The sequence below is a fragment of the Tachyglossus aculeatus genome, chromosome 4, assembly GCF_015852505.1.
Source record: "Tachyglossus aculeatus isolate mTacAcu1 chromosome 4, mTacAcu1.pri, whole genome shotgun sequence".
NCBI classification, from domain to species: domain Eukaryota; kingdom Metazoa; phylum Chordata; class Mammalia; order Monotremata; family Tachyglossidae; genus Tachyglossus; species Tachyglossus aculeatus.
Window position 1 is genome coordinate 68,596,954 of NC_052069.1, and position 72,089 is coordinate 68,669,042.

General features: G+C 46.5%; 1 protein-coding gene and 1 non-coding gene across 2 annotated transcripts; one reads left to right on the forward strand and one right to left on the reverse strand.

Moving 5' to 3' along the window:
- Positions 1 to 6,427: 6,427 nt before the first annotated feature.
- On the reverse strand, positions 6,428 to 39,853 carry MED30 (mediator complex subunit 30). Its single transcript, XM_038745627.1, has 5 exons — positions 39,838 to 39,853; positions 38,467 to 38,594; positions 28,143 to 28,301; positions 23,164 to 23,274; positions 6,428 to 6,865 (listed from the first exon to the last, which is right to left on the reverse strand). The coding sequence occupies exons 1-5, from the start codon at positions 39,851 to 39,853 to the stop codon at positions 6,770 to 6,772; spliced, it is 510 nt and encodes a 169-aa protein (XP_038601555.1). The 3' UTR covers positions 6,428 to 6,769.
- Positions 39,854 to 66,572: 26,719 nt separating this feature from the next.
- LOC119927417 lies at positions 66,573 to 66,710 on the forward strand. The gene has a single exon (XR_005450423.1). It is a non-coding gene; the product is annotated as a small nucleolar RNA SNORA7 (small nucleolar RNA).
- Positions 66,711 to 72,089: the final 5,379 nt, after the last annotated feature.

Sequence of the window (72,089 nt, forward strand, 5' to 3'; positions counted from 1 at the left end):
GAGGTGCTGCTAAACTGGAGGAAGAAGGAATCAAACTGACTTAGCTTTGAGGTCTGCTCAACTGGAGGAGGAATGCATTAAAATGACATAGCTTTGAGGTCCTCCTAAACTGGAGGAGGAGGGAATAAAAATGAGTTTTGAGGTCTGGCTAAACTGGAGAAGGAAGGAATCAAACTGACATAGCTCTGAGGCCCTGCTAAACTGGAGGAGGAAGGAATCAAACTGACCTGCTAAGCTAGAGGAGGAAGGCATTAAATTTACTTGGCTTGGAGGTCCTGGTAAACTGGAGAAGGGAGGAATCAAGCTGACTTAGCTTTGAGGTGCTGCTAAACTGGAGGAGGAAGGAATCAAACTGATTTAGCCTTGAGGTGCTGCTAAACTGGAGGAGGAAGGCATTAAACTGACTAAGATTTGAGGGTCTGCTCAATTGGAGGAGGAAGGAATAAAACTGACTTAGCTTTGAGGGCCTGCAGAACTGGAGCAGTAAGGAATCAAACTGACTTAACTTTGAGGCCCTGATAAACTGGAGGAGGAAGACATACAACTGACTTAGCTTTGAGGTCCTGCTAAACTGGAGGAGGAAGAAATCAAACTGACCTGCTAAACTGGAGGAGGAAGGCAATAAATTTACTTGGCTTGGAGGTCCTGCTAAACTGGAGGAGGAAGGAATCAAGCTGACTTAGCTTTGAGGTCCTGCTAAACTGGAGAAATAGGAACGAAACTGATTCGGCATTGAGGTCCTGCTAAATTGGAGGAGGAAGGAATAAAACTGACATAGCTTTGAGGTCTGGCTAAACTGGAGGAGGAAGGAATAAAACTGACTTGGCATTGAGGTCCTCCTAACTGGAGGAAGGAATAAAACTGACTTAGCTTTGAGGTCCTGCTAAATTGGAGGAAGGAATAAAACTGACTTAGCTTTGAGGTCCTGCTAAACTGGAAGAGTAAGGAATCAAACTGACTTACCTTTCTGGTCTTGCTAAACTGGATGAGGAAGTAATCAAACTGACCTGTTAAAGTGGAGGAGGAAGGAATAAACTGATTTAGTTTTGAGGTCCAGCTAAACTGGAGGAGGAAGGAATGAAACTGACGTAACTTTCTGGTCCTGCCAAACTGGAGAAGAAAGGAATCAAACTGACTTAGCTTTGAGGTGCTGCTAAACTGGAAGAGAATGGAATCAAACTGATTTACCTTTCTGGTCCTGCTAAACTGGAGGGGGAAGAAATCAAACTGACCTGCTAAATGGGAGGAGGAAGGAATAAAACTGATTTCGTTTTGAGGTACTGCTGAACTGGATGAGGAAGGAATCAAAATGACTTAGAGTTGAAGTCTGGCTAAACTTGAGGGGGAAGGAATAAAACTGACTTAGCTTTGAGGTGCTGCTAAACTGGAGGAAGAAGGAATAAAACTGACAGCTTTCTCGTCCTGCTAAACTGGAGGAGGAAGGAATAAAAGTGACATGGCGTTGAGGTCCTGCTAAACTGAAGGAGGAAGGAATTAAACTGACTTGGCTTTGAGGTCCTGCTAAACAGGCGGGGGAAGGTATATAATTATCTTAGCTTTGTGGACCTGCTAAACTGGAGAGGGAAGGAATAAAACTGACTTGTCTTTGAGGTCCTGCTAAACTGGAGGAGGAAGGTGTATAATTATCTTAGCTTTGTGGTCCTGCTTAACTGGAGGGGGAAGGAATAACAACTGACTTGTCTTTGAGGTCCTGCTAAAGTGGAGGAGGAAAGCATAAAACTGACTTGCTTTGAGGTCCTGCTAAACTGGAGAAGGAATAAAACTGACTTACCTTTGAGGTCCTACTGAACTGGAGGAGGAAGGAATGAAACTGGCCTGCTAAACGGGAGGAGGAAGGAATAAAACTGACTTAGCTTTGAGGTCAGGCTAAACTGGAGGAGGAAGGAAGGAAACTGACTTAGCTTTGAGATCTGGCTAAACTTGAGGGGGAAGGAATAAAACTGACTTAGCTTCGAGGTCCTGCTAAACTGGAAGAGGGAGGAATTAACTGGCTTTGATTTGAGGTCCTGCTAAACTGGAGGAGAAGGAATCAAACTGCCTTAGCTTTGAGGCCTGGCTAAACGGGAGGAGGAAAGAATCAAACTGACAGCTTTCTGGTCCTGCTAAACTGGAGGAGGAAGGAATAAAACTGACTTAGCTTTGAGGTCCGGCTAAGCTGTAGGAGGAAGGAATGAAACTTACAGCCTTGAGGTGCTGTTAAACTGGAGGAGGAAGGAATAAAACTGACTTAGCTTTGAGGTCCTGCTAAACTGGAGGTGGAAGGAATAAAACTGACTTGGCTTTCTGGTCCTGCTAAACTGGAGGCGGAAGGAATCACACCGACCTGCTAAACTGGAGGAGGAAGGCATCAAGCTGACTTAGATTTGAGGTCCTGCTAAACTGGAGGAGCAAGGAATCAAACTGACTTAGCTTTTAGGTTCTGCTAAACTGGAGGAGGAAGGAATCAAACTGACTTAGATTTGAGGTCCTGCTAAACTGGAGGAGGAAGGAATCAAGCTGACTTAGATTTGAGGTCCTGCTAAACTGGAGGAGGAAGGAATCAAGCTGACTTAGTTTTTAGGTCCTCTTAAACTGGAGGAGGAAGGAATCAAACTGATTTAGCTTTGCGGTCCTACTGAACTGGAGGAAGAAGGGCTGAAACTGACTTACCCTTGGGGTCCTGCAAAACTGGAAAAGGATGGCATTTAACTGATTTGGCTTTGTGGTCCTGCTAAAATGGAGGAAAAGGAATCAAAGTGACTTAGCTTTGAGGACTTATTAAACTGGAGGAGGAAGAAACAAAACCAACTTGGCTTTGAGATCCAGTTAAACTGGAGAAGGACAGGAAAATCTGATTTTGCTCTGAGGTCCTACTAAACTGGAAGACGAAGGGATAAAAATGATGTAATGCTGAGCTCCTACTAACCTGGAGGAGGAAGGAAAAAACCTGACAGCTTTGGGGGCCTATTAAGCTGGAGCAGGAAGGGATAAAACTGTAACTATTACTATTATTATTATTAACTAAAATGCAGGGGGAAAGAATAAAACTGACTGCTTTGAAATCTTATTAAACTGGAGGAGGAAGAGATACAGTGGATTTAGCTTTGAGGTCCTGCTAAACTGGAGGAGGAAGGGATAAAGCTAGCTTTGAGGTGATGCTAAACTGGAGGAGGAAGGAATCAAATTGACTTGGCTTTGAGGTCCTGCTAAACTGGAGGAGGAAGGAATCAAATTGACTTGGCTTTGAGGTCCTACTGAACTGGAAGAGGAAGGGATAAAACTGACTTAGTTTTGAGGTCCTAGTACACTGGAGGAGGAAGGAATCAAACTGATTTAGCTTTGAGGTCCTGCTAAACTGGAGGAGGAAGGAACAAAACCGATTTAGCTTTGGGATCATGGTAAAGTGGAGAAGGATAGGAAAGACTGACTTGGCTTTGAGGTCCTACTAAACTGGAGGAGGAAGGGATAAAACTATCATTTATGATTATTATTGGTAATAACTAAACTGGAGGAGGAAGGAATTAATCTGACTTGGCTTGGAGGTCCTTCTAAACTTGAGGAGGAAGGGATAAATATGACGCAGCTTTGAGGTCCTACTAAACTGGAGGAGGAAGGAACAAATCCGAATTAGTTTTGACATCCTGTTAAACCGGAGAAGAGAGCAAAGCACTGATTTAGCTTTGAGGTCCTACTAAACTGGAGGAGGAAGGAACCAATCCGAATTAGTTTTGACATCCTGTTAAACTGGAGAAGGAAACAAAAAACTGATTTAGCTTTGAGGTCCTACTAAACTGGAGGAGGAAGGAACCAATCCGAATTAGTTTTGACATCCTGTTAAACTGGAGAAGAGAACAAAAAACTGATTTAGCTTTGAGGTCCTACTAAACTGGAGGAGGAAGGAACCAATCCGAATTAGTTTTGACATCCTGTTGAACTGGAGAAGAGAACAAAAAACTGATTTAGCTTTGAGATCCTACTAAACTGGAGGAGGAAGGAACCAAACTGACTTGGCTTTGAGGTTCTGCTAAACTGGAGGAGGAAACAAAAAACTGATTTAGCTTTGAGGTCCTACTAATCTGGAGGAGGAAGGAATCAAACTGACTTGGCTTTGAGGTTCTGCTAAACTGGAGGAGGAAACAAAAAACTGATTTAGCTTTGAGGTCCTACTAAACTGGAGGAGGAAGGAATCAAACTGACTTGGCTTTGAGGTTCTGCTAAACTGGAGGAGGAAACAAAAAACTGATCTAGCTTTGAGGTCCTACTAATCTGGAGGAGGAAGGAATCAAACTGACTTGGCTTTGAGGTTCTGCTAAACTGGAGGAGGAAGGAATCAAACTGACTTGGCTTTAAGGTTCTGCTAAACTGGAGGAAAAGAAAAAAACTGATTTAGCTCTGAGATCCTACTGAATTGGAGGAGGAAGATTAAAACGGTCTTAGCCCACGCCCTCTGACTCTTTCCATTGAGCCACGCTGTGCTTAATTGTGGACGTCAAGTACGGAACGAGCTCTCGTACAGCTAACCTTAAGAAACCAATCCCCAAGTGTGAGGGTCGTTCGACACTGGAATGGCTCCCCGTTGCATCTCCGATGAGTGCTCTTTTGAAAGGCCGTTCTCCTGGGAGTGGGGAATGGGAAACGGTAGGCAAGGTGCACAGATCGCCCCGGCGCCCTGCACTCGAGAATTGGGTGACGGGATCGGAGGACAGGTTGGTAGAAGACTGGAACACCCGGAGTGAGAAGGATTAATGGGACCCAGAATTTGGGGTCACTCAGACTGTGAGCCCCACGTGGGGCAGCCGCTGTGTCCGTCTAACCCGGCACTTAGTACAGTGCTTGGCACGCAGTGAGCACTTAAATACCACAGTTATCATTATTACAATTCATTCATTCATTCAATCGTATTTATTGAGCGCTTACTGTGTGCGGAGCACTGTACTAACCGCTTGGGAAGTACAATAATAATAATGATACTTGTACATACCTAGTCTATTTTATTTTGTTAGTATGTTTGGTTTAGTTCTTTGTCTCCCCCTTTTAGACTGTGAGCCCACTGTTGGGTAGGGACTGTCTCTATATGTTTCCAATTTGTACTTCCCAAGCGCTTAGTACAGTGCTCTGCACATAGTAAGCACTCAATAAATACGATCGATGATAACGATGGCATTTATGAAGCGCTTACTATGTGCAAAGCACTGTTCTAAGCGCCGGAGAGGTTCCAAGGTGATCAGCCTGTCCCAAAGGGGGCTCACAGTCTTCATCCCCATTTTACAGATGAGGTAACTGAGGCCCAGAGAAGTGAAATGGCTTGCCCAAAGTCACACAGCTGACAACTGGCGGAGCTGGGATTTGAACCCATGACCTCTGACTCCAAAGCCCGGGCTCTTTCCACTGAGCCACGCTGCTTCTCTAAGTTGCCAACATCTAGAGACGGTCCCTACCCAACAGCGGGCTCACAGTCTAGAAGGGGGAGACAGACAACAAAACAAAACATATTAACAAAATAAAATAGAGTAATAAATACGTACATATACATATACACAGGTGCTGTGGGGAGGGGAAGGAGGTAAGGCGGGGGGATGGGGAGGGGGAATTCATTCATTCATTCAATCGTATTTATTGAGCGCTTACTATGTGCAGAGCACTGGACTAAGTGCTTGGGAAGTACAAGTTGGCAACATATAGAGACGGTCCCTCCCCAACAGCGGGCTCACAGTCTAGAAGGGGGAGACAGAGAACAAAACAAAGCATATTAACAAAATAAAATAAATAGAATATGTACAAATAAAATAGAGTAATAAATGTGTACAAACATATATACATATATACAGGTGCTGTGGGGAGAGGAAGGAGGTAAGGCGGGGGGGATGAGGAAGGGGAGGAGGGGGAATGAGACTGTGAAGCAAGGGGCGGCCATTCCCGGCTCTGCCACTTGTCTGCTGTGTGACTGAGGGCAAGTCACTTCTCTGGGCCTCAGTTACCTCATCTGTAAAATGGGGGTTATGACCGTGAGCCCCACGTGGAACAAGGACTCTGACCAACATGATTATTTTGTGCCCACTCCAGCATTTAGTACAGTGCCTGGCAGATAGTAAGCGCTTAACAAATAGCACATGAAAAAATCACGATGAGAAAGAGGCTGCCAGTCCATCACCGGTTTCGTCGGCCACTCTTGTAGACACCGATAAAATATCAGCGTTCGTCGCATGATCTTCAAAATCTAGATGACGGTCACAGACATTCACAAAAATACACACTTTCATAGGCTACATTTACAATTTCACATTACGCTTACCCCACTCTTTTTAAGATTTCTTCGGGCCCTTTGCAATGTACTGTCACTATAGGAGTAGTTTTTAATATCTTTCCTGTTCAAACAAAAGGGATGCTGTAAAAATAAAATCTAAAAATACAATTAGAAAAACCAAACTTCCGTAAGCAAAATAATTTATTGAACTTTTTCTTTAAAAAAAACAGCCGTCCATTTGCTTTTTACTTTGTTTAGGGAAATCCTGACACACTAATCAAAATACAACTGCTTCCATCAAAAGATAGTATGTCACATGTTTAGCGGTTACACCGTTTTCTAATGTTACATGAATACTTAATAAAGATACAAGATGTTTAGATAGTTAAGTTACATCAATTTTTTATTTCATTGGGATGAAGGCAAAACAAATTACTTCTTAGAAAAAAGAACCAAAACTCGGCACTCCGGAGACAATGATAAACGTTATGCCACTTGGGAAAGCACTGACTTTTAAAAATCCGTTTAGTTCCTCATCGCCAACATGGCATTTATGTCCCAGATGAGAGTCCTTAATTGATCCATAATTTGCTTCAGCTGTTGATTCTTCTGCTTGAGTTTCTGAAGGAATAAAGAAATTATCGGCGGTGTTTGGATCAGACGGGGACCCCGAAGTTAATTCCCCCTTCCCAACCCCGGCCCTGCCATTTGTCTGCTGTGTGACTGTGGGCAACTCCACTTCTCTGTGCCTCAATTACCTCATCTGTAAAATGGGGATTAAGACTGTGAACCCCATCGGGACAACCTGATCACCTTGTATCCTCCCCAGCGCTTAGAACAGTGTTTGGCACATGGTAAGTGCTGAACAAATACCATCATTATTATCATTATACGGTCTGTTCTATGCAACCTGAGCAAACCAATGCATTTTCCTTTCCCCAGGCCCGCCACCCGCATTCTTTGAGCAGGGTTTCAAAGGGCACGCTGGTCAAAGCTCAAAAAGTCTTTCAAACTCCCTCAACTGGTGGTTGTTCCTGTAGATGGGGTGGGGTGACGATAACCATCCCGGGCCACTCCTGCTCGGTACCGTGGCCCTCTGAGAATAGGAAGGGGGGTCCGATTCCCAGGAGAAAATGGGGCAAGCTGAGCCGGCTTCCCAAAACCTTGCTGATTTAAGTCCTCTCTGCTCGCTAATGCCTGAAATAATAATTAAGCACTTACTATGGGCGAAGCACTGTTCTAAGCGCTGGGGGGGGGGAATACAAGGTGATCAGTTTGTCCCACGGGGGGCTCACAGTCTTAGCCCCCATTTTACAGATGAGATAACTGAGGGTCAGAGAAGTGAAGTGACTTGCCCAAAGGCACACAACAGACAGGTGGCAGAGTCGGGATCAGAACCCATAATAACAATAATAATAATAATAATAATGATGGCATTTGTTAAGCAGTTACTATGTGCAAAGCACTGTTCTAAGTGCTGGGGGGGATACAAGGTGATCAGGTTGTCCCATGGGGGGCTCACAGTCTTAGCCCCCATTTTACAGATGAGATAGCTGAGGCTCAGAGAAGTGAAGTGACTTGCCCAAAGTCACACAGCAGACAAGTGGCAGAGTTGGGATCAGAACCCATAATAATAATAATAATTATGGCATTTGTTAAGGACTTACTATGTGCAAAGCACTGTTCTAAGTGCTGGGGGGATACAAGATGATCAGGTTGTCCCACGCGGGGCTCACAGTCTTAGTCCCCATTTTACAGAAGAGGTAACTGAGCTCAGAGAAGTGAAGTGATTTGCCCAAGGTCACACAGGAGGCATGTGGCAGCATCAGGATTCGAACCCACGACCTCTGACTCCCAAGCTCAGGCTCTTTCCACTGAGACAGGCTGCTTCTTTGCAATCCGGAGGGTCTAGTCAAATATGACTGGCTCTAATCACAAGGGGGAAATCATTCAGATGGAAAAACACGGATGCACTTTTATTGTAAATGCATCAAAAAATCCATATAGCTGTCTCAGCAATAGCTACTCAACTTTCCCCAGCTGAGTAACAGTTTATTCCAGATGAATAGAAATGAATGTTGATTTACTGCATTTCACTTCCAATATACTGTACCTTTATAGGGGGATGAGTCCCCCTGCCATTTTACTATAAACTGCTTTAGGTAGTGTCCACAAAGGGAGCAGGAGACAGAGTATTAACTGAAATACCAACTGACTTTCCCCTTCATCCACTCAAAGTCCAAAAGAAAATGGAATTTTAAAAATCTGCCAAGGAGGACTTCACTCTGAAGGTTAAAAGAACAGTGTCCACCCATATTTTCCCGTTGGATTTAGGTAACCGGAGAACAGATTTAAATAACACCTGCGACTTTCTGCCTTTTGAAGCTCCTGGTGCCCCTAAATCACCACAAATACCACGCCTTCAGAGAAGCATTTTAACACGAAACTGACGCATTTCCAATCAAGACGAATTCCGCAGACACAATTCCAGGAATCAATACTCTCGATTCTTTCTGCAGATGTTCGGAAAATGAGTGCAGCTTTAATCACCGATAAATATCATGCGGGCAAATCCCTCGTACCAGATTTGAGTTTGCAAAGGATTTTACCGACACTCAACTGAAATGACAGTACTGAGAACACGCACGCCAAAGGATTAGGTTACTCTGATTTAATACTCAGATGTTATTTCTCCTCTACATTTCAAAACTTATCTACTCCGGTTTGTTTCAAATGTGCAACGAAGCGGCGTGGCTCAGTTGAAAGAGCCCGGGGTTTGGAGTCAGAGGTCATGGGTTCAAATCACAGCTCCGCCAACTGTCAGCTGTGTGACTTTGGGCAAGTCACTTCACTTCTCGGTGCCTCAGTTCCCTCATCTGTCAAATGGGCATTAAGACTGTGAGCCCCACGTGGGACAACCTGATCACCTTGTAACCGCCCCAGAGCTTAGAACAGTGCTTTGCACATAGTAAGCGCTTAATAAATATCATTATTATTATTAATTCTGGGGAAAAAAAGTGTTAGCTTCCTAAATCCGGGCGCTCAAATATATTGGGTGAGTCCGACAGCCCCCTTTCCTATCCTTTTCCGACTCTTTGCATTTCTGTCAATACAATTCTTTGAGCATCCGTATATCTTTGTATGTAGACTACTTGTCATTTTTAGACTTTTAATCTTTTAGACTGTGAGCCCACTGTTGGGTGGGGACTGTCTCTGTATGTTGCCAATTTGTACTTCCCAAGCGCTTAGTACAGTGCTCTGCACACAGTAAGCGCTCAATAAATACGATTGATGATGATGATGATGGTTTTTAACATTCATCTTTTGACACTCCTGCTATTCCGAGTTGGTGCCTTTGGACTTCCCCCCGTTCCTACTATTTGTAACACGACTATTAATGGTAATGTGTAAAGCGCTTGCTACGCGTCAAACACTGTTCTAGGTGCTGGGGTAGATACCAGCTAATCAAGTTTGACGCAGTCCGTGTTCCGCAAGGGGCTCACGGTCTTAATCCCCATTTTACAGACGAGGGAACTGAGGCACAGAAAAGTTGAAGCGACTTATCCGAGGCCACAGAGTAGACAAGCAGCGGAGCCGGGATTAGATACCTCCCAATCAGACTGCAAGCTCCTTGAGGGGAGGGGATGGAATCGGGTGTTTCTACTGTAGGCTTCCCCAGGTGCTCTGCACACAGGAGGCGCTCAGTAAATAACACCAGACTGCGGCTGCAAAGGAGCGACTGGATGGGGCGGGCTCCAGGGGACCTGCCGCAGCTGTCATGCAGTGGGGGAGGGCTGAGCCTGGGTAATAATAATAATAGTTTTGGTATTTATTAAGCGCTTACTATGTGCCAGGCACTGTTCTAAGCGCTGGGGTAGATACCAGGTTGTCCCACGTGGGGCTCACAGTCTTCACCCCCGTTTTCCAGGTGAGGTAACTGAGGCCCACAGAAGTGAAGTGACTTGCCCAAGGTCACCCACCATGGTTTTTGGAGGCTGCCTCTCATTTATCGAACGCCTAGTTGGGGAAGGTGCCCACGTGGAGCCGACGTAGTCGTCCGGGGGTGCGGGGAGGGGATGGCCGCCCCGTCCTAAGCCCTCGGGTGGTCCTAGAGACTCGGGCCTGTGATGTGAGAAGCAGCGTGACTCAGTGGAAAGAGCACAGGCCTTGGAGTCGGAGGCCATGGGTTCAAATCCCGGCTCTGCCAATTGTCAGCTGTGTGACTTGGGTCAAGTCGCTTCAATCAATCAATCGTATTTATTGAGCGCTTACTATGTGCAGAGCACTGTACTAACCGCTTGGGAAGTACAAGTTGGCAACATATAGAGACAGTCCCTACCCAACAGTGGGCTCACAGTCTAAAAGGGGGAGACAGAGAACAAAACCAAACATACTAACAAAATAAACTAGAATAGATATGTACAAGCAAAATAAATAAATAAATACAGTAATAAATATGTACAAACATATATACCTATATACAGGTGCCGTGGGGAAGCTTCACTTCTCTGTGCCTCAGTTCCCTCATCTGTCAAATGGGGATGAAGACTGTGAGCCCCCCGTGGGACAACCTGATCACCTTGTAACCTCCCCAGCGCTTAGAACGGTGCTTTGCAAATAGTAAGCGCTTAATAAATGCCATTGTTATTATTACGTGGCAGAGCCAGGATTAGAACCCATGACCTCTTGATTCCCAAGCCTCGGCTCTTGCCGCTTAGCCACGTCAGGGCCCGGAGCAAACCCACCTAGAGCGGCTCCTTCGTGGCCTCGCTCGCTCCCGGGGTGCGAAGGGGTGCACGCGGAGGAAGGACGGGGAGGCCCAGTGTTGGGTAGGGACCGTCTCTATATGTTGCCGACTTGGACTTCCCGAGCGCTTAGTCCGGTGCTCTGCACACAGTAAGCGCTCAATAAATACGATTGAATGAATGAATGAATGAATGAGGAAGAGGCGGCGGCCCCGGGCAGGTCTCCAAACAAAAGCGGCAGTGGAGGGAAGCAGCTGGGGCTGGGCGGGGGGCACGAATCCGGGCCTAGGCCAGCGAACTGAGCCCACCCTAGGCCCTTGACTTGTCACCGCTTCCATTACTCCATTATTCTTCCCTTCAAGGCCCTGCTGAGAGCTCACCTCCTCCAGGAGGCCTTCCCAGACTGAGCCCCTTCCTTCCTCTCCCCCTCGTCCCCCTCTCCATCCCCCCATCTTACCTCCTTCCCTTCCCCACAGCACCTGTATATATGTATATCTGGTTGTACATATTTATTACTCTATTTATTTATTTATTTATTTATTTTACTTGTACATTTCTATCCTATTTATTTTATTTTGTTGGTATGTTTGGTTCTGTTCTCTGTCTCCCCCTTTTAGACTGTGAGCCCACCGTTGGGTAGGGACTGTCTCTATGTGTTGCCAATTTGTACTTCCCAAGCGCTTAGTACAGTGCTCTGCACATAGTAAGCGCTCAATAAATACGATTGATTGATTGATTGATTGATTGATTACCCCCCCCGAATTCAGCCACGGTCCCACGGATTGCCCACCCATCTCCGCAAGCCACCGTCTGTCGGAAGAGGGAGGGCGTCCCGGGCCAGAGGTGGGTCGTGGGTGAGGGGTCGGTGGTGAGATAGACGAGACGGAGGAGGCGAGAGGGACGAGTCGGCCTTTCCTAAACCCTCGTCTCCCCTACTCCCTCTCCCGTCTGTATTCGTGGCTCACTGGAAAGAGCCCGGGCTCGGGAGTCAGAGGTCAGGGGTTCAAATCCCGGCTCTGCCTCTTGCACCTGGGTGGCTTTGGGGAGGTCACTCCACTTCCCTGGGCCTCAGTTCCCTCATCTGGAAAATGGGGATTAAGACTGTGAGCCCCACATGGAACAACCTGATTACCTCCCCTAGAACAGTGCTTGGCACATAGTAAGCGCTTAACAAATACCACCATTATTATTATTGTTATTATTGTTATTATTATTATTATTATTATTATTATTTACGCACTTGGATCTGTACCCTTTTAAGCTCTTGACAGTCACCTCGGCCTCAGCCCCGCAGCACTTACATAAATATCCCCATTATTTACATCGATGTCTGTCTCCTCCTTCTAGACTACGAGCTTCTGGTGGGCAGGGAATGAAATATGTACCAATATGTTTGTACATATTTATTACTCGATTTATTTATTTTACTTGTACATATCTATTCTATTTATTTTATTTTGTTAGTATGTTTGGTTTTGTTCTCTGTCTCCCCATTTTAGACTGTGAGCCCACTGTTGGGTAGGGACTGTCTCTATATGTTGCCAATTTGTACTTCCCAAGCGCTTAGTACAGTGCTCTGCACATAGTAAGCGCTCAATAAATACGATGATGATGAAAGCGTCTACCAACTCCGTTGTACTCTCCCAAGCGCTCAGTCCAGTGGCCCGCCCAGAGTAGTCGCTCACTAAGAACCCCTGGCCACTTACTCCTCATCGTCGACTTTAAAGCACTCAATCGGCTCGCTCCTTCCTACCTGACATTAACTAATCCGCTACAACTCAGCCCTCACACTCCGCTTCTCTGGCGCCAGCTTTCTCACTGTGCCCCCACCTTGTCTGCGCTTAGAACAGTGCTTTGCACGTAGTAAGCGCTTAATAAATGCCATCATTGTTATTATTATTGTCTATCTCGCTGCTGACCCCTTTTCCTCGTCCTCCACCTCCCCTGCAACTCCCTTCCCCTCCGTGAAAGCCAGACTACCGCTCTCTCCACCTTCAAAGCACAGTTAAGGTCACATCTTCTCCATCGAGCCTTCCCCAATTAAGCCCTCTTTTCCCCAGGTCACCCTCCCTTCTCCATCATCTCTGCACTTGGATCCAGCGCTTAGAACAGTGCTTTGCACAAAGTAAGCGCTGAACAAATGCCATCATTATAATTACCTGTGAACCTTGGGACATTTGTTATTTGCGCCACCCCCATAACATTTATTCCTTTAAACTGCGCACGGGCCTGGGAATCGGAAGGATCCGGATTCTAATCCTGGTTCTGCCACTTGTCCGCTCTGTGTCAAGTCACTTCACTTCTCTGTGCCTCAGTCCTCTCACCTGTAAAATGGGGATTAAGACTGGGAGGCCCATGTGGGGCACGGACTGTGTCCAACCTGATCAGCTTGTATCTACCCCAGCGCTTAGTCTGTCTGTCTCCCCCTCTAAACCAGTATGCTCAATGTGGGTGGGAATGTTTCTGCTAATTCTGTTTTACTGCACTCTCCCAAGCGCTTAGAGCAGTGTCCTGCACATGGTAAGGGCTCAATAATTGTCACTGATTGACTGACTGGGGTGAAGGGGTGCCCTGGGCTGGGCCCAAACTCTCACCAACCACTCCCTGAATAATAATAATAATAATAATAATAATAATAATAATAATAATAATGACATTTGTTAAGCACTTGCTAGGTGCCAAGCACTGTTCTAATCACTGGGGGAGATACCAGGAGACCAGGTGGGGCTCACAGCCTTCATCCCCACTTTACAGATGAGGTATCTGAGGCCCAGAGAAGTGGAGTGACTCGCCCCAAGTCACACAGCTGACAAGGGGCGGAGCCGGGATTAGAACCCACGACCTCTGACTTCCAAGCCCGAGCTCTTTCCACTGAGCCACAGGGTGGAAGTCTGGGGCACCTGCTTTCGAGTGGGGGCTAAACCAGTAATCTCACCCTGGATATAATGTTTCTCAAGTTTTGCTTCTGTATCCCAGAGCTGGAAATGAGAACCAGGCATCTCCCAGCTCAACAGCCCAGACTGCATGCCAGGGAGAGGCTCTTTTTAGCCTCTTTCCCAGGCAAAATGCAAAGCAGTGATGGAGCAAGGGGATGGCTTGGTCTGATTTAGGATTCTCCCCTGTTCCTCTCCTCTATGCCACAGTGTTGGCAAGGATAGAACAAAGGCAAGTTGGATGCACAGATATAACTGGGCAGGTAGTTTTCCTAATAAATTGGTCAAGCAGACATTGTGGAGTTTATATACCTCCTCCCCTTGGCAATTCCCTTCTGCCCCATCAACTCTAAATCACAGGCTAATCACTAATCTAAATCACTGCTCTATCTTTCTTTATAATAATAATAATGATGGCATTTACTTCCCAAGCCCTTTGTACTTCCCAAGCGCTTAGTACAGTGGTCTGCACACAGTAAGTGCTCAATAAATACGATTCAATGAATGAATGAATGAATTTGTTAGGTGCTTACTATGTGCAAAGTATAACATCAACTCAGTTACTGTGGCTCAGTCTTTAGACTCAAACTTTACTGAACGGTTACTGAGATATCCAAACAGTACTGCGTAAGGAACAAATTTCTTATTATGCCCTTTGGGATGAAAGGCACTCCATATGTATATGCGTAGGAGAAAAATAATACCACCACCCCTAAATGAACCTCCATCACCCGACTGTTGGCACTGTTTTCTTCAAACAGTTCCAAATATGACATGAATGGGTACTGAACAGTACTTTTCTTCCTTGATTAGATAATGGGCCATAAACATTCTGGTTGTCGTTATTCCTAATATAGACTAGTTTTCAAACACACTGGCATCTAAAGCTTATCTTAGTGCCACCAGATAAGAACAAAAACAAGTTATTCACTTTCACTGGGCATTTAGTCTAAATCAGAAAAAAAATACTTTCTCGGCTTTTCACGGGTATTCAGTCTACTATGAGCACTGAAGAATTATACTTTACAGGGAAGTATAAGACTGCCTACTACGTTAAAGATGAACAAAAAAAGAACGGTTCTGAACTCAACTCGCCGTCAATTGTTCCGGCCCTTCACTTATTTATGTATTGTATTATGTATTCTAGACTGTGAGCCCACTGTTGGGTAGGGACCGTCTCTATACGCTGCCAACTTGTACTTCCCAAGTGCTTAGTACAGTGCTCTGCACACAGTAAGCGCTCAATAAATATGACTGAAATACGATTGAATGAATGTACTGATCCAAAGGCCCCACAAATCTGTTGTGCTAACAAGCACTACATCCTTAACTGAAAAGGAACAACTGCCTTATTTTGTCTCCCTTTAATAATAATAATAATAATAATAACAGCAATAATAATAATGAGTAATTATGGTATTTGTTAAGCGCTTACTATGCACCAGGCCCTACTTGTACATATTTATTCTATTTATTTTATTTTGTTAGTATGTTTTGTTTTGTTGTCTGTCTCCCCCTTCTAGACTGTGAGCCCGCTGTTGGGCAGGGACTGTCTCCATATGTTGCCAACTTGTACTTCCCAAGCGCTTAGTACAGTGCTCTGCACACAGTAAGCGCTCAATAAATACAATTGAATGAATGAATGAATACAGTAAATTCTGGGGTAGATACAAGCAAATTGGGTTGGACACAGTCTCCGTCCCACGTGGAGCTCACATTTCAATCCCCACCTTCCAGATGAGGTAACTGAAGCACAGAGAAGTAAAGCTGTTTGCCCAAGGTCACAAAGCAGAGAGGTGGCGGGGCCGGGATTAGAACCCATGACCTTCTGTCTCCCAGGTCCGTGTTCTATCCACTAAGCCACGCTGCTTTTCTAGTCTGCTGCTCTTGGTAGGCAGAGAACAAGCCTCACCCCCTCCTACCTCACCTCCCTTCTCTCCTTCTCCGGCCCAGCCCGCACCCTCCGCTCTTCCGCCGCTAATCTCCTCACCGGGCCTCGTTCTCACCCGTCCCGCCGTCGACCCCTGGCCCACGTCCTCCCCCGGGCCTGGAATGCCCTCCCTCCCAACATCCGCCAAACTAGCTCTCCTCCTCCCTTCAAAGCCCTACTGCGAGCTCACCGCCTCCAGGAGGCCTTCCCAGACTAAGCCCCCCATTTCCTCTGCTCCTCCTCCCCTCCCCATCGCCCCTACTCCCTCCCTCGCCCCACAGCACTTGTGTATATATGTACATATTTATTATTCTATTTATGTTATTAATGATGTGTATATAGCTATAATTCTATTGATCTATTTTGATGCTATTGATAATAATGATGGCATTTATTAAGCACTTACTATGTGCAAATCACTGTTCTAAGCGCTGGGGAGATCATAAGGTGATCAGGTTGTCCCACGGGGGGCTCAGGGTCTTAATCCCCATTTTACAGATGAGGCCACTGAGGCCCAGAGAAGTGAAGTGACTTGCCCAAAATCACACAGCTGACAATTGGCAGAGCAGGGATTTGAACCCATGACCTCTGACTCCAAAGTCCGTGCTCTTTCCACTGATCTACTTGTGTTTTGTTGTCTGTCTCCCCCTTATAGACTGTGAGCCCGTTGTTGGGTAGGGATTGTCTCTACCTGTTGCTGAATTGTACTTTCCAAGCGCTTAGTACAGTACTCAGCACACAGTAAGTGTTCAATAAATACGACTGAATGAATGAATGAATGAAAGTCTCTCAATCCTGCAATATGATTAATAATAATAATACAATGGCATTTATTAAGTGCTTACTATGTGCAAAGCACATTAAGAGAGATTAAGATTGAGAGAGAAACAGCATGATGAAGTGGATAGAGCATGGGCTTGGGAGCCAGAAGGTCATGAGTTCGAATTCTGGTTCTGCCACTTGTCTACCCGCAGTACCTTGGGCAACTCAATTCACTTCTCGGTGCCTCAGTTTCCTCATCTGTAAAATGAGGATTGAGTCCCATGTAGGACAGAGCATGTGTCCAACCCAATTTGCTTGTATCCATCCCGGTGCTTAGTACAGTGCCTGGCACATAATAAGTGCTTAACAACTACTACAATTACTATTATTACTATTAAGGCAAACACACAACACTGAAAATATTTACATTCATTCCTCATGAGCTGATAGTTTAAAGCAAACTCCTAAGGGGCTCAGATGCTTTCTAACCCTGTCAGAGAGTAAATACCTGGGAAACTAAACAAAACCAGCCTATTTTCCCAAACCACTAACTGGGGGACGTAGCGGTATTTTTATTTTTATTTATAATGGCATTTATTAAGCGCTTACTATGGGCAAAGCACTGTTTTACGCACTGGGAAGGTTACAGTGTGATCAGGTTGTCCCATGGAGGGGCTCACAGTCTTAATCCCCATTTTACAGATGAGGTAACAGGCCCAGAGAAGTGAAGCGACTTGCCCAAAGTCACACGGCTGGGATTTGAACCCATGACCTCTGACTGCAAAGCCTGGGTTCTTTCCACTGAGCCACGCTGCTTCTCTAAAGCATACTGGGAGAAGTATATTGGGAGACGACGGAAACCCCCACCATAAACCAAGCATCAGATTATTGAGTAAAACTAGAAAGCTTCCTTCCGTCCCTGCGACCCAGGGCGGGCAACGGGGGTCTCGCCCTGGCAACCGAGAACGGGGGGCTTCACCTCCAGCCCTTTTCCCAGACCCAGGGGTCACGGGGGGCCCACTCTCTCTGCCCCTCCTGTGCCCCAAACCGGGTGGGAGATGCCACCCTCGCTCTCTCTGCCCCCCTGGAGCCCTGAGTACATCTCAAAGCCAGAAACCTTCTGAGACAAGCCTCTCCCTGGGAAACTAAAAAGTTTTACAAACCTAAAAGACACCTGATCTCTACTTTTAGCTAGGGCTTAATTTAGAATTTCTATACGGATGGGTTCAAGAGGGCGAAGCAACAGCACTGCAGACTGAATGTTTGTATTTGGTCCCGGCTGGTCAAACAACGAGGACTGTACTGAGCACTTGGGTACAATATATCCGGTTGTTTTCCTTTCTTATGCGGGCCCACGGTATAATGTTCAATTCCTGCCCATATTCACACCTTCTTTCAACAAAGGTCTGTAGCGAACCGTCAATCCCTTTCGCAATACCGTCTTGCCACTGAGCTTTACAAAACAAATCAGCATACAAGTAAAATAACAAGCACCATAATATGCCATAATATGTCATCTATTAAGCTTATTAAAAGAGCACGAAAAAATGCAGAGAAATTCAAAGCAGGGCACTACATAAATAAGGCACTTAATATAGATGATATTGGAGGAGCAGCATGGCTCAGTGGAAAGAGCCCGGGCTTGGAAGTCAGAGGTTGTGGGTTCTAACCTGGCTCCACCATGTGTCAGCTGTGTGACCTTGGGCAACTCACTTCACTTCTCTGTGCCTCAGTGACCTCACCTGTCAAATGGGGATGAAGACTGTGAGCCCCACCTGGGACAACCTGATTACCCTGTATCTCCCCCAGCGCTTAGAACAGTGCTCGGCACATAGTAAGCGCTTAACAAATACCAACATTATTATTATGATTACGATCTTGCCATATCTAGATATTAGTGGATTCAGAGGTGGACAGCTGCCATTGTCAAAAGTCATTAGCCATCACACTATAAGAGCTGTATAAATCAGGCAGATTCCAAAAAAACCCAGCTACATCACACCACCTATTTACACTAAATGCTACACTTTGCTAAAGTGACTTGATTTCTCCAAACCCATCCTCTGGCCTGTCCCAAGACTGACCGTACACAATCGATCAATGCTATTTGTTGAGCACTTGCAGTGTGCAGAGCATTAAGAACTAGTCCAAGCTCCACCATTTGGTTGCTGGGCTTCCCCGGGCAAGTCACCTAACTTCTCCGTGCCTCAGTTTCCTCGTTTCCAAAATGGGGACTATCCACTTCCTGCTTTCTCCAGTCTGGGATACTGGGGCCCAGTGTGGGATAGGAACTGTATCTGCTCTGATTATCTTGTACCTACTATGGTGCTTGGTTATAAATACTACCCTAGGCTTGAAGACAGTTTTTAAGCCTCCTCTTTTCCAGGCTAAACAATCCCACTTCCCTTACCCTTTCTTCACAGGGCTCACTTTTCAACCATTGATCATTTTGCAGTTTCTCTCTGATCATCTCTCTGATTCCCCCCTTCTAGACTGTGAGCCCGCTGTTGGGCAGGGATTCATTCATTCATTCATTCAATCGCATTTATTGAGTGCTTACTGTGTGCAGAGCACTGTACTAAGCGCTTGGGAAGTCCAAGTTGGCAACATATAGAGACGGTCCCTACCCAACAGTGGGCTCATGGTCTAGAAGGGGGAGACAGAGAACAAAACAAAACATATTAACAAAATAAATTCAATAGAATAAATATGTACAAATAAAATAAATAAATAAATAGGGAGGAAGAGCTGATGGAGAACCCTAGAGGCAGTGGTCAGTTATTCCGTCTTGGTGTGAGAAAGTGGGTAGACTTTTGAGGAGACGTGAGTTTATGTACGGCGTGATTTTTCTTTAATGATCTGGGCAGCCGAATGAAGTCTGCTTCGGAGAGAGGATGGAGGCAAGAGCGATAAAAATAACTGTGGTATTTAAGAGCTTACTCTGTGCCAAGCACTGCCCTATGCACGTGGGTAAGAATGATAACGATGGCATTTATTAAGCGCTTACTATGTGCAAAGCACTGTTCTAAGGGCTGGGGAGGTTCCAAGGTGATCAGCTTGTCCCACGTCTGTTGCTGAATTGTACTTTCCAAGCGCTCAGTACACTGTAAGCGCTCGATAAATACGACTGAATGAATGAATGAACGAATCATTCTTCAGAGCTCTTTATCCTTCATAAAGTGTGCTGACCCAAAGCACTCTAAGAGGCTGGCCGGGACATAATATAGCAAAAAGATGATTTCCTAACTCTCACAATCTAAATCCCCCTCAGCAGCGCCCTACTCTACTGGCTTTTGTTTTTATACACTGATAGTACATTGTCTCCTCTCTTTTAGCCTCTGCTCAGCTACGGCCCCTGGGTTTTTCTTCTGTGCCATTTAAGTAGCCATTCTCCATCCTGAATTTGTGTTTTTTGATTTTCACGCCTGAATGTTCTGACCTGTCCTGGAACCTTCTACATTTTACAATATACTGTTAGGGCTATTTTTCCGATGTGACCCATGTCACTTCGCATTTAATCCATTTCTTCCACAGCGCTGGCAACACGGCCCCGTCTGGTATCGAGAACGGAACAATGTGAGCCACTTCAATTTGGATAAAAACCAAAGTTTAGAATGGTGATGACCCACAGAAGCTAAAAATACAATCTGAACGAATTCCTGAAGTGATAGCAGAAGAGATGCCTACAAGCTATTAGTTACATAAAACGAGCTGTAGTGTTATGTAAGTTCTTATTATAGACAGGTGCCTGTTTGGCGGAAATCATGTATTCTGCCTTGAGGAAAGGTCTATCTGAATGGAAGAAGGACAGAAGAATAAAGAGGAAATTTTTGCAGTTTGAGTTTCCTGAGAAACTCCTGCACATTTTCAAAGAATCCAACTGGAAATTATTCAGTCAACCAACAGGACAGAATAAGAAACGTGAAAATTCTGCCAAGAATTGTTCCATGCTCGCATGAAGCAGTGCCACTGAGAGCCAGGAGAGAAGGAAAAAAAGTGCAGTACTGAAAATGACTCATTTTTACAGCCCCACGATAAGTCGGAGAGGATTTTGAGGACACCATCTTAAGCAGCTAGAACTTCACCATGATATTTTACTGTTAACTTATCTACCAATATCTAACCACTGCATTTAATAAAGAGAAAAATCAATGACGGCAGAACTGAGATCACTGAGTAAGATAACAGACAAGCGGGGAACACGAAAATGACATTAGATTTTTCCAGAGAGCCAGCCTGCTAAAATCAGGTCAACGCATTTAAACCTTTTAGTTTCTAACGGCGATGACTTCAATTAGGAATTTGATTCGGGGAAATGTCATCTTATCTGCAGGCAGCCGGTTACAGCAGTAAAGTCTTTCCCACACTGGAATCTGAACCTGATGTACCACCGAACTGGAGCAAAATACTCGTCTAGCCCAAAAGGCACACTTCATTTCGGAAATGATATTTCCTAATTCAAAGAGCTTGCTAGAGCACTTTACTCGTCTGGAAAAATCTTTTATTCCAGAAGCAAAAGAACTTCAGGTGAAAGACGTGCGACTGACGGAGAATCACCAAAGACCACGCAATATTTTACATGGCCTACTCTCTCATCTCTAGAATTTAATCTGAACGAATCAAGTCCTTACATTATTGAAGACTGAAAAGGTTTCAACAGCTCACCCTTATACAAGGCCGTGGAGAAGCAGCGTGGCTCAGTGGAAAGAGCCCGGGCTCGGGAGTCAGAGGTTGTGGGTTCAAATCCCAGCTCTGCCACTTGTCAGCTGTGTGACTTCTCTATGCCTCAGTTCCCTCATCTGTACAACGGGGATTAAGACTGTGAGCCCCATTTGGGACAACCTGATCACCCTGTATCCTTCCCAGCGCTTAGAACAGTGCTTTGCACATAGTAAGCGCTTAACAGATGCCATCATCATCATTATTATTATTATACAAGAAGGATTCTCCAGCCACACGCTGAAAAAAAGGCCAATCGAGCTGAGACTGGTGATTCACATTTAAGGTAGGGGAAGGTATTCCAACCCCTTCTCGGGACGGCACCTGGAGGATTTCCAGTACTCTGTCTCGGCTACCGGAGGGAGAGTCGAGGAAGAGGGCCTTCACATTTCATTCCTACTTTGGGCAGCGGTTAGTGAGTGGAAGGCAAGTCGCTACTAGTCAAAACTCCCCTGTGCTGTGGGCAGCAGCGGCATGCGAGAGAGTCGAGGGCGGAGACTCAGGTTTACTGTACGGAAGGAGGCAATGGTCAACCGCTTCCGTGTTTTTACCGGGAAAACTCTTTGGATCCACTACCAGGACGATTGCGGGAGGAGGTGGGGGTGCTGGGAGAGATGCATCCACGGCGTCGCTACAGGTCGGAGATGGCTCGACAGCATAAGACAAGGAAGAGGAATATCGGAGGGAGGGAAAGTTGAGAACTATATGTCCTGATGGGAAAAGGAGGCAACTCAGCACATTTTCCAGCAACCCAAGGGGTTGTTCTGGGTGGAGCTGAGCGTCCAGAATTCCCTTGGAAAGACTTTGTCCCTCTCTGTTCCCACAACTCTAGGCCTCGCCCCGAAAACCAGCTGGGGGGTGGGAAGGGATCCGTCCCTCCTTAATATTTCATCAGCACGTACGGAAAGACTGGTGGGAACAATCAGAGGCCAAAATCCTGGAGTTTTGGGAGTTTTCAATCTTAGCGTTCCCTTTTCATGTTCCAACTCTACCCAAAGTAAATTCTGTGGAGGTACATATCTGCGGCGTAAATTACTACTGTTTGTTAATATTGTGTCCGGGAATTTGCCTTTCAAAAATGTTCACCAAAAGCTTCTCGGCTGTCCAAAAAGCCTACTAAAATTGTGTCTTTTTAAAAGGCATTTATTGAGCGTTTACTGTGTTTAAAGCACTGAGCTGAGTGTGCGGGAGAGTATGATACTACAGAGTCGGCAGACATGTTCACTGCCCACAAGAAGCTTACCGTCTAGAGGGGAAAAAACAGACATTACAACAGTATGTATGTACGTTTTATGGGCCTGAAGATCAAGTGCTTACAGGGTAGTAAAAACAAGACTGAATTTGGATGCCTTGAATGGAGGAGCGTTCTCATTTTCTTTGGTTTCCCATTCCAGATACCCTCGTTCACAATTTTCCCAACAATGTCCCGCTCCCCGTTTCACAGAGGAGAGAAGTCAGGTCCCGAGAGGTTCGATGGCATGCCCAAAAATCACGCAGTAAACCCAGGGGAATCCTGTGTGCTTTCCGGAAGGCTTCACGTTTAGTAAATACCGTAACGAGCCGTGGCTTTTGCATTAAGAATCGTTAGCAGAAATCTGGAAATGTCACCACACTCACCTCTTGTGTGCTCTGCACACAGTAAGCGCTCAATAAATACGATTAAATGAATACCTGTAATTTATTTAGAGTACCATCAGTCTCCCCCTCGACGGTAAGCTCATGGTGGGCTGGGAATGTGCCTGTTTTTGGTTATTTTGTACCCTCCCAAGTGCTTAGTACAGGGCTCTGCGCATGGTAAGCGCTCAATAAACACAACCAACTGACTCTTACCTTATTTACTTCCGCAATCTCCCTCCGCTCTTCACTAGCAAATCGGAGCTGGCCGGTGCTCCCGCGATCGTCATTCTTGGATCCATCATCTTCTACGTACGGAACAAGTTGCTGGGGCGAGACGAACACAATCAGAGAGTAACAGATCACCCAGGGAAAAAAAAAACGAACCCAAAGCTTACATTACCCAGGATATGCTGAGGGATTCAACAGCTTTTTCAGTCAGGCTAATCTCCATCAATCACATGGAGTTAAGGAGCGAGCACCTTGTGGACACCTGTCTGCTGCAGGTGTCTACACACCTGAGAGGGGACAGACAGATACGGGCCATCTAATCCCTCGAATCTTTTAAATTCAACTGTGGTGTAGCAAATGCAAAGCACACTCCAGACAGAGGCTGAGTATGAAAACCTAGGAATGGAAGCCCGCAATTTGGACGCGACAGATAAGATGATATTTTACTATATTAATGAAAAAGCCCCTTTTTGCTGCCTCAACTAACGGGGCTGAAGACTAAGAAGGAAGAGAAGGAATCCAGGATTTTACACAGAGAAACAAAAGGGCTCTCCTTGGCTGTAAAAATCACTCCACCTTCTTCTGGATTGAAGGTGGGCAAAATGGCTCTCGTAGATGCATCCGTCAATGCAACAAATTGAGTACTTACTGTGTGCACAGCACCGTACTAAGCGCTTGGGAGAGTACGCTACGAGAGTAAGTAGACCCATACCCTGCCCACAAGGAGCTTATGGTCTCGAAGGGTCGTCTAAGGTCAGTACCTGTGAACCCACACCTGAAGTTCTTCCCCCCGCCCCTTCCTCAGATCCTCACTGGCCACGGCGCTCACCGAAGACTGTCAGGGTCCCATCGGACAGAGTCGCTGCCCATCCCTGCTAAGGAACCTATTTATTGCTCTATTTAATTTATTATTCTATTTTATTACTCTATTTATTATTACTCTATTTACTTATTTATTATATATTATAATATATAATACAATGTATAATATATGTTATATGTAGTATATTATATATTTTATTTTTCTAAATAATATTTATTATTTATTTATTCATATCACTCTATTTATTATTACTCTATTTACTTATTTTATTTGTACATATTTATTCTATTTATTTGATTTTGTTAATATGTTTTGTTCTCTGTCTCCCCGTTCTAGACTGTGAACCCACTGTTGGGTAGGGACCGCCTCTAGATTTTGCCGACTTGTACTTCCCAAGCGCTTGGTACAGTGCTCTGCACACAGTAAGCGCTCAATAAATACAATTGAATGAATGAATGAATGAACCACAGCCCTCCGGGTTTCCGCAGTGCACTCCGGCACTAAGAGGAATCCGGTGGTGGTGGGGGGAATGCAAAATTCTCCATTTGCTAAAAGCCAAAATGTCCCCATCTTGGAGGTGCCGAGATGGAAATTTCGAAGCAGGAACCACGGGAGATGAGCGCGACACGTTCCACCTAAGTGGAACGCGGCCGACGCTCGGCTTCGTTACCGACAGAAGCGACACTGCAGAGGGGATAGAGAAATCTATGCTCTAGATAGTTTTCTGGGCCATATTTCAAATCTCAGTTATTTCCGGGGTTCAGAGATTTCCTTCCTCCATTCATTTCTTCTCACATTCCTATTTTAAAAATGGCTAATGAGCACTCTCCGCTACGCTGCTAAAATAAAACATAAGTGGAGTGCGTAAAGAGCTATGTAAATCAGTACAGCCCTAGAGGCACCGGACGTGGATTAAAGGAGATGAGGTAGGAGGAAAAGACAGATTTTGATACAAATTGAACACTTGACCTGCAGGACATCTACCCCAGGACCAAAGATCCCACCTCAGCCACCTATATTTACAAGCGCTCGAAGCCAACTTTGAGACTGTGAGCCCACTGTTGGGTAGGGACTGTCTCTATATGTTGCCAACTTGTACTTCCCAAGCGCTTAGTACAGTGCTCTGCACACAGTAAGCGCTCAAAAAATACGACTGATTGAATTACCTGTGCAGAGTGGCTCAGTGGAAAGAGCCCGGGCTTTGGAGTCAGAGGTCGTGAGTTCAAATCCCGGCTCCTCCACCCGTCTGCTGGGTGACCTTGGGCAACTCACTTCACTTCCCTGGGCCTCAGTTCCCTCATGTGTAAAATAGGGATTGAGACTGTGAGCCCCATGTAGGACGGTGACTGTGTCTACCCCAGCGCTTAGTACAGTGCCTGACATACAGTAAGCAGCGTGACATAGAGAAGCAGCGTGGCTCAGTGGAAAGAGCCGGGCTTTGGAGTCAGAGGTCATGTGTTCAAAGCTCCGCCAACTGTCAGCTGTGTGACTTTGGGCAAGTCACTTAACTTCTCTGGGCCTCAGTTACCTCATCTGTAAAATGGGGATTAAAACTGTGTGAGCCCCCTTCCCCCCCCCCCGGCCCCGTGGGATAACCTGATCACCTTGTAACCTCCCCAGTGCTTAGAACAGTGCTTGGCACATAGTAAGCGCTTAACAAATACCAACATCATTATTATTATTATTATTATTATTATTATTATTATTAAGCGCTTAACAAGTACCACAATTATTATTATTTTTGCAATCCGCTGATCAACACATTACTTTAACAGCGGACGGAGTTGAAACGATTAAACAGTGACTGCTGACAGGTCTCTAAACTGACTGGTTGGGGTGTGATCTCTTTTTATTTTTCCAAGACAGTGTGGGAGAGGCATTGATGATTAAAAGAAGCAGCGTGGCTCAGTGGAAAGAGCCCGGGCTTTGGAGTCAGAGGTCATGGGTTCAAATCCCAGCTTCGCCAATTGTCAGCTTTGTGACTTTGAGCAAGTCACATCACTTCTCTGTGCCTCAGTGACCTCATCTGCAAAATGGGGATTTAAGACTTGTGAGCCCCCCGTGGGACAACCTGATCACCTTGTAACCTCCCCAGAACTTAGAACAGTGCTTTGCACATAGTAAGCGCTTAATAAATGCCATTATTCTTCTTAATATTATTATAGTGAAGGGTTGTAAGGCAGATAGCCATAGGCAGGACAGCTGCTAGGTTATTAATATTATGATGGTATTTGTTAAGCTCTTACTACGTGCTAAGCACTGTTCTAAGAGCTGGGGTAATAATAATAATGATGGTGGTATTTGTTAAGTGCTTACTATGTGCCAAGCACTGTTCTAAATGCTCAGAGGGATACAAGGTGATCAGGTTGTCCCACGTAGGGCTCACAGTCTTAATCCCCATTTTCCAGATGAGGGAACTGAGGCACAGGGAAGTCAAGTGGCTAAGATGTGTGGGAGCCGGCATTCGAACCCATGACCTCTGACTCCCAAGCCTGTGCTCTTTCCACGCTGCTTCCCCTGGGCAGGTACAACATAATCAGATAGGACACAGTCCCTGTTCTACCTGGGGCTCACGGTCATGCAGGGGGAGATGAGGCATTTAATTCCCACTTTACAGTTGAAGAAACTGAGGACAGAGAAGTTAAGCGACTTGCCCAAGGCCACACAGCAAAAAAAACATCGGAGACGGGATTGGGACCCAGGTCCTCAGATTCCCAGGATCACGCTCTTTCCACTGGGCCGTGCTGCTTCTTCTTTTGGGGCCGCGTAGCCAAAAAACGGATAATCCATCCCGAATGAAAACCGGACACCGATTCAGGCCAACTCATTTGCTCAGGGATGGCACGACATTCGCGTGTTCCCAAACTGTCACTAACATACTAATCTGAGCCCATTAGTCTATTCGGCTTTACTCAAATTAAACAAATAGGAATCTCGGTCATTCATTCAATCGTTTTTATTGAGCGCTTACTGTGTGCAGAGCACTGGACTAAGCGCTTGGAAAGTATAATTCGGCAACAGATGGAGACAATCTCTACCCAACAACGGGCCATTCCTCTAGCTCTGCCATCCCTCAAGCAGTTATTTTCAGGGAAAGGACGTACAAAAAAAGCATCACAGTCAACAGGCTGCTCTGACTCTCCCACTTCCCTTAATATTGCCCTTAAGGAAACTCAGCTCTTCTGGCTAGAACTCGACAATGAGTTCAGTGAGTGAGGCAGGGTTTTATTTTTCCCTCTTTCTGTTTAAATCTGGGATAAAGGGGAGAGAGAAGGGGCAAACCTGGAGTGTACGCGGGGCAGGGGGGCTCTGGGAAGCTCTAGGGAATGGGAATAGGTGGGACGGGCAAGATGAAGCAAGGGCTCTTCCCAGGCAAATTCATTTAGTTCAAATTCAAATCTGAACAGACGTAATTTATACTTAGAAAGGGACAATTGCAGTACTTCCTCCTTGCTACCCAAATCTGCCTGGCCATGTTCTTCTCCAAATTGGACAGAGGAGAGGAAGAGAGAAGGAGAAAGCAGGAGAAGTGGTGGGAGAAAGGGTGGGAGATGGGGAACCGGGCAGAAAGTGGTGGAAACAGTGATCTCAAGTGACAATGAACCAGAACAGAGAGGTCAGAAGAAAAGGAAGCTTAGCAAATTCATAAATTCTATTGATTTTATTTTGTTAATATGTTTTGTTTTGTTGTGTGTCTCCCCCTTCTAGACTGTAAGCCCGCTGTTGGGTAGGGACCGTCTCTATATGTTGCCAACTTGGACTTCCCAAGCGCTTAGTACAGTGCTCTGCACATAGGAAGCGCTCAATAAATATGATTGAATGAATGAATGAATTTTCAGGATACAGAGATTAACATCATTCTTAACTAGAAGAATTTCATTTGTCCCCTCTAGACTGCAAGCAGGTTGTGGGCAGAGAATGTGTCTGTTTACTGTCGTACTGCATTCTCCCAAGTGCTTAGTACAGTGCTCTGCACACCGTAAGCAGTCAATAAATACGACTCACTGATTAATTAGTTAAATGTTGGTTGTACCACAGAGCGCAGCATTAAAATGGGCTTTTGGAATTTGGAAACACATTTTCAACGAAGATCGTTCTTTTTCTTTCCCCGCCCTCTCAAATGTCATAAGTGAACACCTACCTCGATCGGAACAGGATCCAATCCCGCACAATTTTCGTTGCATTTGTCATAGACTAATCTTAGTTTCCTGAAGAGGATGGAGAGTTGACGGAGATGATCTTGCAGTTTTCCTAGTCGGTCTTGATATGTCCCAGTGTGGTAGGTAACGCCATTTGGTAGCTTATCGGGCCGGAGGCAAAAAGACAAACAAAAACACGGTGAGGATGCCACGTAATGCAAACGGAGATTTCTCACAAGTCAAAAAATCAAACGAAGTAAACAGAACCAACTGTAAAATTATAACTTATCTCCCATACAAAACAGGGTAGTTAGGTCAAATCAATCAATAGTATTCACTAAGCGCCTGTGTGCGGAGAACCACTTGGAGCTTTGGGGAGAGTACAAGAGAGTTAGTAGACATGATTTCCACCCTCCAGGAGCTTATGATCTAGTGGGGAGACAGACGGTGAAGAAAAATTATAGGCGGGGAAGAAATTATTTTTAGACTGCGAGCCCACTGTTGGGTAGGGACTGTCTCTATGTGTTGCCAATTTGTACTTCCCAAGCGCTTAGTACAGTGCTCTGCACATAGTAAGCGCTCAATAAATACGATTGATGATGATGATGAAATGAGGATGAAGTTACTCATATGGATGCTTTTTGGGGTGGCGGAGGGAGGAGGGAGAAGAGGGGTGGGCACCCAAGTGGTTGGGTGACATGGAAGTGGCATCTATGGCTAGGGGAGGGAGGATATAAAGGCGGGGAGATGAGTGATAAATCAGGGAAAGACTCCTGGAGGAGATGTGATTTCCGAAGAGCTCTGAGGCTGGGGAGATCCGTGATCTGCGGGCTGTGAAGGGAGAAGGAGTTTGAAGAAGACGGGTGAGGGTGAGCACGAGGTTGGCGATGGGAGAGACAAACCTCTTCCCCCTCTCCATCCCCCCATCCTACCTCCTTCCCTTCCCCATAGCACCTGTAAATATGTATATATGGTTGTACATATTTATTACTCTATTTATTTATTTATTTATTTTACTTGTACATATCTATCCTATTTATTTTATTTTGTTGGTATGTTTGGTTTTGTTCTCCGTCTCCCCCTTTTACACTGTGAGCCCACTGTTGGGAAGGGACTGTCTCTATGTGTTGCCAGTTTGTACTTCCCAAGCGCTTAGTACAGTGCTCTGCACATAGTAAGCGCTCAATAAATACGATTGATGATGATGATGAAACCTGAGCACGGTGAGTAGGTTGGCTTGAGGGGAATGACACCGGAGAGCTGGAGTGTGGCAGGAGAAGAATGAGGATAACAAAGGGGAGAGAGCTGACTGAGCATCTTAAAGCCAGTGGTCTGGAATTGTGGTTTACTGAGGAGCGGAATGGTCAATCCCTGGAGATTTTCGAGGAGTAAGGAGATGCATGGAGAATATCGTTTTAGAAAAATGATCCAGGCGGCAGAGGTGTGGACTGGACCACGAATATGGAGACAGGGAGGTCAAGGGTGGAAGATATTCATTCAACCATATTTATTGAGCGCTTACTGTGTGCAGAGCACTGTACTAAGCGCTTGGGAGAGTGCAATACAGCCATAAACAGACACATTCCCCGCCCACAACCCTACTGGATTAGTCGAGAGGCTAAACTGTGGGGCAATTACAATGAAAATTAAACAACAGAATATAATCACTCTGTCGGTGAAGCCATCCCACCTAGTGAATACCATCCTACCCTACCCGCAGGTGATTCTACTCGCCGTTTGTGGTTTTAAAGCATTTTAATTTGGGTTTGCTCTGCCTGCTTCATCGGACAGTAGGCTGGTGAGTGGGTGAGCACAAATTCGTCTCAGCTGAGCACGAAAGGGATGTAACCATCAGAAGTGGCGTGGCTCAGAGGAAAGAGCCCGGGGTTTGGAGTCAGAGGTCGTGGGTTCAAATCCCAGCTCCGCCAACTGTCAGCTGTGTGACTTTGGGCGAGTCACTTCACTTCTCTGGGCCTCAGTTACCTCATCTGGAAAATGGGGATTAAAATTGTGAGCCCCCCCGTGGGACAATCTGATCACCCTGTAACCTCCCCAGTGCTTAGAACAGTGCTTTGCACATAGTAAGCGCTGAACAAATGCCATTAGTATTATTATTATGTGGCAGGGGAAATGCAGACATTTCTGAAACATTTTATCAGGTTCGCATTTGTCATGAGGTTGGGCTATAAGAATAAATATTGACAGCCAAAACAATCATATAACAAATTTATGAGGGTGGCAGGCAAAAAGAAAAATCAAAATAAAAGCAAGCACTTGAAAATGAAATCTGCACGGTAAATAACTTCAGTAGGTTCACATTTTTCCGAAACCTCCATGCGGATAAGCAGAAATCTATTATCACAGTAGACGCTTTTCATACTGGAGCAAGCCCCAAATACATGCAAATACTACTACTACTACTACTAATGGCATTTATTAAGCGCTCACTATGTGCAAAGCACCGTTCTAAGCGCTGGGGAGGTTACAAGGTGATCAGGTTGTCCCACGGGGGGCTCACAGCCGTCATCCCTATTTGACAGATGAGGCAACTGAGGCCCAGAGAAGTTAAGTGGCTTGCCCAAGGTCACACAGCTGACAAGCGGCGGAGCCAGGATTGGAACCCATGACCTCAGACTCCAAAGCCCGGGCTCCTTCCACTGAGCCACGCTACTTCTCTAATCCTTTGAAGGCTACTGGGAAACTTCCAACTGCTACGCCCTCTTCTCAGACAATCTCACCAGAAGCCATTTCTACCTTCAGGGCCCAAACTAAAGCACACGAATAATCAAACAGTCCAAATAGCGTCTTCCTCAAATACACATCCGAAATTTTTTTAAAAAAGAGAAATAAACTAAGAGGACGGGATTAGGCCAGGAAACTTTGGGAGTCCCACCTGTAAAATCTAATTTTCCTTCGAACGGATTCCACGTCAGGAGGCCCGCGTGAGGACTACGTGGCAGATGACTCACCGAAGACGTCATCAATAAATAAGCAGGGTCTCACACCTTGCTTTACCGAACCTTTCGCAGAGGACCCGTCCTCTCCCAGTCATCTCTCTTGCCCCGCCCTTTCCCCTTTTAGTGTCCCACTGTTATTCCAGGTCCTGAAGATGGTGTTGATGAGGCACCTGAGGAATCCCTTCCTTTTTTCCGGGCCACACTCCTGGCCCATCTTGGCCCCATGACTCTCTTTCTCCCCTTGACGTGGGCCAGGCACACGCCGTCGCTGGATCACCTGCGGATCACCGAGCCGGCCAATCTCGAGGCACAGAAGGATCGTTCAATCAATCGATGGTATTTATTGAGCAGGGCTGTAATAATAATAATAATAAGGATGGTATTTGTTAAGCGCTCCGTGCAAAGCACTGTTCTAAGCGCTGGGGAGAATACACTTCCCAAGCGCTTAGTCCAGTGCTCTGCACACAGTAAGTGCTCAATAAATACGATTGAATGAATACAGGGTGATCAGGTTGTCCCACGGAGGGCTCGGTCTTCATCCCAATTTTACCGATGAGGTAACGGAGGCCCAGAGAAGCTAAGTGACTTGCCCAAGGTCACACAGCTGACAGTTGGTGGAGCCGGGGTTTGAACCCATGACCTCATGACTCCCAAGCCCGGGCTCTTTCCCGGGAGCCATGCTGCTTCTCCCAGCACCGTACTAAGTGCTCGGAGAACACAGTGAGGATAATCATGGAATAACGGTATTTTGTTAAGCGCTGACTATGCGCCATGCAGTGTGCTAAGCACTGGCGCGGATACAAGCAAATTGGGTTGGACACAGTCCCTGGCCCACGTGGGGCTCACAGTCTCCGTCCCCATTTTCCAGATGATGCCACTGAGGCCTAGAGAAGTGAAGCGACTTGCTCAGGGTCACACAGCAGCCAAGTGGCGGAGCCGGGATTAGAACACGTGACCTTCTGTCTCCCAGGCCCGAGCTCTATCCACTGAGCCATACTGCTTCCCTTTCTATAGTCTAACAATAGAGTTGTCAGATGTGTTTCCTGCCCATAAGGGGCTTACAGTCCAGAGAGGGGGAGCCATAGGTGAAACATCCCTCATTCACTGACAGCTACCCACACTAACTGAGCTGTTTGGATGCTGCTTTTTTTTTCATTCATTCATTCATTCATTCATCATCATCAATCATCATCATCATCATCATCATCATCATCATCATCGTCATCATCATCAATCGTATTTATTGAGCGCTTACTGTGTGCAGAGCATCATCATCATCAATCGTATTTATTGAGCGCTTACTGTGTGCAGAGCACTGTACTAAGCGCTTGGGAAGTACAAATTGGCAACACAGAGAGACAGTCCCTATCCAACAGTGGGCTCACAGTCTAAAAGGGGGAGACAAAACCAAACATACTAACAAAATAAAATAAATAGAATAGATATGTACAAGTAAAATACATAAATAAATAGAGAAATATGTACAAACATATATACAGGTCATAGTCAGAGGTCATAGGTTCAAATCCCACCTCCGCCAACTCCCAGCTGTGTGACTTTGGGCACGTCATTTAACTTCTCCGTGCCCCAGTTACCGCATCCGCATAATGGGGATTAAGACTGTGAGTCCCGTGTGGGACAACCTGATCACCTTGTATCCTCCCCAGTGCTTAGAACAGTGCTTTTCACATAGGAAGCGCTCAATAAATGCCATCATTATTAAATGGAGACAAAGTGGCGGCCGAGCTCCCCAAGTCCTATTAGGCCGCCCTAGTTTCCTTTTCAAAAAATCTTCCTCTTTCAGGGTTTTCAAGACTGTGAGCCCGCCGTTGGGTGGGGACTGTCTCTATATGTTGCCAATTTGGACTTCCCAAGCGCTTAGTACAGTGCTCTGCATTCACCCGTTCAATCGTATTTATTGAGCGCTTACCGTGTACAGAGCGCTGTACTAAGCGCTTGGGAAGTCCAAGTGGGCAACATATAGAGACGGTCCCGACCCAACAACGGGCTCGCAGTCTAGAAGGGGGAGACGGACGACAAAAAACAAAACATGTAGACAGGTGTCAAAATGGTCAGAACAAATAGAATTAAAGCTAGATGCACCTCATTAACACAATAAATAGTAAATATGTACAAGTAAAATAAATAGAGTAATAAATCTGTACAAGTGCTGCGGGGAGGGGAAGGAGGTGGGGAAAAAGGGGGCTCAGTCTGTCTGTATTTCTTAAGCGTTTACTACGTGCCAATCAGTTGTATTTATTGAGCGCTTACTGCGTGCAGAGCACTGTACTAAGCGCTTGGGAAGTCCAAGTTGGCAACATATAGGGATGGTCCCTACCCAACAGTGGGCTCACAGTCTAGAAGCCAGGCACTGTACTAAGTGCAGGGGGTCGTTTGAGCTTATCAGGCAGGACGCAGTTCGGGTCCCACAAAGGGCTCGCAGTCTTAATCCCCATTTTACAGATGAGGTAACTGCAGCACAGAAGTGACTTGCCCAAGGTCACCGGGCAGATAAGCGGCGGAGCCGGAATCAGAACCCGGGTCCTTCTGACCGCCCCCTCCGCCCAGGCTCGCCAGGCCCCGCCGCTTCAGGGAAGCAGCGTGGCTCAGTGGAAAGAGCCCGGGCTTTGGAGTCGGGGGTCGTGGGTTCGAATCCCGGCTCCGCCACTTGTCGGCTGTGTGACTTTGGGCAAGTCAGTTCACTTCTCTGGGCCTCAGTTCCCTCATCTGTCAAATGGGGATGAAGACTGTGAGCCCCCCGGGGGACAACCTGATCTCCTTGTGTCCTCCCCAGTGCTTAGAACAGTTTTGCACATAGGAAGCGCTTAATAAATACCATCATTCTTATTGTTCTCTGGGCCTCAGTTCCCTCATCTGTAAAATGGGGAAGAAACCTGTGAGCCCATCGTGGGACAACCCGATCGCCTCGTGTCCTCCCCAGCGCTTAGAACAGCGCTTTGCACATAGTAAGCGCTTAATAAATGCCATCATTCTTATTATTCTCTGTGCCTCAGTTGCCTCATCTGTAAAGTGGGGATGAAGACTGTGAGCCTCCCGTGGGATAGCCTGGTCACCTTGTGTTCTCCCCAGCGCTTAGAACAGCACTTTGCACATAGTAAGCACTTAATAAATGCCATCATTCTTATTATTCTCTGTGCCTCAGTTGCCTCATCTGTAAAGTGGGGATGAAGACTGTGAGCCTCCCGTGGGATAGCCTGGTCACCTTGTGTTCTCCCCAGAGCTTAGAACAGCACTTTGCACATAGTAAGCGCTTAATAAATGCCATCATTATTATTATTCTGTGCCTCAGCTGCCTCATCTGTAAAGTGGGGATGAAGACTGTGAGCCCCCCGTGGGACAACCTGATTGCCTTGTGTCCTCCCCAGCGCTTAGAACAGTGCTTGGCACATAGTAAGCGCTTAACAAATACCATCATTATTACTATTATTTTCCGGGCCTCAGTTGCCTCATCTGTCAAATGGGGATGAAACCTGTGAGCTCCCCATGGGGCAACCTGATCACCTTGTGTCCTGCCCACTGCTTAGGACAGTGCTTGGCACATAGTAAGTGCTTAATAAATACCATCATTATTATTAGTCTCCGGGCCTCAGTTACGTGATCTGTAAAATGGGGATGAAGACTGTGACACCCCCGTGGGACAACCTGATCGCCTTGTAACCTCCCCAGCGCTTAGAACAGCGCTTGGTATGTAGTAAGCGCTAAATAAATGCCATCATTATTATTATTCTCCGGTCCTCAGTTACACGATCTATAAAATGGGGATGAAGACTGTGAGCCCCCTGTGGGACAACCTGATCGCCTTGTAACCTCCGCAGCGCTTAGAACAGTGCTTTGCACATAGTAAGCGGTGGATGAAGCGCCTGGGAGAGTAGGGTACAACCCCAAACAGACACACTCTCCGTCCACAACGAGCTCACAGGCCGGCGCTTAGTATAGCAGCGTGGCTCAGTGGAAAGAGCCCGGGCTTGGGAGTCCGAGGTCATGGGTTCAAATTCCGGCTCCGCCACTTGTCGGCTTGGGACTTTGGGCAAGTCACTTCACTTCTCCGGGCCTCAGTTCCCTCATCTGTCAAATGGTGATGAAGACTGTGAGCCCCACGTGGGACAACCTGATCACCTTGTAAATGCCCCAGCGCTTAGAACAGTGCTTTGCACATAGTAAGCACATAACAAATGCCATCATTATTAATATTATTATTATTTGGAGTCAGAGGTCGTGGGTTCAAATCTCGGCTGTGGGACTTTGGGCCAGTCACTTCACTTCTCCGGGCCTCAGTTCCCTCATCTGTAAAATGGGGATTAAGACTGTGAGCCCCACGTGGGACAACCTGATCGCCTCGTGTCCTCCCCAGCGCTTAGAACTATGCTTTGCACATAGTAAGCACATAACAAATGCCTTCATTATTATTATTATTTGGAGTCAGAGGTCGGGGGTTTGAATCTCGGTTGTGGGACTTTGGGAAAGTCACTCCACTTCTCCGGGCCTCATTTCCCTCATCTGTCTAATGGGGATGAAGACTGTCCCTGTGGGATGACCTGATCGCCTCGTGTCCTCCCCAGTGCTTAGAACAGTGCTTGGCACATAGTAAGCGCATAATAAATGCGATCATTATTATTATTATTTGGAGTCAGAGATCGTGGGTTCGAATCTCGGCTGTGGGACTTTGGGCAACTCACTTCACTTCTCCGGGCCTCAGTTCCCTCATCTGTCAAATGGGGATGAAGACTGTCCCTGTGGGACGACCTGATCGCCTCGTGTCTTCCCCAACACTTAGAACAGCGCTTTGCACATAGTAAGCGCATAATAAATGTGATCATTATTATTATTTGGAGTCAGAGGTCGTGGGTTCGAATCTCGGCTGTGGGACTTTGGGCAACTCACTTCACCTCTCCAGGCCTCAGTTCCCTCATCTGTAAAATGGGGATTAAGACTGTGAGCCCCTTGTGGGACAACCTGATCACCTTTTAAATGCCCCAGCACTGAGAACAGCGCTTTGCACATAGTAAGCGCATAACAAATGACATTATTATTTGGAGTCAGAGGTCGTGGGTTCGAATCTCGGCTGTGGGACTTTGGGCAAGTCACTTCACTTCTCCGGGCCTCAGTTCCCTCATCTGTCAAATGGGGATTAAGACTGTGAGCCCCCCGTGGGACAACCTGATCACCTTGTAACCTCCCCAGGGCTGAGAACAGTGCTTTGCACATAGTAAGCGCATAACAAATGCCATCATTATTGTTATTATTTGGAGTCAGAGATCATGGGTTCGAATCTCGCCTGTGGGACTTTGGACAAGTCACTCCACTTCTCCGGGCCTCAGTTCCCTCATCTGTCAAATGGGGATGAAGACTGTCCCTGCGGGACAACCTGATCGCCTCGTGTCCTCCCCAGCGCTTAGAACAGCGCTTTGCACATAGTAAGCGCATAACAAATGACATTATTATTATTTGGAGTCAGAGGTCGTGGGTTCGAATCTCGGATGTGGGGCTTTGGCAAGTCACTCCACTTATCCGGGCCTCAGTTCCCTCATCTGTCAAATGGGGATGAAGACTGTGACACCCCCGTGGGACAACCTGATCGCCTCGTGTCCTCCCCAGCGCTGAGAACAGTGCTTTGCACATAGTAAGCGCATACCAAATGCCATCATCATTATTATTATTTGGAGTCAGAGATCGTGGGTTCGAATCTCGGCTGTGGGACTTTGGGCAAGTCACTCCACTTCTCCGGGCCTCAGTTCCCTCATCTGTCAAATGGGGATTAAGGCTGTGAGCCCCCGTGGGACAACCTGATCTCCTCGTGTCCTCCCCAGCGCTTAGAACAGTGCTTTGCACATAGTAAGTGCATAACAAATGCCACCATTATTATTATTAATATTTGGAGTCAGAGGTCGTGGGTTTGAATCTTGGCTGTGTGACTTTGGGTAAGTCACTCCACTTCTCTGGGCCTCAGTTCCCTCATCTGTAAATTGGGGATTAAGACTGTAAGCCCCTTGTGGGACAACCTGATCACCTTGTAAATGCCCCAGCGCTTAGAACAGCGCTTTGCACATAGTAAGCGCATAACAAATGCCACCATTATTGTTATTATTATTTGGAGTCAGAGGTCATGGGTTCGAATCTCGGCTGTGTGACTTTGGGTAAGTCACTCCACTTCTCTGGGCCTCAGTTCCCTCATCTGTCAAATGGGGATGAAGACTGTGAGCCCCACGTGGGACAACCTGATCGCCTCGTGTCCTCCCCAGCGCTTAGAACGGTGCTTTGCACATAGTAAGCACATAACAAATGCCATCATTATTATTATTATTGTTATTTGGAGTCAGAGGTCGTGGGTTCGAATCTCGGCTGTGGGACTTTGGGCAACTCACTTCACTTCTCCGGGCCTCAGTTCCCTCATCTGTCAAATGGGGATGAAGACTGTCCCTGTAGGATGACCTGATTGCCTCGTGTCCTCCCCAGCACTTAGAACAGTGCTTTGCGTATAGTAAGTGCATAACAAACGCTATTATTATTATTATTTGGAGTCAGAGGTCGTGGATTCGACTCTCGGTTGCGGGACTTTGGGCAAGTCACTTCACTTCTCCGGGCCTCAGTTCCCTCATCTGTCAAATGGGGATGAAGACAACCTGATCTCCTCGTGTCCTCCCCAGCGGTTAGAACAGTGCTTTGCACATAGTAAGTGCAAAACAAATGCCATCGTTCGTTATTATCACTATTATTATTATTATTTGGAATCAGAAGTCGTGGGTTCGAATCTCGGCTGTGTGACTTTGGGCAAGTCACTTCACTTCTCCGGGCCTCAAGTTCCCTCTTCTGTCAAATGGGGATGAAGACTGTCCCTGCGGGACGACCTGATCGCCTCGTAGTAAACGCTTCTAATAATAACAATAATAATAATAATACTAATAATGGCATTTATTAAGCACTCACTGTGTGCCAAGCACTGTTCTAAGCGCTGGGGAGGTTACGAGGTGATCAGGTTGCCCCACGGGGGGCTCACAGGCTTCATCCCCATTTTCCAGATGAGGGAGCTGAGGCCCAGAGAAGTGAAACAACTCACCCGAAGTCACCCAGCTGACGGTCGGCGGGGGCGGGATTCGAACCCACGACCTCTGACTCCAAAGCCCGGGCTCTCTTCACAGAGCCACGCCGCTTCTAGACGGTAAGCCCGCTGTGGGGTAGGGACCGTCTCTATACGTCGCCAACCTGGACTTCCCAAGCGCTCAGTCCAGTGCTCTGCCCACAGTGGGCGCTCAATAAACACGACTGAATGACTGATCGATTGAGAAGGGCCGCCATTACGCTGACGGTGATCCTGAGGAGAAGGAGGATGGGAGGACTCCCTTCGCCGGACCTGCATGTTCCTGAGGAGCTGGAAGATCTCCATGGTGCGGAAGACGATGTCCTGCACGGTCTCCTGCCCGATGCGGCACAGGGACGCCGTGTTCACCTCACGGGCCGCCGGCGCCGGCCCCGCGCCGCCTCCGCCGCCGCCCGCCGCCATTGCGCCCCGCGCGCATGCGCCGCGCCCGCGCCGACGCCGGAAGCCCGCGGGACGACGGGAAGGCGGAGGACCTCGCGCCACAACCCCGGGCGGCTCACTCACTCATTCACCATTCATTCGTTCGTTCACTCAGTCACTCATACGTTCATTCATTCATTCATTCGTTCGTTCACTCATTCCTTCGTTCGTTCGTTCGTTCGTTCACTCACTCATTCCTTGATTCGTTCGTTCACTCACTCACTCATACGTTCATTCATTCGTTCACTCATTCATTCGTTCGTTCACTCATTCCTTCGTTCGTTCACTCACTTATTCCTTCATTCACTCATTCATTCGTTCGTCCACTCATTCATTCCTTCGTTCGTCCACTCACTCATTGCTTCATTAATTCATCAGTTCACTGACTCACGCCTACATTCATTCATTCGTTCACTCACTCACGCATTCGTTCACTCATTCATTCGTTCGTTCACTCATTCCTTCGTTCGTTCACTCACTTATTCCTTCATTCACTCATTCATTCGTTCGTCCACTCATTCATTCCTTCGTTCGTCCACTCACTCATTGCTTCATTAATTCATCAGTTCACTGACTCACGCCTACATTCATTCATTCGTTCACTCACTCACGCATTCGTTCACTCACCCACTCATTCCTTCATTCGTTCGTTCACTCACTCATTGCTTCATTAATTCATCAGTTCACTCACTCACTCCTACATTCATTCATTCGTTCACTCACCCACTCATTCCTTCATTCGTTCGTTCACTCACTCATTCCTTCATTCGTTCGTTCACTCACTCATTCCTTCATTCGTTCGTTCACTCACTCATTCATTCGTTCGTCCACTCACTCATTCGTTCGTTCACTCACTCATTGCTTCATTAATTCATCAGTTCACTCACTCATTCATACATTCATTCATTCGTTCACTCACGCATTCGTTCACTCACCCACTCATTCCTTCATTCGTTCTTTCACTCATTCATTCGTTCGTTCACTCACTCATTGCTTCATTAATTCATCAGTTCACTCACTCATTCATACATTCATTCATTCGTTCACTCACTCTTGCATTCGTTCACTCACCCACTCATTCCTTCATTCGTTCTTTCACTCATTCATTCGTTCGTTCACTCACTCATTGCTTCATTAATTCATCAGTTCACTCACTCACTCATTCATTCATTCGTTCACTCACTCATGCATTTGGTCACTCACCCACTCGTTCCTTCATTCGTTCGTTTACTCATTCATTCATTCGTTCACTCACCCACTCATTCCTTCATTCGTTCGTTTACTCACTCATTCATTCGTTCACTCACTCATTCCTTCGTTCGTTCACTCACTCATTCCCTCATTCACTCATTCATTCGTTCGTCCACTCATTCATTCATTCGTTCGTCCACTCACTCATTGCTTCATTAATTCATCAGTTCACTCACTCACTCCTACATTCATTCATTTGTTCGCTCACTCACGCATTCGTTCACTCACCCACTCATTCCTTCGTTCGTTCGTTCACTCACTCATTCATTCGTTCGTTCACTCACTCATTGCTTCATTAATTCATCAGTTCACTCACTCATTCATACATTCATTCATTCGTTCACTCACTCATGCATTCGTTCACTCACCCAGTTATTCCTTCATTCGTTCGTTTACTCATTCATTCGTTCGTTCACTCACTCATTCCTTCGTTCGTTCACTCACTCATTCCCTCATTCACTCATTCATTCGTTCGTTCACTCATTGCTTCATCAATTCATCAGTTCACTCACTCACTCATACATTCATTCATTTGTTTACTCACTCATGCATTCATTCATTCACCCACTCATTCCTTCATTCGTTCTTTCATTCATTCATTCGTTCGTTCACTCACTCATTGCTTCATTAATTCATCAGTTCACTCACTCACTCCTACATTCATTCATTTGTTCGCTCACTCACACATTCGTTCACTCACCCACTCATTCCTTCATTCGTTCGTTCTTTCACTCATTCATTCGTTCGCTCACTGACTCATTGCTTCATTAATTCATCAGTTCACTCACTCGTTCATGCATTCATTCGTTCGTTCACTCACGCATTCGTTCACTCACCCACTCATTCCTTCATTCGTTCGTTTACTCGTTCATTCGTTCGTTCACTCACTCATTCCTTCGTTCGTTCACTCACTCATTCCTTCATTCACTCATTCATTCGTTCGTCCACTCACTCATGCATTCGTTCGTTCACTCATTGCTTCATCAATTCATCAGTTCACTCACTCACTCATACATTCATTCATTAGTTTACTCACTCATGCATTCATTCACTCACCCACTCATTCCTTCATTCGTTCTTTCACTCATTCATTCGTTCGTTCACTCACTCATTGCTTCATTAATTCATCAGTTCACTCATTCATTCGTTCACTCACTCATGCATTCGTTCGTTCACTCATTCATGCATTCGTTCACTCACCCACTCATTCCTTCATTCGTTCGTTCACTCACTCATTCCTTCATTCATTCGTTCACTCACTCATTCATTCGTTCGTCCACTCACTCATTCATTCGTACGTTCACTCACTCATTGCTTCATTAATTCATCAGTTCACTCACTCACTCATACATTCATTCATTCGTTTGCTCACTCATGCATTCATTCACTCACCCACTCATTCCTTCATTCGTTCTTTCGCTCATTCGTTCGTTCGTTCACTGACTCATTGCTTCATTAATTCATCAGTTCACTCACTCATACATTCATTCATTCGTTCACTCACTCATGCATTCGTTCACTCACCCACTCATTCCTTCATTCGTTCGTTCACTCACTCCTTCGTTCGTTCACTCACTCATTCCTTCGTTCGTTCGTTCATTCATTCATTCATTCGTTCGTCCACTCACTCATTCATTCGTTCGTTCACTCACTCATTGCTTCATTAATTCATCAGTTCACTCACTCACTCATACATTCATTCATTCGTTTACTCACTCATGCATTCATTCACTCACCCACTCATTCCTTCATTCGTTCTTTCACTCATTCATTCGTTCGTTCATTCACTCATTGCTTCATTAATTCATCAGTTCACTCACTCATGCATTCGTTCACTCACCCACTCATTCCTTCATTCGTTCGTTCACTCACTCATTCCTTCATTCGTCCTTTCACTCATTCATTCGTTCGTTTATTCACTCATTGCTTCATTAATTCATCAGTTCACTCACTCATGCATTCGTTCACTCACCCACTCATTCCTTCATTCGTTCGTTCACTCACTCATTCCTTCATTCGTTCTTTCACTCATTCATTCGTTCGTTCACTCACTCATTGCTTCATTAATTCATCAGTTCACTCACTCACTCATACATTCATTCATTCGTTCACTCACTCATGCATTCGTTCACTCACCCACTCATTCCTTCATTCATTCGTTCACTCACTCATTCCTTCGTTCGTTCACTCACTCATTGCTTCATTAATTCATCAGTTCATTCACTTACTCATACATTCATTCATTCGTTCGTTCACCCACTCATTCCTTCATTCGTTCGTCCACTCATTCCTTCGTTCGTCCACTCATTCATTCGTTCGTTCACTCACTCATTGCTTCATTAATTCATCAGTTCACTCACTCACTCATACATTCATTCATTCGTTCACTCACTCGTGCATTCATTCACTCACCAACTCGTTCATTCATTCATTCGTTCACTCACCCACTCATTCATTCGTTCACTCATTGCTTCATTAATTCATCAGTTCACTCACTCACATATACATTCATTCATTCGTTCACTCACTCATGCATTCGTTCACTCACCCACTCATTCATACATTCGTTCACTCACTCATTCATTCTCACTCACTCATTCGTTTGTTCACTCATTGCTTAATTAACTCACTAGTTCACTCACTCATTCATTCATTCATTTGTTCACTCATTCCTTCATTCGTTCCTTCACTCACTCATTCATTCATTCGTTCACACTTATTACTTCATTCATTCCTTCACTCACTCATTCATTCATTCATTCGTTCACTCACTCATTGCTTCATTAATTCATTAGTTCACTCACTCACTCATTCATTCGTTCATTCACTCACTCATTGCTTTATTAATTCATTAATTCACTCACTCATTCATTCATTCGCTCGTTCACTCACCCACTCATTCATTCAATCGTTCATTCATTTGTTCGTTCATTCGTTCACTCACTCATTCAACGTTCATTCACTCATTCATTCATTCGTTCACTCACTCATTCATCCATCCATTCATTCGTTCACTCATCCACTCATTCATTCATTCGTTCACTCACTCATTCATTCATTCGTTCACTCACTCATTCATTCATTTGTTCACTCATTCATTCGTTCACTCACTCATTCATTCATTCGTTCACTCACTCACTCATTCATTCATCCATCCATTCACTCATCAGGTCACTCACTCACTTATTCATAGGTCTAAACACAAAGCCGACCTTGTTCACTTCAAGTTTATGCCTTCCTGCCTTAACTCTGCCCTCTCCTCTGCCAGACAAAACTATTTCTCCTCCCTTATTGACACCCATGTCCATCATCCCCGCCAACTCTCCCGTACATTTAACTCCCTTCTCAGGCCCCCGGTTTCTCCCTCTCCTCCTTCCCTCACCCACAACGATCTGGCCTCCTACTTCATTAGTAAAATTAACTCCATCAGGTATGAGCTCCCCAAAGTCACTCCCCCCCTTTCTCCAACCCCCCCGGCTCTCAACACTCTCTACTACTCTCCCATCCTTCCTGGCAGTATCTTCAGATGAGATCTCCTCCCTATTCTCAAATGCTACTCTGGCCACCTGTGCTTCTGACCCCATTCCCTCTCATCTTTTGAAATCTCTCGCTCCATCCCTTCTCCCCTCCTTAACTTCCATCTTCAACCGCTCACTCTCCACTGGTTCCTTCCCCTCTGCCTTCAAACATGCCCACGTCACCCCCATCCTAAAAAACCCTCCCTTGACCCCACCTCCCCTTGTAGTTATCGCCTTATCTTCCTCCTACCATTCCTTTCCAAACTCCTTGAACGAGTCGTCCACACCCACTGCCTCGAATTCCTCAATGCCAACTCTCTCCTCGACCCCCTCCAGTCTGGCTTCCATCCCCTACACTCCATAGAAACTGCCCTCTCCAAGGTCACCAATGATCTCCTGCTTGCCAAATCCAATGGCTCCTACTCTATCCTAATCCTCCTCGACCTCTTGGCTGCCTTCGACACTGTGGACCACCCACTTCTCCTCGACACGCTATCCAACCTTGGCTTCATGGACTCCGTCCTCTCCTGGTTCTCCTCTTATCTCTCTGGCCGTTCATTCTCAGTCTCCTTTGCGGGCTCCTCCTCCCCCTCCCATCCCCTTACTGTAGGGGTTCCTCAAGGGTCAGTTCTCGGTCCCTTTCTGTTTTCTATCTACACTCGCTCCCTTGGTGACCTCATTCACTCCCACAGCTTCAACTATCATCTCTACGCTGATGACACCCAAATGTACATCTCTGCCCCTGCTCTCTCTCCCTCTCTTCAGGCTCGGGTCTCCTCCTGCCTTCAGGACATCTCCATCTGGATGTCTGCCCGCCACCTAAAACTCAGTATGTCCAAGACTGAACTCCTTATCTTCCCTCCCAAACCCTGCCCTCTCCCTGACTTTCCCATCACTGTAGATGGCACTACCGTCCTTCCCGTCTCACAAGCCCGCAAGCTTGGTGTCATCCTCGACTCCGTTCTCTCATTCACCCCTCACATCCAAGCCGTCATCAAAACCTGCCGTTCTCAGCTCCGCAACACTGCCAAGATCCACCCTTACCTCTCCATCCAAACCGCTACCTTACTGGTTCAATCTCTCATCCTATCCCGACTAGATTACTGCATTGGCCTCCTCTCTGATCTCCCATCCTCCTGTCTCTTCCCACTTCAGTCCATACATCACACAGCTGCCCGGATCATTTTTGTGCAGAAACGCTCTGGGCATGTTATTCCCCTCCTAAAAAATCTCCAGTAGCTACCAGTCAACCTATGCATTAAGCAAAAACTCCTCACCCTCGGCTTCAAGGCTGTCCATCACCTCACTTGCTCCTCCCTCACCTCCCTTTTCTCCTTCTCCAGCCCAGCCCGCACCCTCTGCTCCTCGGCCGCCAACCTCCTCACTGTCCCTCATTCTAGCCTTTCCCGCCGTCGACCCCCTGTCCCCTGTCCTCCCCCGGGCCTGGAATGCCCTCCCTCTGCCCATCCGCCAAGCTAGCTCTCTTCCTCCCTTCAAGGCCCTACTGAGAGCTCACCTCCTCCATGAGGCCTTCCCACACTGAACCCCCTCCTTCCTCTCCCCATTCTTCCCCTCCCCATCCTCCCTGCCCTACCTCCTTCCCCTCCCCTCAGCACCTGTATATATGTTTGTACAGATTTATTACTCCATTTTTATTTTACTGGTACATATTTACTATTCTATTTTGTTATTGATGTGCATCTAGCTTTACTTCTATTTATTCTGATGACTTGACACCTGTCCACATGTTTGGTTTTGCTGTCCATCTCCCCCTTCTAGACTGTGAGCCCGTTGTTGGGTAAGGACCGTCTCTATATGTTGCCAACTTGTACTTCCCAAGCATTTAGTCCAGTGCTCTGCACACGGTAAACACTCAATAAATACGATTGAATTCATTCATTCATTCATTAGTTCACTCACTCACTCCCAGACTGAGCTCCCTTTTTGCCTCTCCCCCTCCCCATCCCCCCCGCCCTACCTCCTTCCCCTCCCCACAGCACCTGTATATATGTTTGTACAGATTTATTACTCTATTCATTTTGCTTGTACGTTTACTATTCTTTTATTTTGTTAATGATGTGCATCTAGCTTTAATGCTGTTTGTTCTGACAACTTGACACCTGTCCACATGTTTCATTTGTTGTCTATCTCCCCCTTCTAGACTGTGAGCCCATTGTTGGGTAGGGACCATCTCTATATGTTGTTGACTTGTCCTTCCCAAGAGCTTAGTACAGTGCTCTGCACACAGTAAGGGCTCCCTAAATACGACTGAATGAATGAATGAATTTAATAGTTTGCCTACTCACTCATTCTGGCTCAGTCGAAAGAGCCCGGGCTTGGGAGTCAGAGGTTGTGGGTTCAAATCCTGGCCCCAGCATTTGTCAGCTGTGTGACTTTGGGCAAGTCACTTCACTTCTTTGGGCCTCAGTCACCTCATCTGTAAAATGAGGATGAAGACTGGGAGCCCCATCGGGGACAACCTGATCCACTTGTAACCTCCCTAGTGCTTAGAACAGTGCTTGGCACATAGCACTTAATAAATGCCATTATTATCATTATTATTATTATTATTATTCACTCATTCATTCATTAGGTCACTCACTCATTCATTCATTAGGTCACTCACTCATCACTCATTCATTCGTTCACTCATTCCTTCAATCGTATTTATTCATTCATTCATTCAATCGTATTTATTGAACACTTACTGTGTGCAGAGCACTGTACTAACCGCTTGAGAAGTACAATTCAGCAACGTATAGAGATGGTCTCTGCCCAACAACGGGCTCACAGTCTAGAAGGGGGAGATGGATCACAAAATGAAACATGTAGACAGGTGTCAAAACCGTTAGAATAAATACAATTATAGCTGTATGCACATCATTAATAAAATAGAGTAGTAAATATGCAAAAGTAAAATAAATAGTGTGATAAATATGTACAAATATATACAAGTGCTGTGGGGAGGGGAAAGAGGTAGGGCAGATGGGGGGATGGAAGAGAGGTAGGAGGGGGCGAGGTGATGAGCCTTGAAGCCAAGAGTGAGGAGTTTGTGTTTGATTTATAGGTTGACAATCAATCAATCAATCAATCATATTTATTGAGCGCTTACTGTGTGCAGAGCACTGTACTAAGCGCTTGGGAAGTACAAGTTGGCAACATATAGAGACAGTCCCTACCCAACAGTGAGCTCACAGTCTAAAAGGGGGAGACAGAGAACAAAACCAAACATACTAACAAAATAAAATAAACAGAATAGATATGTACAGGTAAAAAAAATAATTTATTTAATAAATCAAATATTAAAATTAATATCACAACCACTAACATTACCATCACCGTTAATTATTAATATTAAAATTAATTTTTAAAATTAATATTAATTAATATTAATAGGATATCATTTAAAAATTAATATTAAAATTAAAGTGTTAGTATTGAAATTAAAATTAAATATTAAATATTTATTTAATAAATAATCTCCAGGCAACCACTGGAGATTTTTGAGGGGGGCGGGGGGTGGTGTGTGACATGCCCAGAGCGTTTCTGTACAAAGATAATCCGAGCAGCACAGTGAAATATAGACTGAAGCGGGGAAAGACAGGAGGATGGGAGATCCGAGAGGAGGCTGATGCAGTCATCCAGTTGGGAATTAATGAGGATTAAGACTGAGCCCCACATGGGACAAGCTGATTACTTTGTATCTACCAAGGCTTAGAACAGTGCTTGGCACATAGTAAGCGCTAAACAAATACCATTATTATTATTATTATTAGATTGAAACCCCCATGAGGGACAGGAACCATGTTTAATCCTCACCTGTATATTGTCTTCCAGTGCTCATTACAGTGCTCTGCACATAGTCATTGTTTAACAAATACTGCTGACACTACTGCGGAAGTGTCTTTTCTGTGCGCTTAGTATAGTGCTCTGCACACAGTAAGCGCTCAGGAACTATGATCGAATGAATGAATGAAATGCTGCCGCTGCTACTGTCTAGACTGTAAGCTCACTGGGAGCAGGGAATGTGTCGATTGTTATACTGTACTCTCCCAAGCGCTTAGTACAGTGCGTTGCGCCCAGTAAGCACTCAATAAATACGACTGAATGGACTCTCTCTGGGCTCAAGTCCGGAGCAGTGTTCGTCGGCTTCCTGATAAATTCACAGAGACGGGAAACGCGGGAGAAGCAGCGTGCTCAGTGGATAGAGCCCGGGCTTTGGAGTCAGAGGTCATGGGTTCAAATTCCGGCTCCACCAAAGTGCCAAGCTGTGTGACTTTGGGCAAGCCACTTCACTTCTCTGGGCCTCAGTTCCCTCATCTGTAAAATGGGGATTAAGACTGTGAGCCCCACATCATCATCATCATCATCAATTGTATTTATTGAGCGCTTACTGTGTGCAGAGCACTGTACTAAGCGCTTAGGAAGTACAAGTTGGCAACATATAGAGACGGTCCCTACCCAACAGTGGGCTCACAGTCTAAAAGGGGGAGACAGAGAACAAACCCACCCACATGGGACAACCTGATTACCTTGTAACCTCCCCAGCGCTTCGAACAGTGCTTTGCACATAGTAAGCGCTTAATAAATGCCATCATTATTATTATTACCTCAAATCTGTAGAAAACATTGATCTTTCCAAATAGCTTTCCCGCCGCCTACCTCATTCTGCGCTCCTAACATCCCTGTGAGGTCAGGAGAGGCAGGAATCATTATCACCATTTTACAGATGAAGAAACAGCCTAGAGAGGCTGAGTGATGAACTTAACAATGGCCCAGCAGGCGAACGGCAGAAATGAGATTAAAAGCCAGGTTTTCTGGCTCCCAGCTTCATGCTCTTTCCATGAAGAGAAGCGGCTCACAAGAATAAGGAGAAGCGGCTTGGCTGGTAATTCCGTTTTTCAAAGCCCACCTCCCCTTGGGGCTTCTAAGTGCTGCCTTACTTTAGGGGCGGCCAGTTTGCTCGCCCTTTCCGGGAAAATGGGTATTTAAGCCAACACATCCAGTGTGAGGGGGATTTTAGTGGGAATCGCCTTGTTTCACCGGAAATCTGGGGCTAACTTATCCAGAAGTCTTATGGGGACTCATGTTTTCGAGGATCCTAGGGGCTCAGAGTTCACTCACTCACATGAGTCTCCAGGAAAATCAAACAAGAAGGTCACCTAAAGGGACAGGGCTAGGTGGCAAGGAGTGGTTAATAATAATAATAATGGCATTTGTTAAGTGCTTACTATTTGCAAAGCACTGTTCTAAGAGCTGAGGGGATACAAGGTGATCAGGTTGTTCCGCATGGGGATCACAGTCATCATCCCCATTTTGCAGATGAGGTAACTGAGGCTCCGAGAAGTTAAGTGACTTGTCCAAGGTCCCGCAGCAGATATGTGGCGGAGCTGGGATTCGAACCCATGACCTCTGACTCTAAAGCCCGGGCTCTTTCCTCTGAGCCACGTATTAGAGATTTGTCTCTTTCAGGTGGCTTTTTAGCACCCGAGCTCCACTCAATAGCAATAATAATAATAATAATAATAATGATGATGGCATTTGTTAAGCATTTGTTATGTGCAAAGCACTGTTCTAAGTGCTGGGGGGATACAAGGTGATCAGATTGTCCCGCGTGGGGCTCACAGTCATCATCCCCATTTTACAGATGAGGTAACTGAGGCTCCGAGAAGTTAACTGACTTGCCCAAGGTCACACAGCAGACATGTGGCGGAGCCAGGATTTGAACCCATGACCTCTGACTCTGAAGCCCGGGCTCTTTCCACTGAACCACGTATTAGAGACTTGTCTCTTCCAGCTGGCTTTTTAGCATCTGGGCTCCACTCAATAACAATAATAATAATAATAATAATAATAATAATAATAATAATGGCATTTGTTAAGAGCTTACTATGTGCTGTTCTAAGCACTGGGGGGATGCAAGGTGATCAGGTTGTCCCACGTGGGGCTCACAGTCTTCATCCTCATTTTCCAGATGAGGGAACTGAGGCCCAGAGAAGTGAAGTGACTTGCCCAAAGTCACACAGCTAAGTGTGAGCCCGCTGTTGGGTAGGGACCGTCTCTATATGTTGCCAACTTGTACTTCCCAAGCGCTTAGTACAGTGCTCTGCACACAGTAAGTGCTCAATAAATGCAATTGAATGAATGAATGACCCTGACTCCAAAGCCTGGGCTCTTTCCACTGAGCCATGCTGCTTCTCTAGGAAGCAGCACCTTCTAGTTATCACCCCATTTCCCTCCTACCATTCCTTTCCAAACTCCTTGAACGAGTTGTCTACACGCGCTGCCTCGAATTCCTCAACAACAACTCTCTCCTCGACCCCCTCCAGTCTGGCTTCCGTCCCCTTCATTCCACGTAAACTGCCCTCTCAAAGGTCACCAGTGACCTCCTGCTTGCCAAATCCAACGGCTCCTACTCTGTCCTAATCCTCCTCGACCTCTCAGCTGCCTTTGACACTGTGGACCACCCCCTTCTCCTCAACACGCTATCTGACCTTGGCTTCACAGACTCCGTCCTCTCCTGGTTCTCCTCTTATCTCTCCGGTCGTTCTTTCTCAGTCTCTTTGGCAGGCTCCTCCTCCCCCTCCCATCCTCTCACTGTGGGGGTTCCCCAAGGTTCAGTGCTTGGTCCCCTTCTGTTCTCGATCTACACTCACTCCCTTGGTGACCTCATTCGCTCCCACGGCTTCAACTATCATCTCTACGCTGATGACACCCAGATCTACATCTCTGCCCCTGCTCTCTCCCCCTCCCTCCAGGCTCACATCTCCTCCTGCCTTCAGGACATCTCCATCTGGATGTCTGCCCGACACCTAAAACTCAACATGTCCAAGACTGAACTCCTTGTCTTCCCTTCCAAACCCTGCCCTCTCCCTGACTTTCCCATCACTGTTGACGGCACTACCATTCTTCCCGTCTCACAAGCCTGCAACCTTGGTGTCATCCTCGACTCCGCTCCCTCATTCACCCCTCACATCCAAGCTGTCACCAAAACCTGCCGGTCTCAGCTCCGCAACATTGCCAAGATCCGCCCTTTCCTCTCCATCCAAACGGCTACCCTGCTCGTTCAATCGCTCATCCTATCCCGTCTGGACTACTGCAGCAGCCTTCTCACTGATCTCCCATCCTCGTGTCTCTCCCCACTTCAATTCATACTTCACGCTGCTGCCGGGATTGTCTTTGTCCAGAAATGCTCTGGGCATGTTACTCCCCTCCTCAAAAATCTCCAGTGGCTACCAATCAATCTGCGCACCAGGCAGAAACTCCTCACCCTGGGCTTCAAGGCTGTCCATCCCCTCGACCCCTCCTACCTCACCTCCCTTCTCTCCTTCTCCAGCCCAGCCTGCACCCTCCGCTCCTCTGCCGCTAATCTCCTCACCGGGCCTCGTTCTCACCTGTCCCGCCATCTACCCCCGGTCCACGTCCTCCCCCGGGCCTGGAATGCCCTCCCGCTGCCCATCCGCCAAGCTAGCTCTCTTCCTCCCTTCAAGGCCCTACTGAGAACTCACCTCCTCCAGGAGGCCTTCCCACACTGAGCCCCCTCCTTCCTCTCCACCTCGCCCCCCCTCTCCTGCCCCCCATATCTTACCTCCTTCCCTTCCCCACAGCACCTGTATATAGGTATATATGTTTGTACATATTTATTACTCTATTTATTTTACTTGTACATATCTATTCTATTTTATCTTGATTAATTTGTTTGGTTTTGTTCTCTGTCTCCCCCCTTTTAGACAGTGAGCCCACTGTTGGGTAGGGACCGTCTCTATATGTTGCCAACTTGTACTTCCCAAGCGCTATGTACAGTGCTCTGCACACAGTAAGCACTCAATAAATACAATTAATTGATTGACTGATTGATATGCCCATCTGCTTGTAAGGAAATTGTTATTTTTAAACACAGAAAGTGCAGGAAATAGGATAACTTTCTGAATGCAATTCACTATACGTGGGTGAGCTCAGTCAATCAATTGCATTTACTGAGTGCTTACTGTGGGCAGAGCTCCATACTAGGTGATTAGGAAAATACGATATAATCAATCAAGCAATCTTATTTATAATAATAATTAAAATGATTATGGGATTTATTAAGCGCTTACTATGTGCCATACACCATTCTAAAGTGCTGGGGTAGATACAGGCTGTTCAGGTTGGACACAGTCCCTGTCTCATATGGGGTTCAAAATCCTAATCCCCATTTTACAGATGAGGTAAATGGGGCCCAGAGAAGTGAAATGACTTGCCCAAGGTCACACAGCAGACCTGTGCTTCTGACCCCATTCCCTCTCATCTTATGAAATCTCTCTCCCCTTCCCTCCTCCCCTCCTTAACTTCCATCTTCAACCGCTCACTTTCCACTGGTTCCATCCCCTCTGCCTTCAAACATGCCCACGTCTCCCCCATCCTAAAAAAAACGACTCTTGATCCCACCTCCCCTTCTAGTTATCACCCCATCTCCCTCCTACCCTTCCTTTCCAAACTCCTTGAATGAGTCATCTACACCCGCTGCCTCAAATTCCTCAATGCCAACTCTCTCCTCAACCCCCTCCAATCTGGCTTCCATCCCCCACACTCCACGGAAACTGCCCTCTCAAAGGTCACCGATGACCTCCTGCTTGCCAAATCCAATGGCTCCTACTCTATCCTAATCCTCCTCGACCTCTCGGCTGCCTTCGACACTGTGGACCACCCCCTTCTCCTTGACACGCTATCCAACCTTGGCTTCTCAGACTCCGTCCTCTCCTGGTTCTCCTCTTATCTCTCTGGTCATGCATTCTCAGTCTCTTTTGCGGGCTCCTCCTCCCCGTCCCATCCCCTTACTGTAGGGGTTCCTCAAGGGTCAGTTCTCGGTTCCCTTCTGTTCTCTATCTACACTCACTCCCTTGGTGACCTCATTTGCTCCCACGGCTTCAACTATCATCTCTACGCTGATGACACCCAAATCTACATCTCTGCCCCTGCTCTCTCTCCCTCCTTTTAGGCTCGGGTCTCCTCTTGCCTTCAGGACATCTCCATCTGGATGTCTGCCTGCCATCTAAAACTCAGTATGTCCAAGACTGAACTCCTTATCTTCCCTCCCAAACCCTGCCCCCTCCCTGACTTTCCCGTCACTGTAAACAGCACCACCATCCTTCCCGTCTCACAAGCCTGCAACCTTGGTGTCATCCTGAGAAGCAGCGTGGCTCAATGGAAAGAGCACAGGCTTGGGAGTCAGAGGTCATAGGTTCAAATCCTGGCTTCGCCAATTGTCAGCTGTGTGACAGGGCAAGTCACTTAACTTCTCTGTGCCTCAGTTCCCTCAACTGTAAAATGGGGATTAAAAACTGTGAGCCCCCTGTGGGACAACCTGATCACCTTATAACCTCCCCAGTGCTTAGAACAGTGCTTTGCACATAGTAAGCACTTAACAAATACCATCATCATCATTATTATTATTATCCTCGACTCTGCACTCTCGTTCACCCTTCACATCCAATCTGTCACCAAAACCTGCCAGTCTCACCTCCGCAACATCGCCAAGATCCACCCTTTCCTCTCCACCCAAACTGCTACCCTGCTGGTTCAATCTCTCATCCTATCCTGACTGGATTACTGCATCAGCCTCCTCTCCGATCTCCCATCCTCCTATCTCTCCCCACTGCAGTCTATACTCCACGTTGCTGCCCGGATCATCTCTGTCCAGAAACGCTCTGGGCATATTATTCCCCTCCTCAATAATCTCCAGTGGCTACCAATCAATCTGCGCATCAGGCAGAAACTCCTCACCCTGGGCTTCAAGGCTGTCCATCCCCTCGCCCCCTCCTACCTCACCTCCCTTCTCTCCTTCTCCGGCCCAGCCTGCACCCTCCGCTCCTCTGCCACCACTAACCTCCTCACCGTGCCTCGCTCTCGCCTGTCCCGCCGTCTACCCCCGGTCCACGTCCTCCCCCTGGCCTGGAATGCCCTCCTTCTGCACATCTGCCAAGCTAGCTCTCTTCCTCCCTTCAAAGTCCTACTGAGAGCTCACCTCCTCCAGGAGGCCTTCCCAGACTGAGCCCCCTTTTTCCTCTCCCCCTCCCCATCCCCCCACCCTACCTCCTTCCCCTCCCCACAGCACCCGTATATATGTTTCTACAGATTTATTACTCTATTTATTTTACTTGTACATATTTACTATGTGCATGTAGCTTTATTTCTATTTATTCTAATGACTTGACACCTGTCCATATGTTTTGTTTTGTTGTCCGTCTCCTCCTTCTAGACCGTGAGCCCATTTTTGGGTAGGGACCGTCTCTATGTGTTGCCAACTAATACTTCCCAAGGGCTTAGCACAGTGCTCTGCACACAGTAAGCGCTCAATAAATATGATTGAATGAATGAAAAGTGGCAGTGCCAGGATTAGAACCCACAATCTTCGACTCCCAAGGCCGTGCTCTTGCCACTAAGCCATACTGAGTGTTTACTGTGTGCAGAGTGCTGTACTAAGTGCTTGGGTGAGTAAAACACAACATTATAACAGACACATTCCCTGCCCACAATGAGCTTACAGTCTAAAGGGGGAGACAGGCTTTAATAGAAATAAAAAAAAAATATGGCTCCATACATAGGTGCGGCGGGGCTGGGTGGGGGTGAGTAAAAGGAGCAAGTCAGGGTGAGTGAGAAAAAAGGAAATTAGGGCTTAAGATGGCAGTTGGAGGCAGGGGGGAGAAAGTGCAGGAAGAGTCCAATCAATCAATCAATTGTATTTATTGAGCGCTTACTGTGTTCAGAGCACTGTACTAAGCGCTTGGGTAGTACAAGTTGGTAACATATAGAGACAGTCCCTACCCAAGATCACGAGTTTGAATTTCAGCTCTGCCACTGCTCTACTGGGTGGCGACGGGGGAATCACTTAACCTCCCTGGGCTTATTTTCTCAGCCATGAAATGGGGAAAAGCTAGATTGTGATTCCCCAAGTATGTCAGGACTGTGCCTGCTCTCAAAGTCTTGTGCTTACCCCAGCGCTTAACATAGAGTCATCACTTAATAAATGCCCAAATTATTACGGTACCGGGCATCACATTAAATAATTTGGGTGGGGGAGCAATTGCTTATGCAGGCTTTCTTTCCCAGTGCAATAGGCTGATTAGTTGATCTTGGAATCCGCTCCTATTACCATTCCAACCCATCCCATGATTGCGAAGGAAAAATAAATCCTAACCTTGGCTGGATCATACTTTGGAAACCCATGCTGAAGTCTACACATCTGGAACTTATATTTCTCTTCTCTTTAGGAGAAAAGAGGCTGGAATTTGCATTTAGGATTTCACTTTTACCTCTTCTTCCTCCTCCAGGGTTCAGCCAGATCCTCTCCTCTCATTGGGTCCAATGGATCAATCAATCAATCAATCGGTGGTATTTATTGAGAAGAGTGTAGAGTGCTGTACTAAGTGCTTGGGATAATACAGAACAACGGAAGGGATGAGAAAACTTTCTCTTCTCCCTGAACCCCCTGACCTCTGCCACAGGACTCTCCCAGAGTTGGGGCATCAAGTTGAGCAAAGTCATTCAACTTAATAATAATAATGTCTATAAGAATGATAGTCCTTATTAAGTACTTAATAATAATAATAATCATGGTATTTGTTAAGGAATACCATGTGCCAGGCACTGTACTAAGCACTGGGGTGGATACAAGCAAATCAGGTTGGACACAGGCCCTGTCCCATGTGGGGCTTGCAGTCTCCATCCCCATTTTCCCGATGAGGTAACTGAGGCCCAGGGAAGGGAAATGACTTGCCCAAGGTCACCCAGAAGACGTGGCGGAGTCTAGATTAGAACCCATGACCTTCTAACTCCCAGGACAGTGCTGTATCTACCACACTATGCTTACTACGCACCAAAGAACATACTAAGAGCAGGGGATAAACACAAGATAACGAGGTTGCACATAGTCTCTGTCTTATATAATAATAATGACGGTACTTGCTTAGCATTTACTACGTGCAAAGCACTGTTCTAAGCGTTTGGAAAGTACAAGTTGGCAACATATAGAGACGGTCCCCACTCAACAGCGGGCTCACAGTCTAGAAGGGGGAGACGGACAGCAAAACAGAACAAGTAGACAGGTGTCAATACCATCAAAAAATAGAATTATAGCTATATATGCATCATTAATAAAATAGAGTAGTAAATATGTACAAATATACACAAGTGCTATGGGGAGGGGAAGAAGGGAGGGTAGAGAGAGGAAGTGGGGGCGATGGGGATGGGAGGAGGAGCAGAGGATAAGGGGGGCATCAGTCTGGGAAGGCCTCCTGGAGGAGGTGAGCTCTCAGTAGGGCTTTAAAGGGGGGGGAAGAGAACTATTTTGGAGGATGTGCGGAGGGAGGGCATTCCAGGCCAGAGGTAAAACGTGGGCCGGAGGTCAACGGTGGGACAGGTGAGAACGAGGCACATTGAGGGGGTTAGCGGCAGAGGAACGGAGTGTGAGGGCTGGGCTGGAGAAGGAGAAAAGGGAGGTGAGGTAAGACGGGGCGAGGTGATGGAGAACCTTCAAACCGAGATTGAGGAGTTTGTGCTTGATTTGTAGGTTGCCAGGCAGCCACTGGAGATTTTTGAGGAGGGGGGGTCACATGCCCAGACCGTTTCTGTACAAAGATAATCCGGACAGCAGAGTGAAGTAGAGACTGAAACAGGGAGAGACAGGAGGATGGGAGATCAGAAGGGAGGGAAAGTCAGGGAGAGGACAGGGTTCGGAAGGGAAGATAAGGAGCTCAGTCTTGGACATGTTGAGCTTTAGGTGGCGGGCAGACATCCAGATGGAGATGTCCTGAAGGCAGGAGGAGATGCGAGCCCGGAGGGAGGGAGAGAGAACCGAGGAGGAGATGTAGATTTGGGAGTCATCAGCGTAGAGATGATAGTTGAAGCCGTGGGAGCGAATGAGGTCACCAAGGGAGTGAGTGTAGATAGAGAACAGAAAGGGACCGAGAACTGACCCTTGAGGAACCCCTACAGTAAGGGGATGGGAGGGGGAGGAGGAGCCCGCAAAGGAGACTGAGAATGAACGGCCGGAGAGATAAGAGAACCAGGAGAGGACAAGGTCTGTGAAGCCAAGGTTGGATAACATGTTGAGGAGAAGGGGATGGTCCACAGTGTCAAAGGCAGCTGAGTGGTCGAGGAGGATTAGGATACAGGTAGATACCACAGATTTACAACTACAGACATCATTCTCCCCGCTCATTCAATCGTATTTTTTGAGCGCTTACTGTGTGCAGAGCACCGTACTAAGCACTTGGGAAGTACAAGTGGGCAACGTATAGAGACGGTCCCTACCCAGCAGCGGGTTCAGTCTAGAAATGGGTTGGGTGTGTCTGTGCGTGTAATATTCAGAAACGTTTAACCGTGTTTTCATCTTTTCATGATGTCCTTTGGGCTGAATCCTCTAAAACTTTTCCCATTGGCTTTTTTCAGGGGACTCGTCGGTGGTTGTTTCAAGTCAAAACGTTTTGGCTCCTCCACAGATCAAGCACACCTGCCATTTGTCGTTAAACTGTTGATCTTTTTTATCTTGTGCTTTTCATTCTCTTTACTCTTAAGAAGCACATGCCCAGTTGCCATTTGAGAGTTACCTTTCAGAAATGCACATTTGTACCGTGGGAGTGGGGGGAGGCCAGGGAAAGGAGCCCCAGCTAGGGACGTTCGGAGGAGTTATGGGAAGAAGAAGACAGAGCATGCTGGAGAGGAGGAAATGGGGTTGGCCTGAAGACACCAGCTAGATCCTGTCCTCTGCATGGCAAGCGCTTAGTACAGTGTTTTGCACACAGAAAGCCCTCGATAAATACAATTGAATGACTGGTAATCCGTTGGGTTGGAATCTCCTTGAGGACAACTCTATTGCACTCGCCCAAGCGCTTAGTACAGGGCTTGGCCCTTGCCCGCTCTTCGACCTTGGGCAAGTCACAACTTCTCGGGACAACGGTTTCCTCATCTGTAAAATGAGGATTCATACCCTTTCTCCCCCCTATTTAGACTTAGAGTCCTACATGGGACAGGGTCTGTTTCTGGTCCTGATTATCTTGTATTTATCCCAGCGCCTAGTACAGTGTTTGGCACATAGTAAGCGCTGAAAAAATGCCACTACTATCATTATTATTATCATCATCAGTATTATAATATATAATAATAATGTTCAGATAGTAAATGCTCCTTACGGACCATCGAATGATTGCTCTCATCATTGTGGATGCCCAGTGAAGGCTAGGATCGATCCCAGTGTCAGTGGCGGGAGTCGGAGGAGAAAGAAGGGAACCGTCTGTGCCGATTCCTGAGGGCGTTCAGGAAATCCACTGGAAAATTTGGATACTGGGGAATGACTTCAGCAGAGCCGAATTCCGCTGCCAGAAGGGAAATTCGCTAGCAATGGAAAGAGAGCATGGCTGATCTTCCAGGAGACATCCCTCTCCCCGACTCCAATCCAATTCACTTCAATCTGATCCCTCTTTCTGAGAGTCTACCAAGCCCATGGCAGGCCAGGAAACTTTATTAGAGGAACTGGGACCTGAGTCAGAATTAGGGCTATTTATGGACAAGACCAATCCTGGGATCCTCCTGGGTCCTCTGGGCCCTTGCAGACATTGGCAGAAAACTGCCTGGCTGGAAAATGACTTCTTCCTTGGTTTGGCCCCAGATTTCCCAGACGTCACTGTTCCTCGGCCTTGAGTGTCGGGTCGGGCTAATTCCAGCACCGAAAGAAGAGGCAGGAAGAGGTGGCTCACACCAAAAGGGGCTATTATCACTCTCTCCCTCTTCAAAGCCTTATTGAAGGCTCATCTCCTCCTGACTAAGCCCTCTTTTCCCTTTTCTTCAACTCCTTTCTGCACCGCCTGACTTGCTTCCTTTATTCATCTCCCCTCCCAGCCCCACGACAGTTATGTACATATCTGTCCCTTATTTATTGATATTAATGTCTGCCTTCCCCTCTAGATCATGAGCTCACTGTGGGCAGGGGATGTGTCTGTTATATTATTTTGCACTCTCCTCAGGTCTCAGTACTGTGCTGTGCACATAGTAAGCACTCAATAACTGACTTTTGACTGACTGACTTTTATCCTGGGGCGGAGGGGGACTGGGGTGTGAGGAAATGAGGGAAAGGGGAAGGTTGAATTAATCTTACCGTGACTGCCAGTTGGAGTTCTTTCCACGCCTTCGCCCCTCGGTTCCACTTCCAAGTCTGGAAAGCCTTTTCCTTCTCCGATTCCTAGCGGCGGTGACTTTTTTTTTTAAAGTATTCGTTAAGCACTTACCATGCGCCATGCGCTGTACTAAGCACTGGGTAGAAACACGCTAATCAGGTTGGGCACAGTCTCTGCCCCCATTTTACAGATGAGGCAACTGAGGCCCAGAGAAGTTATGTGACTTGCCTGAAGTCACATAGCAGACAAGTGGTGGGCCTGGGATTCGAATCCAGGTCCTTGTGATTCACAGGCCTGTGTTCCCCTTCTAGACTGTGAGCACGTTGTTGGGTAGGGACCATCTCTATACGTTGCCGACTTGGACTTCCCAAGCGTTTAGTACAGTGCTGTGCACCCAGTAAGCACTTGATAAATATGATTGAATGAATGAATGTTCTGTCTACTGGGCCATGCTGCAGTGTGGCTCAGTGGAAAGAACACGGGCTTTGGAGTCAGAGGTCATGGGTTCAAATCCCGGCTCCGCCACTTGTCAGCGGTGTGACTTTGGGCAAGTCATTTAACTTCTCTGGGCCTCAGTTCCCTCATCTGTAAAATGGGGATGAAGACTGTGAGCCCGCCGTGGGACAACCTGATCACCTTGTATCCTCCCCAGCGCTTAGAACAGTGCCTTGCACATAGTAAGTGCTTAATAATAATAATAATAATAATAATAATAATAATAATAATAATAATAATGACAGCATTTGTTAAGCGCTAACTATGTGCCAAGCACTGTTCTAATCACTGGGGGGATACAAGGTGATTAGGTTAGGTTGTCCCACGTGGGGCTCACAGTCTTAATCCCCATTTGATAGCTGAGTGAACTGGGGCTCAGAGAAGTTAAGTGACTTGCCCAAGGTCACACAGCTGACATGTGGTGGAGCCGGGATTCAAACCCATGACCTTTGACTCCAAAGCCCGGGCTCTTTCCATTGAGCCATGCTGCGTCCCATTATTACCCAGCGCTTAGAACAGTACTTTGCACATAGTAAGTGCTTAATAAATGCTATCATTATTATTATTATTATTACCTCCTAAGTTGAAACTGCGCATTTGTATCTTCATATGTCCCTGCTCTGCCTCACTAGGTGATCATTTTTGAAGTTTCATTCCACATTTCATTTTACCAGTAGAAGCTCAAAGGGCTCCTCCCACGCCCCACCCTTTTCCTTAATGGGGCCCAATTGGGAAAACACCCTTTCACCAAATCTTCATCATCATCATCATCAATCGTATTTATTGAGCGCTTACTATGTGCAGAGCACTGTACTAAGCGCTTGGGAAGTACAAATTGGCAACATATAGAGACAGTCCCTACCCAACAGGGGTCAATTGGGATGGGCATTTTCAATTCTCTGAAGCCTGGCATGCTGCGATTATTATTCACAACACACCAATGAACAGAGGTGTCATCCTCCTTTCATCGATCCATTCATTCATTCATTCATTCAATCGCATTTATTGAGCGCTTACTGTGTGCAGAGCACTGCGCTAAGCGCTTGGGAAGTACAAGTTGGAAATTGGGGAAGGGAAAATGTGATTAAGGAGAGCAGAAACTGAAGAAAGGTGCCCTCGGCTATCTCTGTGGCTTCGCGTGAGGAGGTAGAAAAATGTTTCCAGTGTCCTGTGCTTAGTACTTAAGTACTCTGCCAGCCCTTTTTTTCCACACTGGGTGTGCAGAATTTCAGGTGTGCAGAAAGCCAGGTGTGTACCCCAGAAGCTGCGTGGCTCAATGGAAAGAGCCCGGGCTTTGGAGTCAGAGGTCATGGGTTCAAATCCCAGCTCTGCCAATTGTCAGCTGTGTGACTTCGGGCAAGTCACTTCACTTCTCTCTGCCCCAGTGACCTCATCTGTAAAATGGGGATTAAGACTGTGAGCCCTCCGTGGGACAACCTGATCCCCTTGTGACCTACAGTGCTTTGCACATAGTAACCGCTTAATAAATGCCATTATTATTATTATTGCGTTCCATATACATAGTATTTTAGGTGTGCAGAACTTTGGGTGGGAGTGTGCAGAGTTCTGTGTGTCCACACCTGAGGATGGGTGCCATTCTAGGTGTGCGCAACCCGAGGTGTGTAGAGATCCAGGTGTGTACAATTCATATACATGTATATGAAACATGTATATATACATTTAATTGTATTTATTGAGCACTTACTGTGTGCAGAGCACTGTACTAAGCCCTTGGGAAGTACAAGTTAAGTACAATATACATGTATATTAAGCGCTTAGTACAGTGCTCTGCACACAGTAAGTGCTCAATAAATACGATTGAATGAATATATATATAGAATTCTAGGTGTTCAGAACTTTGGGTGGGAGTGTGCAGAGTTCAGGATGTGCACAGCTGCGGACGGGTGGTATTCTGGGTGTGCAGAGCCCCAGGTGTGTAGAGTTCCATATAATAATAATGGTATTTGTTAAGCACTTACTATGTGCAAAACACTGTTCTAAGGGGGGGAGGATACAGGGTGATCAGGTTGTCCCATGTGGAGCTCACAATCTTAATCCCCATTTTACAGATGAGGGAACTGAGGCCCAGAGAAGCTAAGTGACTTGTCCAAAGTCACACAGCCGATAAGTGGCGAAGCCGGGATTAGAACCCGTGACCTCTGACTCCAAAGCCCAGGCTCTTTCCACTGAGCCACACTGCTTCTCTGAAAAGCAGCGCTTAGAACAGTGCTTCAGCGCTTAGAACAGTGCTTTGCACATAGTGAGCGCTTAATAAATGCCATTATTATTATTATAAAAGAAATTTTACATTACTTTCCCAGAGGTTTTGGACTGGATCCTAATTTACAATAGGTAAGCACCCCACGATACAGCTATTGGCAATTCAGTCACATTTTGTTCTGACGACTTGACACCTGTCGACATGTTTTGTTTTCTTGTCTGTCTCCCCCTTCTATTCATTCCATCGTATTTATTGAGCACTTACTGTAAGCAGAGCACTGTACTAAGCGCTTGGGAAGTACAAGTTGGCAACATATAGAGACGGTCCCTACCCAACAGTGGGCTCATAGTCTAGAAGACTGTGAAGATCTAGAAGATTCTAGATTGTGAGCCTGTTGTTGGGTAGGGACCGTCTCTGTATGTTGCCCACTTGGACTTCCCAAGCGCTTAGTCCAGTGCTCTGCACACAGTAAGCGCTCAATAAATACGATTGAAGGAATGAATGAATTTTCAAATGATCGTGTAGTGGGGTGTATCTGAAGAGTACTCTGCACACAGTACACATAGAATTAATTCCAGGTGTGTAGAACTTCGGGTGGGAATTGGCAGAGTTCTGGGTGTGCACAACTGAGAAGCAGCGTGGCTCAGTGGAAAGAGCACGGGCTTTGGACTCAGAGGTCATGGGTTCGAATCCCGACTCCACCACATGTCTGCTGTGTGATCTTGGGCACGTCACAACTTCTCTGGGCCTCAGTTACCTCATCTGTAAAATGGGGATGAAGACTGTGAGCCCCACATGGGCCAAGCTGATCACCCTGTATCCTCCCCAGCGCTTAGAACAGTGCTTTGCACATAGTAAGCGCTTAACAAATGCCAATTATTATTATTATTATTGACTGAGGTGCAGAGATACAGGTGTGGAAAGCAGGTGGGTAGAGTTCCCTATCCATACAATTCTCGGTGTGCAGAACTTTGGGTGGGAATGTGCGGAGTCCTGAGTGTGTACAGCTGAGGATGGGTGCTATTCTAGGTGTGCAGAGCATTGGGTGTTCCCATCTCAGAGTGTGAACAACCGAAAGATAGACAGAGAGACCAGGATGCTTGTACACCCGGAGTGACCTCACCTGGAAAATGGGGATGAAGAGTGTGAGCCCCTCGTGGGACAACCTGATCACCTTGTAACCTCCCCCAGCGCTTAGAACAGTGCTTGGCACATAGTAAGCACTTAATAAATGCCATTATTATTATTATTATTATTAAAGATAGACAGAGAGACCTGGATGCTTGTACACCTGGAGCAGAGGGAGCCGGAAGTTGAACTGGGGAGGAGATATCATTTGGAAACGGGAGGAGCCACTGCTGCTTCATTTATTGCATCTCTTTCAGTGGAATTTTGGTCCAAGGACCTCATCCTATTTCTACAATCCAACGCCAAAACAGATGAAGAAGTTATAATTTTTGGGTGGCAGCAGCGTGGCTCAGTGGAAAGAGCCTGGGCTTTGGAGTCAAAGGTCATGGGTTCTATTCCCGGCTCCGCCACTTGTCAGCTGTGTGACTTTGCGCAAGTCACTTCACTTCTCTGGGTGTCAGTGACCTCATCTGGAAAATGGGGATTAATGATAATAATAATGATGGCATTTATTAAGCGCTTACTATGTGCAAAGCACTGTTCTAAGCGCTGGGGAGGTTACAAGGTGATCAGGTTGTCCCACGGAGGGCTCACAGTCTTAATTCCCATTTTGCAGATGGGGTCACTGAGGCCCATAAAAGTGAAGTGACTTGCCCAAAGTCACACAACTGACAATTGGCGGAGCCCGGAATTTGAACCCATAACCTCTGACTCCAAAGCCAGGGCTCGTTCCACTGAGCCACGGTGCTTCTCTGTGAGCCCCCCGTGGGACAACCTGATCACCTTGTAACCTCCCCAGCGCTTAGAACAGTGCTTTGCACATAGTAAGCGCTTAATAAATGCCATTATTATTATTATTATTATTATTAAAGATAGAGAGACCTGGATGCTTGTACACCTGGAGTCATTGAGCAGAGGGAGCCGGAAATTGAATTGGGGAGGAGATATCATTTGGAAATGGGAGGAGCCACTGCTGCTTCATTTATTGCATCTCTTTCAGTGGGATTTTTGTCCAAGGACCTCATCATATTTCTACAATCCCACACCAGACCAGATGAAGAAGTTACAATCTTTGGGTGGCAGCAGCGTGGCTCAGTGGAAAGAGCCCGGGCTTTGGAGTCAGAGGTCATGGGTTCGAATCCCGGCTCGCCCACATGTCTGCTGTGTGACCTTGGACAAGTCACTTAACTTCTCTGAGCCTCAGTTACCTCATCTGTAAAATGGGGATTAACATTGTGAGCCCCCGTGGGACAACCTGATCACCTTGTATCCCCCCCCAGTGCTTAGAACAATGGTTTTAAGCGCCTAACAAATGCCATCATTATTATTAGTATTATTACTCTGTGCAAAGCATTGTAAGAGCTTGGGAGAGTACAATATAACAATAAACACCTCACCATGCCTCGTTCTCCCCTGTCCCGCTGTCAACTCCCAGCCCACGTAATCCCCCTGGCCTGGAATCAATCAATCAATCAATCAATCAATCGTATTTATTGAGCGCTTACTGTGTACAGAGCACTGTACAAGTTGGCAACATATAGAGACGGTCCCTACCCAACAGTGGGCTCACAGTCTAGAAGGGGGAGACAGAGAACAAAACAAAACATATTAACAAAATAAAATAAATAGAATGGATATGTACAAGTAAAATAAATGGAATGCCCTCCCTCCTCACATCGCCAAGCTAGCTCTCTTCCTCCCTTCAAGGCCCTACTGAGAGCTCACCTCCTCCAGGAGGCCTTCCCACACTGAGCCCCCTCCTTCCTCTCCCCCTCATCCCGCTCTCCATCCCCCTGCCTTACCTCCTTCCCCTCCCCAAAACACCTGTATATATGTATATATGTTTGTATGGATTTATTACTCTATTTATTTATTTTACTTGTACATATTTATTCTATTTATTTTACTCTGTTAATATGTTTTGTTTTGTTCTCTGTCTCCCCCTTCTAGACTGTGAGCCCACTGTTGGGTAGGGACCGTCTCTATATGTTGCCGAATTGTACTTCCCAAGCTCTTAGTCCAGTGCTCTGCACACAGTCAGCTCTCAATAAATACGATTGAATGAATGAATGAATGAAAGTAGGGACCGTCTCTATATGTTGCCGACTTGTACTTCCCAAGTGCTTAGTACAGTGCTCTGCACACAGTAAGCGCTCAAAAAATACGATTGAATGAATGAATGAATGAAAGTAGGGACCGTCTCTATATGTTGCCGACTTGTACTTCCCAAGTGCTTAGTACAGTGCTCTGCACACAGTAAGCGCTCAATAAATACGATTGAATGAATGAATGAAATAAATACGATTGAATGAAGGAATAAACAGACACAGTCACTGCCCGCAGTGAGCTTATAGTCTAGACTTGCCCCAGATCGCACGGCAGGCCCGCCGTAGAGCTAGAACCAGAATCGGTATTAGTGGAGTCGTAGCCCCTTGCTTTCCACAAGACCATGCCCTAAGCCAGTTCTCCTCTCGGCCAGTTTTCTCATCCTCAAGACCACCGGGGCCTTTCCTCACCCCCATCACGCGCACATCCCAGGGATATTCCCATCAGCCCCTCTTTCTCCAGTCAGGAGGATGCGGAGCGATGGCCGTTCGAGGCCCGCTCATCAGTCAGCTCAAGTCCGAAGCTATCGGTCCCCGGACCTTCTTGGGTCGACGTATCCCGCACGGATACGGAAGCCTTACGGAGGAAAGCCTGTATCCGAACAGAAGTAGCCTGTTGTAAAATAGTAACACAGCAACAGCTTCTGTTAGGGTGCAGGAACCCGAAACAGATTGAATTCTTGGCGTAATGTGAGGGTTTAACGCCGGTGTGGCCGCCGCGGAGGTGACCCACACGGCTGCTGGCCCATCGCCCTGTGGTTCTTTCAAGCGCTTAGTACAGTGCTCTGCACACAGTAAGCGCTCAATACAGACGATTGATTGATTCAGAGGTCTGGGATGGGAAGCGAAGAGCCTCCGGGTGAACATATTAGAACAGAAGGGCGTTAAATGATGCCAATTACTTTTGCGCAAAGGGAACACTCGTAGAGTGGAGCTGCAAAAAATAAACAAACATATGCCTTTGAAGATGAGTTTCTGTCACACTGTGTCCCCACTCTTCCTGCTGGGAGGGATGGAGCGCGGCAAGCTATAAAATTCCTTACTGGTGGGGCGATTTATGGCACCCTCTTGGAGAGGGAGAGAGAATGGGAAATCTCCTTATGGCCCCTTCCTGGGATTGTCAGAGGGTGGAGAGCGTGTGTCAGCGTGTTTCCCTTTCTGAGGCCCCGCATATAAGGATCATTTGCGTGGCTCAGTGGAAAGAGCCCGGGCTTGGGAGTCAGAGGTCATGGGTTCAAATCCCGGCTCCACCACTTGTCAGCTGTGTGACTTCGGGCAAGTCACTTCCCTTCAGCGTGGCTCAGTGGAGAGAGCCCGGGCTTGGGAGTCAGAGGTCATGGGTTCAAATCCCAGCTCCACCACTTGTCAGCTGTGTGACTTCAGGCAAGTCACTTCCCTTCAGCGTGGCTCAGTGGAGAGAGCCCGGGCTTGGGAGTCAGAGGTCATGGGTTCAAATCCCAGCTCCGCCACTTGTCAGCTGTGTGACTTTGGGCAAGTCACTTCACTTCTCTGGGCCTCAGTTCCCTCATCTGTAAAATGGGGATGAAGACTGTGAGCCCCACGTGGGACAACATGATCACCTTGTATCCCCCCAGCACTTAGAACAGTGCTTTGCACATAGTAAGTGCTTAATAAATGCCATTATTATTATTATTATTCTCTGGGCCTCAGTTACCTCATCTGTAAAATGGCGATTGACTGTGAGCCCCCCGTGGAACAACCTGATCACTCTGTAGCCTCTCCAGCGCTTAGAACAGTGCTTTCTAGACTGTGAGCCCGCTGTTGGGTAGGGACTGTCTCTATGCGTTGCCGACTTGGACTTCCCAAGCGCTTAGTACAGTGCTCTGCACACAGTAAGCGCTCAGTAAATACGATTGATTGATTGATTGATTTGCATGTAGTAAGTGCTTAACAGAGGCCATTATTATCACCGCTTAGAACAGTGCTTGGCGCATAGTAAGCGCTTAACAAATGCCATTATTATTATTTGCTACCAGCCTGACCTGATTGCCGTTTCCTTCCCAGCCCCACCTTTGACAATAATAATAATATTTGTAAGTATTAATTACGTCCCCTCTCATGCTTGTACCTGGAAAGTTTCCGGTACTCTACCAGTCTCGGCTACAGGAGGGAGAGTCAAGCAGAGGCCTATCCATTCCACTCCTAGCTTGGACTGCGGCTAGCGAGCGGAAGGCAATCTGCTACAAGTCAAAACTCCCCCGTGCCGGGCAGCAGCGACACGGGAGAGAGTCGAGGGCGGAGACTCAAGTTAACTGAGTGAAAGGAGGCAGTGGGAAAATATTTCCCCATTTTTACCGTGAAAACTCTCTGGATCCAGTACCAGAACGACTGCAGATGGAGGTGGGGCGTTCTGGGAGAGATGTGTCCGTGACATTACTAAGGGTCAAAGACAACTCATTCATTCCATCGTATTTATTGAGCGCTTACTGTGTGCAGAGCACTGGACTAAGCGCTTGGGAAGTCCAAGTTGGCAACGTATAGAGACGGTCCCTACCCATTTACCATGAAAACTCTACGGATCTAGTACCAGAACGATTGCAGATGGAGGTGGGGCGTTCTGGGAGAGATTACTAAGGGTCAAAGACAACTCATTCATTCCTTCATTCCATCGTATTTATTGAGCACTTACTGTGTGCAGGGCACTGGACTAAGCGCTTGGGAAGTCCAAGTTGGCAACATATAGAGACGGTCCCTTCCCATTTACCGTGAAAACTCTATGGATCCAGTACCAGAACGATTGCAGATGGAGGTGGGGCGTTCTGGGAGAGATTACTAAGGGTCAAAGACAACTCATTCATTCCTTCATTCCATCGTATTTATTGAGCACTACTGTGTGCAGAGCACTGGACTAAGCGCTTGGGAAGTCCAAGTTGGCAACATATAGAGACGGTCCCTTCCCATTTACCGTGAAAACTCTATGGATCCAGTACCAGAACGATTGCAGATGGAGGTGGGGCGTTCTGGGAGAGATTACTAAGGGTCAAAGACAACTCATTCATTCCTTCATTCCATCGTATTTATTGAGCACTACTGTGTGCAGAGCACTGGACTAAGCGCTTGGGAAGTCCAAGTTGGCAACATATAGAGACGGTCCCTTCCCATTTACCGTGAAAACTCTATGGATCCAGTACCAGAACGATTGCAGATGGAGGTGGGGCGTTCTGGGAGAGATTACGAAAGGTCAAAGACAACTCATTCATTCCTTCATTCCATCGTATTTATTGAGCACTACTGTGTGCAGAGCACTGGACTAAGCGCTTGGGAAGCACAAGTTGGCAACATATAGAGACGGTCCCTACCCATTTACCGTGAAAACTCTATGGATCCAGTACCAGAACGATTGCAGGTGGAGGTGGGGCGTTCCGGGAGAGATTACTAAGGGTCAAAGACAACTCATTCATTCCTTCATTCCATCGTATTTATTGAGCGCCTACTGTGTGCAGAGCACTGGACTAAGCGCTTGGGAAGTCCAAGTTGGCAACGTATAGAGACGGTCCCTACCCAACAGCGGGCTCACGGTCTAGAAGATAGCATAAGACAAGACGAGATTTATTATGTACCAAGCAATGTACTAAGTGCTGGGGTCAATACCAGCTAAGTGGACAGTATGTGTCCCCTGTGGAGCTCACAGTCTAAGGGAGAAGGACAACATGTCTTTAATCCCCATTGTACCGTTGAGGGAACCGAGGCACAGGGAAGCTAAATTTTTGTTTTTATTTCTGTTAAGCACTTGTTGTGTGCTTAACACACACTGGTGGGGTAGACACAGTGTAAACAGATTGTACACCGTCTAAGAGGGAGGAAGAGCAGGTATTTTATCCCCACTTTCCTGACGAGGTAACTGAGGCACAGTGAAGTTAAGTAACTTTCCGGAGGTCAGAAAGCAGACAAGTTGCAGGGCTGGGATTAGAACCCAGGACTGCTGACACCAGCCCCACGTTCTAGCCACCAGGCCATGCTGCTAAGTCATAGGGACCGTCTCTATACATTGCCGATTTGTACCTCCCAAGCACTTAGTACAGTGCTCTGCACACGGTAAGTGCTAAATAAATGCGACTGAATGAATGAATGTGCTCAAGGTCACCCAATGGGCAAGTGGTGACATAGGATTAGAACCCAGGTCTCTCCATTTCAAGAGCTGAGATCATTCTACTAGGCCATGCTGCTTCACCTCAGTGGAAAGAGCCCGGGCTTTGGAGTCAGAGGTCATGGGTTCAAATTCCGGCTCCACCACTTGCTGTGTGACTTTGGGTAAGTCACTTCACTTCTCTGGGCCTCAGTTACCTCATCTGGAAAATGAGGATTAAAACTGTGAGCCTCCCATGGGACAACCTGATCACCTTGTAACCTCCCCAGTGCTTAGAACAGTGCTTTGCACACAGTAAGCACTTAATAAATATTATTATTACTAATATTATTATTATTATTATAGTTTGAATGAAGGAAGAAAGCACGGGACTTATTTTCTATTTTTTAGCCCGTCCTATGCTTTGGGAAGTCACAGAATCCAAGTCTGTGGAAAATGCACTCCTTTAGTCAGAGAATGTGGATATTGTACATATACAACCTGATCACCTTGTAACCTCCCCAGGGCTTAGAACAGTGCCTTGCGCATAGTAAGTGCTTAATAAATGCCATTATTATTATTATTATTATTATTATTTACCTTGTACATATTTACTATTCTATTTATTTTGTCAATGATGTGCATCTAGCTTTACCTCTATTTATTCTGATGACTTGACACCTGACCGCATGTTTTGTTTTGTTGTCCGTCTCCCCCTTCTAGACGGTGAGCCCGTTGTTGGGTAGGGACCATCTCTATATGTTGCCAACTTGTCCTTTCCAAGCGCTTAGTACAGTGCCCTGCACACAGTAAAGGCTCAATAAATACGATCGAATGAATGAATGAATGGAGACTCCGGTTTATTCAAGGAAATGAAATATTGTCTCACGGTTTAGCAGATCCCACAAGACGGTCCCACCCCATAAGAGTGTAATTAGCATATAAAGACATTCAGGGAAATAATGATGGCATTTATTAAGCACTTACTATGTGCAAAGCACTGTTCTAAGGGAAAGCTGTTCTATCAGGGTTGGAGATAGAAGATATCTCGAGATGAATTCATCATCCCGCTCATCATCTTTTACTGCTTTGGTGCTCTTAGGCACGAAGGTTTGGTTTCGCACACCGGGGTAAGGTGGCCATTCGTCTGGTTTGTTTCTCTAGACTGTAAGCTCATTGTGGGCAGGGAATGTATCTGTTTATTGCTGCATTGTACTCTCCCAAGCGCTTAGTACAGTGCTCAGTGCACAGTAAGCCCTCAATAAATCATCATCATCAATCACATTTATTGAGCGCTTACTGTGTGCAGAGCCCTGTACTAAGCGCTTGGGAAGTACAAATTGGAAACATATAGAGACAGTCCCTGCCCAACAGTGGGCTCACAGTCTAAAAGGGGGAGACAGAGAACAAAACCAAACATACTAACAAAATAAAATAAATAGATATGTACGATTGAATGAATGAGTGACTGATTTTATTCCAACCAATCCTGTCTTAAGCTGTTCTGTCCCCTGCCTGGGATAGATGTGGTGCAGGACACCTTTATACAATAATAATAAGAATAACTGAGGTATCCGTTAAGCGCTTACTATGTTCCAGGCACTCTACTGAACACTAGGGTGGTTACAATCAATCAATCATATTTATTAAGCACTTACTGTGTGCAGAGCACTGTACTAAGCGCTTGGGAAGTCCAAGTTGGTAACATATAGAGACAGTCCCTACCCAACAGTGGGCTCACAGTCTAGAAGGGGGAGACAGAGAACAAAACCAAACATATTAACAAAATAAAATAGAATAGATATGTACAAGTAAAATAAACAAATAAATAGAGTAATAAATCCGTACATATATACATATATGCAGGTGCTGTGGGGAAGGGAAGGAGGTAAGGCGGGGGAGATGGAGAGGGGGACGAGGGGGAGAGGAAGGTTACAAGCAAAATGGGTTGGACACAGTCCCTGTCTCTATTTATTTTATTTTGTTAATATGTTTTGTTTTGTTCTCTGTCTCCCCCTTCTAGACTGAGAGCCCACTGTTGGGGACCGTCTCTAGATGTGGCCAGCTTGTACTTCCCAAGCGCTTAGTCCAGTGCTCTGCACACAGTAAGCGCTCAATAAATACAATTGAATGAATGAATGAACGGGGGGCTCACGGCCTCGATCCCCCTTTTACAGACGAAGTGATTGAGGCCCAGAGCAGTGACTTGCCCGAGGTCACCCAACAGACAAGCGGCGGAGCCAGAATTAGAACCCATAACCTCCCAGGCCCATGGTCTATCCACTATGTTGTGCTGCTTCACGTACCATCAGTGTTTGTATTTTAAAATGCCCGTCTCAGCTCCGTCTCGGCTCCCACGGTCACGTTCGTTGGCCCAGGAGCGGTGACTTTGTTTGAAGGGATGTTGGAGGAGAGTCCAAAATTTCTGGGGCGGGCGGCCAGTTCAGAGATTGGCCCCGGAGGAATATTTAGGACTGGGTGGCCTCATCCAGCCTGCTGTTGGGTAGGGAACCGTCTCTAGATGTTGCCGACTTGTACATCCCAAGCGCTTAGTACAGTGCTCTGCACACAGTAAGCGCTCAATAAATACGATTGAATGAATGAATATGGGAAGCAGAGTGGCCTAGAGGAAAGAGCACAGCAAACAATAATAATAATAGTGGTATTTGTTAATCAATCAATCAATCAATCATATTTATTGAGCGCTTACTATGTGCAGAGCACTGTACTAATCGCTTGGGAAGTACAAATTGGCAACATATAGAGACAGTCCCTACCCAACATTGGGCTCACAGTCTAAAAGGGGGAGACAGAGAACAACACCAAACATACTAACAAAATAAAATAAATAGAATAGATATGCACAAGTAAAATGAATAAATAAATAGAGTAATAAATATGTACAAACATATATACATATGTGCAAAGCACTGTTCTAAGTGCTGGGGAGGTTACAAGGGTGATCAGGTTGTCCCACGGGAGGCTCACAGTCTTAATTCCCGTTTTACAGATGAGTTAACTGAGGCGCAGAGAAGTTAAGTGATTTGCCCAAAGTCACACAGCTGACGATTGGCGGAGCCGGGATTCGAACCCATGACCTCTGACTCCAAAGCCCGGGCTCTTTCCACTGAGCCACCGCTGCCCTATATGTTGCCGACTTGTACATCCCAAGCGCTTAGTACGGTGCTCTGCACACAGTAAGGGCTCAATAAATACGATTAAATGAATGAATATGGGAAGCAGAGTGGCCTAGAGGAAAGAGCACAGCAAATAATAATACTAATAGTGGTATTTGTTAAGCGCTTACTATGTGCAAAGCACTGTTCTAAGCGCTGGGGGGTGGCTACAAGGTGATCAGGTTGTCCCACTTGGGGCTCACTCTCTTAATCCCCATTTTCCAGATGAGGTAACTGAGGCACAGAGAAGTTAAGTGGCTTGCGCAAGGTCACACAGCTGACAAGTGGTGGAGCTGGGATTCGAACCCATGACCTGACTCCCAAG

Bases quoted from the DNA above. Each gene is read 5' to 3' on its own strand.
- MED30 (XM_038745627.1), bottom strand. The intron at 23,275-28,142 runs GTAGGTGTTCAC...GTCTCGCCCCAG, and splicing joins TGGATCCTGTTCCGATCGAG to CAACTTGTTCCGTACGTAGA. The intron at 6,866-23,163 runs GTAAGAGTCAGT...TTATTCCTTCAG, and splicing joins AGATTGCGGAAGTAAATAAG to AAACTCAAGCAGAAGAATCA.